General features: G+C 37.6%; 4 protein-coding genes across 14 annotated transcripts; 2 read left to right on the top strand and 2 right to left on the bottom strand.

The window, feature by feature from the left end:
* Positions 1-2,095: 2,095 nt before the first annotated feature.
* LOC311066286 (uncharacterized protein) lies at positions 2,096-5,699 on the bottom strand. 3 transcript variants are annotated; one of them, XM_084087370.1, is made up of 4 exons: positions 5,518-5,699; positions 3,555-4,599; positions 2,875-2,971; positions 2,096-2,603 (listed from the first exon to the last, which is right to left on the bottom strand). In XM_084087370.1, the coding sequence occupies exons 1-3, from the start codon at positions 5,573-5,575 to the stop codon at positions 2,902-2,904; spliced, it is 1,173 nt and encodes a 390-aa protein (XP_083943496.1). In that variant the 5' UTR covers positions 5,576-5,699; the 3' UTR covers positions 2,096-2,603; positions 2,875-2,901. The 3 variants fall into 3 exon arrangements, with proteins under 3 accessions (XP_083943496.1, XP_083943494.1, XP_083943495.1); XM_084087368.1 differs by lacking the exon at positions 5,518-5,699 and having other exon boundaries at positions 3,555-4,667; XM_084087369.1 differs by lacking the exon at positions 5,518-5,699 and having other exon boundaries at positions 2,875-2,968; positions 3,555-4,667.
* A 16,470-nt stretch (positions 5,700-22,169) lies between these two features.
* Positions 22,170-36,400, bottom strand: LOC311090102 (uncharacterized protein). 4 transcript variants are annotated; one of them, XM_084125238.1, is made up of 5 exons: positions 36,297-36,400; positions 27,419-27,499; positions 26,359-27,359; positions 23,584-24,593; positions 22,170-22,819 (listed from the first exon to the last, which is right to left on the bottom strand). In XM_084125238.1, exons 3-5 carry the CDS (start codon positions 26,414-26,416, stop codon positions 22,814-22,816), a joined length of 1,074 nt encoding a protein of 357 aa, XP_083981364.1. In that variant the 5' UTR covers positions 26,417-27,359; positions 27,419-27,499; positions 36,297-36,400; the 3' UTR covers positions 22,170-22,813. The 4 variants fall into 4 exon arrangements, with proteins under 4 accessions (XP_083981364.1, XP_083981365.1, XP_083981363.1 ...); XM_084125239.1 differs by having other exon boundaries at positions 26,318-27,499; positions 36,297-36,393; XM_084125237.1 differs by having other exon boundaries at positions 26,359-27,499; positions 36,297-36,393.
* A 137-nt stretch (positions 36,401-36,537) lies between these two features.
* Positions 36,538-44,887, top strand: LOC311090820 (uncharacterized protein). Of its 4 annotated transcripts, none has more exons than XM_084126369.1 (12): positions 36,538-36,629; positions 37,914-38,343; positions 39,335-39,452; positions 39,688-39,913; positions 40,018-40,294; positions 41,146-41,323; positions 41,441-41,517; positions 41,612-41,792; positions 42,026-42,274; positions 42,391-42,562; positions 42,645-42,793; positions 44,350-44,887. In XM_084126369.1, the coding sequence occupies exons 2-12, from the start codon at positions 38,059-38,061 to the stop codon at positions 44,568-44,570; spliced, it is 2,133 nt and encodes a 710-aa protein (XP_083982495.1). In that variant the 5' UTR covers positions 36,538-36,629; positions 37,914-38,058; the 3' UTR covers positions 44,571-44,887. The 4 variants fall into 4 exon arrangements, with proteins under 4 accessions (XP_083982495.1, XP_083982494.1, XP_083982493.1 ...); XM_084126367.1 differs by having other exon boundaries at positions 36,575-36,629; positions 37,951-38,343; XM_084126368.1 differs by having other exon boundaries at positions 36,547-38,343.
* A 13,180-nt stretch (positions 44,888-58,067) lies between these two features.
* On the top strand, positions 58,068-67,804 carry LOC311067794 (uncharacterized protein). 3 transcript variants are annotated; one of them, XM_084089893.1, is made up of 5 exons: positions 58,068-58,274; positions 60,526-60,619; positions 61,911-63,108; positions 67,152-67,248; positions 67,524-67,804. In XM_084089893.1, the coding sequence occupies exons 2-4, from the start codon at positions 60,562-60,564 to the stop codon at positions 67,219-67,221; spliced, it is 1,326 nt and encodes a 441-aa protein (XP_083946019.1). In that variant the 5' UTR covers positions 58,068-58,274; positions 60,526-60,561; the 3' UTR covers positions 67,222-67,248; positions 67,524-67,804. The 3 variants fall into 3 exon arrangements, with proteins under 3 accessions (XP_083946019.1, XP_083946018.1, XP_083946020.1); XM_084089892.1 differs by lacking the exon at positions 58,068-58,274 and having other exon boundaries at positions 60,525-60,619; XM_084089894.1 differs by lacking the exon at positions 58,068-58,274 and having other exon boundaries at positions 60,525-60,619; positions 67,155-67,248; positions 67,524-67,803.
* Positions 67,805-72,089: the final 4,285 nt, after the last annotated feature.

Below are 72,089 nucleotides of genomic sequence, written 5' to 3'. Positions count from 1 at the left end.
TGTTTACTGTAGCTTTTGTAAGACTGTTCACAGCCCGTTAGATTATCCACGTTAGCCCGAAAATTATCCATGATTTTGTGATCGATTAGAGCAAATTTATACAAATAGAGCAGAACCCGCAGGGGTGGGACATTTCCCGAACATGCTCTAAGCAGTGCTAATCACAACACACTAGATAATAACAGACCATCGTGTCTTAATGAGTGTGTTATACAAACCGTAAGGCAAAACCTAGCATGTTTGGTATCGTTGGACTCGGCAAGGATTCAGGAGTCTAATTAGATGAGTCTCGTGAAAATAATATTAAGTCACTAACATTTTAGACACAATATAGACTCTTTTTGATCTGTTTCAGCAGTGTAGAGTTGTGATTTAGCGCTTAAAAAACATTTGCCGATATCTTTGTCAGAAGTTTGGTCGATAGCTATACGCCAATGCCCAAATGCGAAAATATTGATAGTAAGGAGTAGTAAAATCCAATCAAAGTCATGTGTCAGTAATTTTTTACGTGGTTTTTTCATAAAAATCTCTATAACTCTGAAGTGAATTGAGATATTTTCACCAAAATTGACACACATATGTATGGGCTCAGTCTGAGGACACATAAAAAAATGGTGGGACTGAGCCTCTAGATGGCACTATAATAGAACAAAACATGAAATTCCCATTGACTTCAATATAGTTTTGTGAAATAAAATGCTATACTTAACAAATGCATTGGTGTAATATTACGAAACTCAGAATGTGCCATCAGCACCATCCCCTGAAGGTACCCAAAATATTTCGAGACAGCGCCACCTTTTGGTCAAAAGTTATAACAGAATTTTCAAAATGGCTAATAACTTTTGAATAAAGTGGCCTATTGTAATGCCACTGGTCTTAATAGATTCCTTGGCTCACGGTGATAACATAGATACCAAGTTTACCTTATTTGGCTGAACTTCCTGTCCGCCATCTTGATTTTCATTCAAAACCTACTTTTTCGAACTCCTCCTAGACCGTTTGTCCGATTTTCACCAAAATTGAATCATATCATCTCCAGACTGCCGACTTAAAGTTATGGATTTGTGTCGATTGACGAAACCATTTTCGTATACTGCAGCAGCAAAGTTGAGGCATGCTGTCAAAAGGACTATTCAGGCTTTATCTCTGCAATGCCTTGACATATAGCCACCAAACTTTGTATGTGTCATTGTCACTTCACTCTGACCACATCACATCAGTTTTGTAACTGCTCCACCTATTGGTCGAAAGTGATAATCAATTAAGTCATATTTTTAATTACTGTTTATATGATTTTTCTGCCATTTCGCCTAACATCCTCTTTAAATGCTCATTGTTGCAGTTGGTCTGACACTTTCAGCCATGTAGGCATGTCTTATCGTCTTCTCCTGCTTGGCCCGATAATGGCTGCTTGCAGCTATATTTTTATAAATGTATCCATTTCATCAAAAATATTTGATTAAAATTGAGTTGGACCAACTCACTTAAGTTGGTCAAAATTGAGTTGGACCAACTTAATTACATTTCATTGCATGAATTAGTTGGGGCTACACCAGTGGTTCTCAACCTCTCCTGCAGGGACCCCCTGACAGGCCATGTTTCTGTTTTAACCCTGAAATGGCACACCTGATTCAATTAATGAGTAGTTATTAGAGTAGGAAGAGTAGGAATTAGTCAATTAATCAATTAGTCAACTACTCATTAAGCTTTTAATTAACTGAATCAGGTGTGCCATTTCAGGGTTAAAACAGAAACATGGCCTGTCAGGGGGTCCCTGCAGGAGAGGTTGAGAACCACTGGGCTACACATATTTATTGGATGGAAAACCTGCCCTCAATTAAATTGAGTTTGTCCAATGAGTTATTTTTTTGAGTGTGTGGTGAGATGGAGACAGTAATCATTTCAGTTTATTTTGTAAAAACTGTTGTTTAAAGTTCATAGTAATTGTTCTGACTTATAAATAATAAATGTGAACAATACTATGCTGTTGATAAAATTAGTAATGAGTTTAATAAATCATTATATGAAGCAAATACAAACATTAAGTAAAAGTGAAATTGAATGAGATCTCTCTCTTTACTGACTCAAAAGCATCTCAAGAGAAGAAAAGAAAAGTGTCCAGTTTCAAAGATACATGAAAGTATATCTTGTGTTTGCATGGAAGAGTAGAAGTAGAAGAGAAACTAGATGTTCTGATGAAATTAAAACAATTGAAAAATAGTAATAAAAGTGTTATGGCCCTCTTCTCCTGTGTGAATTTTCTGGTGGTCTTTCAGTTCATCTTCTGTAGTAAAGGACTTCTGCACTGAAACACACACCACTGTGTCTTTTCTGCTGTAAAATTACGGATGAATCTTCTCCTTTGTTAGAATCTTCAGGTGTTTCTTCAGGACTGACGCTCAGTAAAACTGTTTACCACACTGATCATAGTTAAATGCTCTTTCTTCAGAATGAGAGGCTTTAATTTCTAACTTTTCTTCCCTGTGTGAACTCTCATGTGAATCTTCAGCCTTGATTTAAATGAAGCGTTTTTTACACTGAGGGCAGGAGACATATTTTTTTGGCTTCTGTTTTTCCTTTCTTGTTCACGTCCATCAGGTCTAAAAGAAACATTAAATCATGAGATTTCAAATGAGAGACAAATGTGAAATGAAAAGTGAAGCTCAAAGTCAAGGTCACTGATGAGTTCAACAGTCATTTTAATCCCATCAAATCTGGTCAACAACTGCTGTGCACGATTATGATCTATTTTAATGTCATGAAGATGATTTGTGTTATAAATCACTAGTTTGGTCATGAATGTAAATCTGATGAGCATCAGCATGGTCTTCATCATGAAGAATGAATGAGGAATCAAGAATAAACACCAACCTCTTTGTTCTTCAGTATCTTGATGTTTCATTCTGCAGGTTCTGGATCACTGGCGTTCTCTCCGTCCTCTACTTCCAGATGCTTTCTGGCAGTTCTGCTAAAAATGATAATATGAATGATTCTTCAATTGTTTTTAATGATCAAAAACAACTTACTACTAGGGCAGAACTAGGGCTGCAACACTAATTGATGAAATTAATAATAACAAGCAGATGATAGAAACAGAAAGCTGATTTATATTCATCTGTTTAGTCACATGATATCTGTTGGACAAAGTATGGAATCCTGTTTCCATCACAGTTGCGCAAATAATATAAATATGTAAGTCACAATAATGAGAAACGTTGTCATAATTATGACTTAGTATCTTATAATAATTAGAAACTTTCTCGTAATAACTTAACATTGCATTATAACAAGATGCTTTCTCATAATAACAACTTAACATCTCATAATGAGAAACAGTCTCATAATAATGAGATACTTTCTCATAATGAAAATTTTACATAATAATAATAAGATACTTTCTTATAATTATAACTCAATATCTCAAAATGTGAAAAAACTTTAAATAGATAGCAAGCAACCACCAATATGTCCTGTTGCTCATCATGGCTGTTAGGAAACTAACTTACACAGGAGAGACTTTAATGCTCAGCACATAAAGATGAACTACTTACTGTGATCTCAGACTGTGATTGTTTTCCATTTGAGTGAGTAAAGAAGATGGATCATGGTGATCCGGTTTCTCCACTGTATGGATCTTCATGTGTCGCTTTAGGTGACTTTTAAAATAGAAACTTGTTCCACACTGATCGCACGTGTGCGGCTTCTCTCTGCTGTGGATCCTCTCATGTTTTTTCAGATTTGATGACAGATTGAATCTCTTGTCACAGTGTAAACACTTGTAAGGTTTCTCGCCAGTGTGGATCATCTCATGTGTTTTCAGATTTGCTGAAATACTGAATCTCTTATCACAGTGTGAACACTTGTAAGGTTTTTCTCCAATATGGATCCTCTCATGTGTTTTCAGACTTCCTGACTGACTGAATCTCTTGTCACAGTGTGAACACTTGTAGGGTTTTTCTCCAGTGTGGATCCTCTCATGTGTTTTCAGATCTGCCGACAGATTGAATCTCTTGTTGCAGTGTGAACACTTGTAAGGTTTTTCTCCAGTGTGAATTCTCTGGTGCAGTTTTAAACTGTACGCTAAAGTAAAAGTCTTCCCACACTCAAAGCACATGTACTCTCTCACACCAGTGTGGATTTTCTCATGTCTATGTAAATGTTGCCGCTGTGAAAAACTCTTTCCACACACAGAACATGAATGCGGCTTCTCCTTCATATGAACTCTTAGGTGTGTCTTCAGGTTTGATCCACTATGAAACGTTTTTCCACATTGATCACATGTGAACGGCTTCTCTCCAGTGTGAATTCTCATATGAATCTCAAGACTACATTTGTATGTGAAACTCTTTCCACACTGAGTGCAGGTGAAAGATTTCTTGGCTCTTCTTTTCTTTAAAAATTTCTGTTTTTTCTTTGAGCGACTCAAAGGTTTTTCTCCAGGTTTGACATGATGTTCCTCCTTCACTTCACTCAGTTCTTCACTCTCCTCCTTCACTTCACTCAGTTCTTCACTCTCCTCCTTTACTTCACTCAGTTCTTCACTCTCCTCCTTCACTTCACTCAGTTCTTCACTCTCCTCCTTCACTTCTATCGGGTCTGAAATGAAACAAAAAAAAACATCAAAATAATACAAAGGAAAAAAAATGAAGTGAAGGGACATTAATATGGAAGCTTGTTTCCACCACAAAATAAAACGTTTTAAAATATAATTGCGATTAATTGCAATTCTGACTTTATTTCTCAGAATTGCGTGGAATAAAGTCGCAATTGCGTGTTATCTCAAAATTCTGAATTTATAACACGCAATTGCGACTTTATATCATGCAGTCCTGACTTTATATCTCGCAATTGCGACTTTATTTCTCAGAATTGTGATCTCGCAATTGTGAGAAAAAAGTCAGAATTGTGAGATAAAAAATCACAATTATTATTATTTATTTATTATTCAGTGGTGGAGCTTCCATACATTAAAGTAGACAAATGCTATTTAATATTACCATTTTGCTGATTTTTTATATTAATTAAATAAAGATGAATAAAGTGAGTTTCCCTGTGTTTCAGTTTAAGTTTGGCGAATTAAATTCCCGCTAGTTTAAATCACATTTTGGATTTATTATTTGTTATACATTGAATGTATCCTTGTAAAAAAATACACCGCAGAGTGTGACATCTCACGACAGTGTCAGTAGATATTTCATATGCTGAAAGTCTAGACTAATCATGGCTTTAACTAGTTTTAAATTAACTGTTTTTGAGAATGATCTGTGTCCTGTGTCAGTAGATAAAAATAATAAATTAAATAAAAGCTAAATTAAATTTAGTTTGACCTGATGTTGACAATAAATATGAAAATTTCTCAAACCTCACTTTACTGACCATTTTTTGAAAACCAAAAACTGAAACTTTTGTACCCATTTCACAGTTGAACTGTTTATCTAAATGTGATGAAGTGCTTGAATGTTTCTAACATGAATGTTCTTCAGCATCATGAATGAATGAAGAATAAACACCAACCTCTTTGTTCTTCAGGATCTTCAGTGTGTTTCATTCTGCAGGGTTCTGGATCACTCATGTTCTCACTGTCCTCTTTAATAAACTCAGTCTTTGCAGATTTCAGCTCTTCCTGATGCTCTGATGCTCATTTTCACTTGTAACTGATGGGAATATTCCAGTATTTATGGGTGAATTGCAGTGGGAGGAGCTTCACTGATGATGTGACTGATATGGGAGGAGCTTCACTGATGATGTAAATGACATGGGAGGGGCCTCAGTCATGGTAAATTTTTGTGGAAGGAAATGACCTGCCCAAAATAAAAATAAAATATCAGTTACTGAGTTTGTTTTTATACTTTGATAAACAGAATATAAATATTGCAATACAATTATTCCGAATATAAATAATGGTTAAAAAAAAAGTTCATGCATAAAGACAGAACAGTCTGTTGACACCAATGAAATGAGCTTTAAATGTCAATGTACAGGAGATCTGAAGACATCAGCATAATAAATGAGGTGAAAACAGGAACTATTGCCATGAAATAAAGAGTGTTTTCAGCAGATCTGTTAATATTGATGAGCCTCAGACTATCAACACTCATTCAACAAGCCATTCAGGATCATCAGCAGATCATCTCACTTTATTCTGAGTGTTTGCTGTTAGAAACACATTATTTGAGTCAGGATAGATGATAAAAGCCTAAAACTGCTCTATTGGAAGACCATACTGTCATTTCTCACAATATGACGGATAAAACATCAATAATAATAAAAAATAAAATAAAAAAAAACACTATTGACACTGATCTTCTTCAACCAGTAACTATGAATTGAAACATGGCTTGGCTTTATGATAACTCAGTGTAATAAAGTAATTAGATCTTTAACATGTAACAGTTTTTATGTGCAGAAACTGACAATGATCGGTGGCAATTATGTTTCCAGTGGCAAACTGTATTCATATTTATCTGTATTTTAACATTTATATATAGATTTATGTAGCAAAATATTGAAATATGTATAATTAATTAAATATATTTTAATCAGCTTTCAGAATCAACTGTAGCAGAATTAATATAACAATTATTTAGTCTGTTTGTCCAAAGTAATATAATAATAATAATAATAATAATAATAATAATAATAATAATAATAATAATAATAATAATGTGTTTATTTTAAATAGCGCCTTTCAGGAAACTCAAGGTCGCTTTACAATAAAGTACAACATACATGACATAGAAACAAGACATGAAACAATACAAATAAACCGAGATGGATAACATAATAGATTACTAGATTATAAACATAGAAATCAGATCATAAAGTCAGGGGTCAGGGAAACAAGCAGCAAAAAGATATGTTTTAAGTTGGTTTTTGAAATCGTGTAATGATGAGAGGTCGCGGATGTGTTGTGGAATAGAATTCCAGAGAGTTGGAGCAGCAACACAAAAAGCCCTTCCACCAATAGATGACAGTTTGTGTCTACAGATCGTCAACAGACCAGTATCGGAGGATCTAAGTGTGCGAACTGGGGAGTAGGTATGGATGAGATCAGCTTTGAATGTGATAAGGAGTATCTTGTACTGAATACGAAAGTGTACCGGTAGTCAATGAAGTCTGTGTAAAATCGGAGAAATGTGAGATTTCTTTGTGTAAGTGATGACCCTAGCAGAGGAGTTATATTGGATCTTATTTATTTATGAGTTGGGTAAGCCATAGAAGAGAGAATTGCAGTAGTCAAGCTGTGAAGTAATGAAAGCCTGAACCAGAGTTTCAGCATCATTGATATTCAGAAATGGACGTAAGCGAACGATATTGCGTAGGTGAAAGAAGGCAGACTTAGTGAGAGAGGAGATGTGTGGAAGGAAGGAAAGAGAGGAATCAAAGATTATACCAAGGTTTTTGACAGTGGTGGAAGGTTGAACCAAAACACACAGAAACGGGATGTAATTTGAGGTGAACCAATAAGAAGTAGATCTTTTTTATCAGTAGCTGCGTTTACATGGACACTTATAATCGGATTGACGGCTCAATCGGACTAAAAAACCTTCATGTAAACACCTTAATCGTTCCGATTGAGCTCGATCCGAATGAAATTTTGATCGGATTGAAAGGGGTGGTTTATCCCTTTTGTAATCCGATTGAGAGAACATGTAAACACTTGATCGGATTGAAAACCTAAACTGAAAGGACTGCGCATGTGCAATGACGTTAAGTAGCGTAATGACATATGACGTGCGGAACGAGCTGTTCTTCCTGTTGAATAAAGTGTCATATTAATAAGTTTCCCGTCATTCTAAAATTCTCATTTTAGATCTCGCTACAAAGATTATTTGGGATGAGTATGTTTGCCATCTTGATATAAATAAACAGGAATGCTCTGCAACATTTGTTTTGTTGACCTAATAGGTTCTCATGTATTTTTCCAAAACTTGTCCAAATGTTGTCCCAACTTTACAAATTGAGTTATTTGAACAAACAATTTTACCTTCAACAATGTTGTGCCAGATCCCAGCATGCATTGCAGCTTGAATAAATGATGGGGTAATTGTTAAAATAAAAAATATTATTGCTTAACAATAACCAGCTTGATTCATTGATTTATGATGCTGCTGTTATTTAGCTGCCATATGTTTCAGAGTACATATTTTTTACTGAATTACAATTGTTGATCATCACCATGTTTGAGATTTGTGTGTTGAGATTTATGTTCTTCTCATTGCAACTTTTGCCATTTATTTGCGCATGGAGATGATAAACAAGGATTGTTGATTAGCATTTTCCCCCAGAGCAGTTTTACAGGCTTTTATCATGTATCCTGACTCAAATAATGTGTTTCTAACAGCAAACACTCAGAATAAAGTGAGATGATCTGCTGATGATCCTGAATGGCTTGTTGAATGAGTGTTGATAGTCTGAGGCTCATCATTAACAGATCTGCTGAAAACACTCTTTATTTCATGACAATAGTTCCTGTTTTCACCTCATTTATTATGCTGATGTCTTCAGATCTCCTGTAAATTGACACTTAAAGCTCATTTCATTGGTGTCAGCAGACTGAGGGTATTTGTTTGGCTACTATATGTTCATTTATTTCTGTGTTTATGTTTTCATATGTTTTTCTTGCAGTTCTTTACCAATTTTCTAGATATCTACAATTATTTTAACAAAGAAAGAGATAATGTTAGAATTAGAAATAAAGAATTGTGAATTAGCATCAGTTGCTTTACAGACAGACAGATTGATATAAATGCTTAAATGTGTCAAATAACATGGGTCAAAGACAAATATTGCAAAAAATCTTTTCTGGCATGTTTAGAAGAATAATTATTTGATGATATATTCAAAGGCTGTATTTAAGGATCATAGTGAAACCACAAAATACTCATTCATTGTAAATGTAAGTATTTGTACTTTCCTTCAAACCACTAGGTTTTACCCATTTGTCAGCAAGATGTTTTAATATCAATATTTAAAATGTAATAACATTTAATATGATCACTTATTTTATATATTTCAATAAGTACAGGTAAGAATAACTATATAATTTAATTTTTACATAAATGTATCTTATTTCACCCATATTTTGACATTTTGTTTTCACCTAGGTTATTTGAAACATTATAGTTTTTCACAATTGCTACGACACATTTCACAAATGCATCACAGTGTCAAATGTGTTTTAGTGAGTGAGAATGTGTTTAGAGTTTTGCAAACAGTGTTTTAACTGCCTGAACTTGTTTAAGGTTTTGCAGAAAGAGTGATTTATTCAACAAATTGGTTTACACTATTGAGAATTTAGTTCAGGGAATGGAGTTGTGTCTAAGCAATTGTGAAAAACTGTAAAATAGACACTTTACATTGAATGAGTTTTCTGTGTTTATAAAAAAATGTACATTTAATTTAAAAATTAAATCAGATACAGACACAATAACTTGACATCCAGTCTTTGACCCTAAAACAAACAAAGTGAATGATTTATTTTAGATTTTGGCAGATCAGCTCCTCCCACTAAAATTTACCATTTACCATAAAGCCCCTCCCATGTCAATCACATCATCAATAAAGCTCCTCCCACATCAATTACATCATCATTGAAGCTCCCCCCACGGCAAATCTCCAATAAATGCTGTAAATTCCCATCAGCTACAAGTAAAGACGAGCATCAGAGCATCAGGAAGAGCTGAAATCTGCAAAGACTGAGTTTATTAAAGAGGACAGTAAGAACATGAGTGATCCAGAACCCTGCAGAATGAAACACACTGAAGATCCTGAAGAACAAAAAGGTTGGTGTTTATTCCCAATTAAAAAAAATTGCTGTTTTTAAAAGGAGGAAAATCAGACACAGTTGTTCAAGGGGTGCTATTATGATTTTTCCCTTTTTCCAACTTTAGTTAGTGTGTAAATTTGTTGTTCAAGCATTGCAAAAATCTGTTAGGAAAGTTGATTCTGTTAAATAAAATATCCCTTTGTATTGGGCTTTGTAACCAAGAACTACAACAAATTTTTGTTTGGACTACAACACGTTTGGACTACAACATCAACGTTTGTCTGTGCGCTGCACATTTCATGAAGGATGAGAGTAAAATGCAGGCTACACACAAAAGCTTCTCCCGAAATAGAAAAGTTCCCACTTTGTTGTGACAATCTGTTGTTTATGGATCACAACTTCTAAGAATGTCTTATTATTTGTTGTGTTTTTTATTAACTGTTCCAGTTATAAGTTTTATGTAGCTGCTATGTTGTAAACAAAGGGCAAAGGTTAACCTCTGCTAGCCTAACTAACATAACAGTATTGATGTAGTGTTTACTGTAGCTTTTGTAAGACTGTTCACAGCCCGTTAGGAAAATTATCCATGATTTTGTGATCGATTAGAGCAAATTTAGACAAATAGAGCAGAACCCGCAGGGGTGGGACATTTCCCGAACATGCGCTAAGCAGTGCTAATCACAACACACTGGATAATAACAGACCTTCGCGTCTTAATGAGTGTGTTATTTATTCAAACGGTTCCTTGTGATATTTGTTTGCAACTATTTTCGCTGCTGAAACAGATCAAAAAGAGTCTATATCGTGTCTAAAATGTGACTTAATATTAACTGAAATCAGTGTCACATTTTCAACCATGATGTATTCAGCAATCTTACTCGTGTGATGTTGCTTAACTGTATCATGTTATGAATATAAAATTCAATATACATTTTTTTACTGCAGTATTTTAAGTGAGTTTCTGTGTGTGCTTCGCAAGTTTGCTCATTTGTTTCGATTTCTCCTCGAGAGGCTGCGCGAGCCTCAACAGTGCAAAATTACTGTCAGTACACTCGACACTTACACTAAATGAATGCAGAATCATTCTCACATTTTTGTTGATTTCCTAGTTATTTTTGTTATTGACGTTTTAATTAGGCTAATAGTTTGTCAGGCAAGTAAAATTCACTTTCACTTGTTCCGGGCAAGCGTTATGTTATAAGGGGTTTCCCCCCACTCTATTGTAGACCGAAATGGGAGATTATAATAAACATTCTGCAACAAAAAAAAACATAGAACATTAAAAATAAAATTCATGTATTACGATTATTCCTCTGGCGGTATAACTTTAAGTCACTTGAGCAGCTTGCATCTCTTCATCTAGATCTCGCTACTGATTTACACTGGCATTGCTGACATTGAATGAATGAATGAATGAATGAATGAATGAATGAAATCTTTATTTCGAACAATTAATACAATAATAATAATAATAAAATTAAAAAAGACAGCAATGCGTATGAAATATCCATACAAATAAATAAACAACTTTTAGCATGATAATCAACCTGTTCGAAAAGAGATAGGTAGAAGCCCTAGGCTTATCAAGACCTACCCCCAGTAACTACCCATACCAATTCACTTTTAAGCAAGAAAAATCAAACATAATGTTTTAAAGAATAACACAATTAAACATAAATTTAAATAATGCTTTATCATAATATTAGAAAACAGCATAAATTTGGTTTTATCTAGATTTAATGATAATTTATTTAAGTCAAACCATATTTTTAACTTATTAATTTCTGATGTGACCACCTCCAAAAACATTGAACTCATTCTGATAATGTTGCACAATTAAAAGAAAAGATGATAATGCATAAGAAAGACAATGCAGCCTCTATTGTTATTGATTCTTTGCGGAAGTCTACCGGAAGTTAAGTTTGGGCAACAAAGGCGTGCATGCACAGTAATGGTTGTTTTTGTTGCCGTCTTTGAAACCATCCATTTAAATGCATGACATTTTTTTTTATATTTTATGTCATTTCACTTCATATTTCTCTCTTCTAATTATTTTGATGTACTGAAAATGCAATTTAAATTTCTTTTTTTTTCATGTCTGACCTGATGGAAGCGAGCGAGGAGAGTGAAGAACTGAGTGAAGTGGAGGAGGAACATCATGTCAAACCTGGAGAAAAACCTTTGAGTCGCTCAAAGACTAAAAAGACATTTTCAAAGAAAACAAAAGCCAAGAAATCTACAACCTGCACTCAGTGTGGAAAGAGTTTCACAACCAAACATAATCTTGACATTCACATGAGAGTTCACACTGGAGAGAAGCCATTCACATGTGATCAATGTGGAAAGAGTTTCACAACCAAACAAAATCTTAAGATCCACTTGAGAGTTCATACAGGAGAAAAGCCGTTCACATGTGATCAGTGCGGGAAGAGTTTCTCAATCAAACAGCATCTTAAGATCCACTTGAGAGTTCATACTGGAGAAAAGCCAGTCACATGTGATCAGTGTGGGAAGAGCTTCTCAATCAAACAAAGTCTTAAGATCCATTTGAGAATTCACACTGGAGAGAAGCCATTCACATGTGATCAGTGTGGGAAGAGCTTCAATCAATCAACACACCTTAAGATGCACATGAGGATCCACACCGGCGAGAAACCGTATGCATGTGATCAATGCAGCGAAACATTTCTTGATTCATCATACCTGAAGAAACACCTGATACTTCATAAGAAGGAGAAGCCACATTCATGTTCTGAATGTGGAAAGAGTTTTTCGCTGCTGCAATATTTACATATACATCAGAAAATTCATGGTGTAAAAGCTCATATGTGCTTTGAGTGTGAGAAGACTTTTACTTCAGCTATCTATTTAAAACTGCACCAGAGGATTCACACTGGAGAAAAACCTTACATGTGTTCACACTGTGACAAGAGATTCAGTCGCTCAGCCCATCTGAAAACACATGAGATGATCCACACTGGAGAAAAACCTTACAAGTGTTCACACTGTGACAAGAGATTCAGTAAGTCGACAGATCAGAAAACACATGAGAGGATCCACACTGGAGAAAAACCTTACATGTGTTCACACTGTGACAAGAGATTCAGTCGCTCAGCACATCTGAAATCACATGAGAGGATCCACACTGGAGAAAAACCTTACAAGTGTTCACACTGCGACAAGAGATTCAGTCGCTCAGCACATCTGAAATCACATGAGAGGATCCACACTGGAGAAAAACCTTACAAGTGTTCACACTGTGACAAGAGATTCAGTCTGTCAGAATATCTGAAAAGACATGAGAGGATCCACAGCAGAGAGAAGCCACACATGTGTGATCAGTGCGGAAAGAGTTTCTCTTTTAAAACTCACCTGAAGCTACACATGAAGATCCATACAGTGGAGAAACCACATCAACTCAGTCTGAAATCACAGTAAGTAGTTAATTAAAATGAGTTTCCTAACAGCCATGATGACTGAAAGGACATTTTTCTGACTGCTTGGTATCTGATTGGAATGTTTCTCATTATAACAAGAAAGAAACATGTTATCTTGGATCTACCGTGCTGGCTAGTTCCTATAGCTGAGTTTCTAGAACTATGTGGTGTGAAAACCACTAATGACTTAACATCTCATAATGGGACTTCATCACAATAATGACTCAACATCTCGTAATACAGTAATAAGATACTCCGGATCATTTTCCTAGTTGCATTCACACCGACAGTAGGAAGTCTGAAATGGCAGACAACGGCATCTTTAAACACAACATTTACAAAAATAAACAACCTGTGGATGGAGGATGCCGTGACCAGAGCTTGTTTGTTGAGTGTAGTGGGTTTCTTTATAAAGGAGATTAACTGTAGATGCATTATTTACACAAGTAAAAAGACTAAATCTCTTTTGACAACATGCAGTGTTGCACATCATCCAGGCTTAGACATGTTCACAAGTCCCTGAGGTCCAAATCAAGTCTCAAGTCCATGAGGTCTAAGTCAAGTCTCAAGTCCCTGAGGTCCAAATCAAATCAATAAATACTTTGTCAATGTTGGTCCGGGACTGGCAAGGGATATTCCAAAAACAGGTAGTAGTGATAGAGTAGAAAGTAAGAAGTTATGTTGAAGAAACAATATTTATAAGAGGGACTGATAAAAAAGAACTTATCAATGTTGTAAATAAATTGAAGAGTAAGAAGTCTACTGACTGCCATGATATTGATATGTACACAGTCAAAAACATTATTGAATCCATAGCAAGACCTCTAATCCATATTTGCAACCAGTCCCTACAAACCGGTGTCTTTCCAGATAAAATGAAAATAGCTAAAGTAATACCAATATATAAAACTGGAGACAAACATATACTACACAGCTACAGACCCATCTCATTGCTTCCACAGTTCTCTAAAATACTGGAATTTTTTTTTTTTATAAGGCTAGATGATTTCATCGCCAAACATAGCATTTTATATGAACAACAATATGGTTTTAGAGCTGACAGATCAACTTATTTTGCACTGATAGAATTTATAGAAAAAGTTACAAATGCCATAGACAGGAAGTAATATGCAGTAGGGATTTTTCTAGATCTCAAAAAAGCTTTTGATACTGTAGATCACAAATTATTAATTAAAAAACTACAAATATATGGTATTAGAGGAATTGCACTGACATGGTTATCCAGTTACCCAGAGAACAGAAAAGTAATACAAGATGTTTTACAAAATGTTGAAATACAAAACAATAAATCACAGTTGTTGCAGGTTACATGTGGGGTGCCACAGGGTTCAGTGTTGGGGCCATTATTATTTAACCTTTATATAAATAATATATGTGAAGTGTCACAAATTGTGGAAACCATTCTTTTTGCTGATGACACAAACCTACTATGTTGTGGTAAAAATTTGGAGAATCTTCTGGATACCATGGAAAAGGAAATGAGTAGGATGAAGATTTGGTTTGATGAAAATAAACTAACACTGAATTTGAGTAAAACCAAATTTATAATATTTGGGAACCGATTAACAGACACAGATAAGAAACTTATGATAAATGGTATAGAACTAGAACGAGTATCTGAAATAAAATTTCTGGGGGTAGTTATTGATAATAAATTAAGCTGGAAACCTAATATGAAGTATATTAAAACCAAAATATCCAAGTCATTAGCAATTTTAAATAAAGCCAAAGAACTACTGAATAAGGCTTCTCTAAGTATGTTGTACTGCTCCTTCATACTCCCATACATGACTTATTGTGTGGAAGTATGGGGGAACACTTACAAAACAAATACACATCCAATCTACATCCTACATAAAAAAGCTATTCGAATCATACATAAAACTACATACAGAGAACCAACAAACCCATTGTTCATTAAACTCAAAATATTAAAGTTTAAAGATTTAATTGATTACAAAACTATTCAAATTGTTTTTAGATCACATAATAACCAATTTGCATAGAAATATCCAAGAGCTTTTTCAACTGAGAGAAAGCACGTACAATTTCAGAGGAACATCAATGTTTAGTAAACCATTAATTCGAACAAATAGTAAGTTCCACTGTTTAACAACTCAGGGTGTTATCTTGTGGAACAACAGCAATAATGATTTAAAGTTATGTAAAAAAAAAAATGTATTTAAAAAAAGAATCCTAGATGTATATGAACTGGAACAGTGATTTTCAGAGCTTTGTTGATTTTTATTTAGTTTGAATATATAATGATGCAAACAATTTAAGCAGCTAAAAATATCATTGAAGTGGGGGTAGGGCAAAAAAAAGTTATATTAACTTCTTCCTACCCCTTTGAACATGACTGTTATTTGGATCATCTGCTGATGATCTTTTTTGTTGACTGTTTGTTCTTATTTAGTTTTGTTGTTGTATTTTTATGTTCAAAAAAAAATAATAATAAAAAAAAAGTCTCATGTCCATGAGGTCCAAATCAAGTCTCAAGTCTATGAGGTCCAAGTCAAGTCTCAAGTCCATGAGGTCCAAATCAAGTCTCAAGTCTTTGAGGTCCAAGTCAAGTCTCAAGTCCATGAGGTCCAAGTCAAGTCTCAAGTCCATGAGGTCCAAATCAAGTCTCATGTCCATGAGGTCCAAGTCAAGTCTCAAGTCCATGAGGTTCAAATCAAGTCTTTAAGGTCCAAATCAAGTCTCAAGTCCATGAGGTCCAAGTCAAGTCTTTGAGGTCCAAATCAAGTCCATGAGGTCCAAATCAAGTCTCAAGTCTTTGAGGTCCAAGTCAAGTCTCAAGTCAAGTCTTGGTTCTATTTTATCAATAGGTTTTTGTTTTCAGCTAGTTTTTTATTGTAATTAACAGTGTATTAAATGATCAAATCAGATTACCTCTACTTTAAAGGGGAACTTGGCAACCATTTCAACTTAATAAATCCATTTAGAAATCATTTGGATGGCTTAAATTACCTTATATGGTGAGAATGGTGACTTTCCCCGCACCCCCCAGCGTTCCCCGGCGGAAAACCACCCTTGCAACATGGGGACTAACGTCCCGGTAAGTTGGTAATAGGAAGTCTTGTGAGAAGCGAGAATTAGCGAGAAACGCGAACTGCTTTACAGCAATTCAACATAAACACACACACCATATGATACTGTGTATGATGTATTACCCACCTCGGTAGACATAGCTCCACACAATAAAGTTGGCCGGCTCCCATAATAACAAATGCACATGAGCAGCGGTAGAAAGGGGGAGGAGGGTGAGATAAATATAGGGGGAGGAGAGTGAGATAAATATTTACCATTACTTTTCAACTTTTTATACATAATTATCTATTTGAGTTGCGTAGTTTGCTGTGGTTTAAGCAATGATGGATAATTGTAGTCTTCCAGTAAGTGTTGACTGTAACAAAACCTGTGTATAGACAAGCGCTAACAGAAAACAACGCAAAGGACAACATTTACGTCTAAACTGGACAAGCTCAAAATACTTTACTCCCCATTTACACCTGTGTTTAGTATCGTCCAAATTTGATCCCATCAACCAAAACGCATCTTAAAGGGCACCTATTATGCAAAATTCACTTTTACATGGTGTTTGAACATAAATGTGTGTTGGCAGTGTGTGAGCAAAACCACCCTAGAATGATAAAAATCCACCCAGCGTTTTTTTTTTACTATCTCAATAAATCATAAGCACTGTCTCAGAATGAGCTGTTCTCAGATTCGGCGCAATGTTACGTAGAATTTGAGCAGGCCCCTCCCACAACTGTTGAGTGACACTTCAGTTTGAGCCCAGACCCGCCCTGAGTGAGCTGGACACAGAGTCCGCCATTGTTCGACGCTTGAGCAGCTGTAGACAAGAATGTCTCCTAAGCGATTGAGGTGTGTTGTTGATGGATGTAAGAATGAACATAGCAGTCTTCATTTACTCCCGTTGTTACTCAATGATGGATCTGTACTCTTTGTGATCCATCTTACGGTCTTCAGAGCGACAGGCCTAACGTTACTGACCATGGCAGAAATGAAAGTGCGAGCGCGCTTTTTATGACAGCCCTTCGAGTCATTTTACGGATATAAGGTTTACCAGTTTATTTAGCACCCACTGAAAAGGTGTGTATATTTGTTTGCTGTTAGTTGTAACAAGTGTTTTGTGTATTTCGCTGTGTATGTTGTTGATCATGAAAGGGAGAGAGAGAGAGAGAGTTTATGGATAAGACTTTAATGCTCACTTCTTATACTATGTTTATTCAGCTCTTACAGTGATTCTCTGGTGTAAAACTAATAAACGCTCATCTTTTGTGTGATGTACAATAAACTTCACTGAACTCGTCAGTATATTTTGGTCATCATTCGGACGGGTTTTGCTAAAGCAGGCTTGTATTAGTGGATAAAAGCAGATGACAAATAAGTTATAACCATAATTAAACTAAACTATACCTGTTCTATATCCATACAGCATATATTCTCTGGCTCTGTGGGCATTATTGTCCGACTCCGAGTCGAAATAAACACCGCAACTGAGAGTTTCTGTTCTGATATTATCAGATGAGATTGTCCTGACCATAGATATCATATATAAACGCTAGATGTCTTATGGCACAGTCACTTCCGGCATCACCGTTCGGCCATCTTGTCACAGGCAGGCTTAATGTAAGGTGAGTGATCAGCACGCACACAAATCCTCTTATCTCGCTGAAATCTTGACGGATTTACAAACGGTTTGGTTTCTTACAAACGTTATTAACGTGGCTATAATTCCGAACGCTTGAACATGTAAGTTATAATTATTCATATGTATGCAGTGTATGTATGCAGTGTCATACCTACATCTCTGACGTTTATAACAAACCAAACCGTTTGAAAATCGGTAGAAAATTGAGCAAGTTATGGTTATTTAAAAGTACATGCACCATTAAACGAGTGAGCGAGCTGCCTGTGGCATGATGGCTGCCACGTGCGACCGTTGACCTTCATTGGCCAGCAGCGCACACGAGACATCTAGCGTTTATATATGATATCTATGGAAGTAACTGCAGGCTGGTCCTGACTGAAGCGCGAGCTTGTGAGGCTCCGCCCCCTGTGCCGTGCTGCAGCAGTTAATTTAAACAGGGCTATAAAGCTTGCACGCCTTTCACTCTAAGCTGGTTGCTATTTGATCGCGTCATCTAAAATGTTGATACAATTTATTCTGTCTTTTCACTTATTCACTTATTCGGCCTTAACACTTTTTTGCTGTTTTCAGGTGAATAATTTCATCTGCGAAACACTTGGTGCTTCCCTACTTACATGGTTTAGACCAGGGATGGGTAAACTCGGTCCTGGAGGGCCACTGTCCTGCAGAGTTTAGCTCTCTTTTTGTATATGATAAACTTTTAAGACATTCTTTGGATTACATTGTAAAAGTTAGAAATATTATGCTGTACAAGGACAGTGCTGCTATAATTAATAAAGTGAATCTAACTCAGAAATTGGGCTCTATATGAGTTCAGTGATTCAGGTTAAATTTTTGTGAAATAATGATTATGTTAAAACACAACCTACACCATAGATCACAACAGATCACCTTTTCTCTTTGTTCTTCTGGCTGTTATATCTCAGGTACAGCCAGGGGTGTCAGACAGGGGGTAATAGTGGAACTGAGTAACAGGGGCCCTTGGCGAAGGGGGGGCCCCACAAAGATATTTTGATAAATATTGATATAGACAGCGGTGTTGTGAGGGGCCCACCTCTTGGTTCTGTGACCGGGGCCCAACATTTGGTGCTACGCCCCTGGGTACAGCAGCGAAACAAAATCTCTGATCACCATAAAATTACGGTTTTCTCCTTCAGTGATTCTGCTTGTTAACATCAGGTGTCTTCAATGTTGGCAATAAAAAATAAAAGAGTTCTTAATTCATCTTTGACGTCTGTCTGTTATTTAGATATTTTTGTTTAAGAAAAAAATTGTTGTAAATTTTACTCATTTTAAATGGTTAACTTTTGAGGAATTAATTTGATTAATTATTACTCAATTCTAATTTGTTAAATTTAATTAATAATATTGTTTGTAATCTGTTGCCACAATTTTAAGTAGATATAGCGCATTCCCAAACAACCCAACATTTTGACCCAGAACAATCAACCCAACCCAGCATTTTTTAAAGCTGCAGAGGGGATGGTGGTGGGGGGATAAAAGGTAGGAATGCAGGGATGAGGAAGAGAAGAGGTGGTAACAGTGTAATGGCTAAAGGTTAACCATGATGGTCAGGGCTATACTGTATTTAGGCATAAAAACATGGGCCCTAAAGGCCAAATTCAAAAGCAGTAAGCAGTTCACTGCATTTGGATGTGGTCTTTAAGGCAGTTAGCTTAAATCCATACAATTTCACCTAGGTGTTAAATGAACTCCATCTTTCAAAAATAGCCCAGGACTGTCAAGTCTGATTTAAGGGTGCTCAGTTATGGCACCATTAAAAGGAGAACTCTGGTCAATTTTAACATTGAGCTCATTTTTTTTTGTAAATTTGGAGTGCTGTCAGTACAGAGAACAACGACAAAAATTGGTGTTGCCTACACCATGTTATCCTCTTTTTAAAATTTGCACTCTGTCACTTAAATGGGGCAAGTTTTAAACCTGCTTTTAGCCTTTTAACATCCTTGATGTGACATTACAAGTGAACAGCCAATGTGAGTGATTCCTTCAGAGTGAACACGGTAAATCTGACTGCAGTAGATGAGAAAGATATGAATAAAAATGAAGTTAATTCGGCCAGCGCTCATACCTGTATTTATTTCCTGTTTTCAGTCGAAGTCCATAGTAGTCGATTGTCCAGTTTTCCACTGTTGCTTAGTTACCTATGATGACGCGTGTGAACTCGACAATCGAGTTATGCATATGTATATATGATTCTGAAGTTTATTTTAGAGTCAAGTTTATTTTGTTTGTTTTTAATAGTCAAGTTTTTGACTTTGGAATTCCATAAACTGTTCAAGTGCCACAAAGGCGAATTTCCAGACTGGAAAAAAAGGCTTTAAAATGTGCACTTGCATTTTTCTAATGGCTCGTTTCCACTGAGCATTACGGTATAGAACGGTATGCATTTATTTGCGTTTCCACTGTCAAAAGTTGTAAATGGTACCAAAATGCCGAACCGTACCGTACTTTTGGGTACCCTTCCGTTGGGGTACCTAGCACAGTGGTACTGTACTAAAGGGTGGAGCTAGACTCACTGCAGGACGTTGATTGGTTGACAGAGAATCGTCACTTGCGCGTGCTACAAGGGAAATGACAACACAAGAAGTGCCATTTTTTAATATACAGTGTAATATAATACTACTGTTACTGTGTCACGAAATGTAATTGTAAGAGTTTTTCAGGTGAGAATGTAGTTGTTTAAAGCTCAAATCTGTGGTTTATTTATAAAGATTTTTGAAAATTTTATCCAAGTTGTGAGATTCAGACAATCCCCGGGCGCTCGGCGCTAATGTACCCCGCCTGGAACAGCCTTTCCTTGGCTAGTCGTCCTGACATTTGCCGCTGACGTCTCTGTAATGGTTAAACATGATATATAATTCGTCTTGTGTAGACCTAACAGGCGAACTTTGGTCTTGTGAATCTATAATTTGTTCCCTGGCCAAACTGAGGGCTAAATGAAATTTCATAACTTTATATTTAGGATATTTAACTTTACCTTTGTAATGTTAGACTACAGCGCTGACTTTGTATATGTACTATGTTTTATGTTTGACTGAATTGTTTGCTTAATTTCTTATTGTATAGCTTCTTGTACTTTTTACTTATACTTTTATAATGGCTATTATTGATAAAACTGAAATTTAACAAAAAAAGCCAGGATTTATTATTATTATTATTTTTTATTACAGTGAAGATGATCAGACTACAAATGCACATATTGCCTGAACCATATTAATAAGTTTAATATTTTTAAAATTTAAACAAAAAGAGGCAGGGTTGTGTTAAATATATATATTTTTGTTGTTATAAATAGGCTAACGTTACATGCAGTTAATATAATCGACACGCGTTGCCTGAACCACATTTGTGTGGCTATAATGTTTAAATGTTGGCTTTTTTTTAAATGAAAACGTAAAGAAAAAAAAATTCCATTTGCAGAATTACTGGACTCGCGTCCTCTGGAGTCATTCTCCTGAGCTGGGCTTGGCAAGTCCGAACTTTGCATACTTGCTATTGAGAAACGCCTAATGTCAGCGGCGGCGCTTGGCTTCTTGTGACAAACACGCAGAGAAGCAAGAACCAGATCTGCTGTATGTCATCCATTGTTGTTTATGTCGCTTTCTTCTTCGCGCAAAAATGATGTCGATCGCTTCTTTCAGGCATAGGACACCACACCTATCAAGTAAGGGTACTGATGGCAGTGGAAACGCTAGCCGATTCATGGTTTACCGACCTGAACCGTACCGTACTGTACCGTACCACTCAGTGGAAACGAGCCATAAGTACTTTTCATATTAAATAACTATTGCACTATTGAGTTTTAAATAAAAACTTCTCAATCAAGATTTGCCTCTTGTCTCTATGGGGTACAAAAGAAGGATTTCCTAATTGATTTTTCAATGAAATGTTTTAATTTAAGTTTAAGAAGCATAAAACTAATTTTATAAATGTATCCATTTCATCTAAACTATTTGATCAAAATTGAGTTGGACCAACTCACTTAAGTTGGTCAAAATTTAGTTGGACCAACTTAATTATATTTCATTGCATGAATTAGTTGGGGCTACACATATTTATTGGAGGGAAATCCTGCCCTCAATTAAATTGAGTTTGTCCAATGAGTTATCTTTTTGACTGTGTGGTGAGATGGAGATGGTAATCATTTCAGTTTATTTTGTAAAAACTGTGTTGTTTAAAGTTCATAGTAATTGTTCTGACTTGTAAATAATAAATGTGAACAATGATACGCTGTTGATAAAATTAGTAATGAGTTTAATCAATCATTACATGAAGCAAATACAAACATTAAGTAAATGTGAAATTGAATAAGGTCTCTCTCTCTTTACTGACTCAAAGCATCTCAAGAGAAGAAGAGAAGCAACGTGTCCAGTTTCAAAGATAAATGAAAGTATATCTTGCGTTTGCATGAAAGAGTAGAAGTGGAAGAGAAACTAGATGTTCTGATGAAATTAAAACAATGAAAAAATAGTAATAAAATAAAAAATGAATATCAGATTCATGGCTCTCTTAAAAGAGTTATGGCCCTCTTCTCCAGTGTGAATTTTCTGGTAGTCTTTCAGTTCATCTTCTGTAGTAAAGGACTTCAGCACTGAAACACACACCGCCGTGTCTTTTCTGCTGTAATATTACTAATGAATCTTCTCCTTTGTGTGAATCTTCAGGTGTTTCTTCAGGACTGAAGCTCAATGAAACTGTTTACCGCACTGATCATAGTTAAATGGTCTTTCTTCATAAGGAGAAGCAGAAGTGATTTCAGAGAGAAAGCCTGAGCCCGCTTCTTCCCAGTGTGAACTCTCATGTGAATCTTCAGACTTGATTTACATGTGAAGCGTTTTTTACACTTTTTGGCTTCTGTTTTTCCTTTCTTGTTCACGTCCATCAGGTCTAAAAGAAACATTAAATCATGAGATTTCAAATGAGAGACAAATGTGAAATAAAAAGTGAATGAGAGTCTAATGAGAGTTAGCAGACATGTAGGAGCAACGCTACTTATAGTCAACAGAATGTGTTTAAGGGACCATCAAAAAAAAAGTGAAACCTAAATATGTAAGTCACAATAATGAGAAACGTTGTCATAATTATGACTTAGTATCTTATAATAATTAGAAATGTTCTCGTAATAACTGAACATTGCATAATAACGAGATGCTTTCTCATAATAACGACTTAACATCTCATCATCATCTTTTTTTATTTAATGCCATGTCAGCAATCAGAGCTATCTTCATGGCAAAAATTCAATTACAAAAACACAAATATCATATAAATACAATAAAAATAGAACAAAGATAATCAACAAGTCATATTATACAATATATTTTTTCAAGTTAACATATGATAAAAAATCCAAAACCTTTTCAGGTATAATCTCATTAAAAATGTCTTTGACTGAAGTAACTTCATAAAGAAGCATTCTACTTATGTTAAGACCAGGACAATCTAAGAAAATAATGAGATACTTTCTCATAATGAAAATTTTACGTAATGATGAGATACTTTCTTATAACTCAATATGTCATAATAATGTGAAAAATGTGAATTAGATAGTAAGCAACCACCAAGATGTCCTGTTGCTCATCATGGCTGTTAGGACACTGACTTACACAGGAGAGACTTTAATGCTCAGCACATAAAGATGAACTACTTACTGTGACCTCAGACTGTGATTGTTTTCCATTTGAGTGAGTCACTGAAGATAACTGAAGAAACCTCTCTCCACATGGATCATGGTGATGTGGTTTCTCCATTGTATGGATCCACATGTGTATCTTCAGGTCACTTTTAAAGTAGAAACTCTCTCCACACTGATCACACGTGTGCGGCTTCTCTCTGCTGTGGATCCACTCATGTGATTTCAGATTTGATGACTGACTGAATCTCTTGTCACAGTGTGAACACTTGTAAGGTTTTTCTCCAGTGTGAATCCTCTCATGGATTTTCAGATCTGATGACTTACTGAATCTCTTGTCACAGTGTGAACACTTGTAAGGTTTTTCTCCAGTGTGGATCCTCTGGTGCAGTTTTAAACTGTCCGCTGTAGTAAAAGTCTTATCACACTCAAAGCACATGTACTCTCTCACAACAGTGTGAATTTTCTGATGTCTTTGTAAATATAGCTGCAGTGAAAAACTCTTTCCACACACAGAACATGAATGCGGCTTCTCCTTCGTATGAACTCTCAGGTGTGACTTCAGGTTTGATCCACTATGAAACGTTTTTCCACACTGATCACATGTGAACGGCTTCTCTCCGGTGTGGATCCTCATGTGAATCGTAACGTATGATGATTGTGTGAAACTCTTCCCGCATTGATCGCATGCGTACGGCTTTTCTCCAGTGTGGATCCTCTTGTGAACATTAAGATGTTTTTTTTGTGTGAAGCTCGTCCCACACTGATCACATGTGAACGGCTTCTCTCCGGTGTGGATCCTCATGTGAATCTCAAGACTACATTTGTATGTGAAACTCTTTCCACACTGAGTGCAGGTGAAAGATTTCTTGGCTCTTCTTTTCTTTAAAAAATGCTGTTTAGTCTTTGAACGACTCAAATGTTTTTGTCCAGGTTTGACATGATGTTCCTCCTTCACTTCACTCAGTTCTTCACTCTCCTCCTTCACTTCACTCAGTTCTTCACTCTCCTCCTTCACTTCCATCAGGCCTAAAATCAAAGAAAAATAATCATCAAAATAATACAAAGGGAAAAAAAAGGAAGTGAAAGGACATTAAAGTAGACAACTGCTATAAAATATTACCATTTTGCTGTTTTTTTTATATTAATTAAATATAGATAAATAAAGTGAGTTTCCCTGTGTTCCAGTTTAAGTTTGGCGAATTAAATTCCCGCTAGTTTAAGTTACATTTTGGATTTATTATTTGTTATACATTGGATGTATCCTTGTAAAAAAAATACACCGCAGGACAGTGTCAGTAGAAATTTCATATGCTGAAAGTCTAGACTGATCACGGCTTTAACTAGTTTTAAATTACCTATTTTTGAGAATTATCTGTGTCCTACATGTGTCACTCAACCCTGTTACAGTTGATTTTGAAAACCTTGTGAAAATCGGACAAACATTCTAGGAGGAATTTGAAAAAGTAGGTTTTAAAAGAAAATCAAGATGGCGGACTGGAAGTTTGGCTGACTATGGCAAAATTGGTATCTATGTTTTCGTCATATCCCGAGGAATCTATTAAGTAGGGGTGTGCACGAATATTCGATCTGTAATTATTATTCGAAAAATAAAATACTTGCAAATTTTACTACATTGCTTTGCTGGCCGTAAATGCAGTAAATCCATGATAAATCCCAAGCACTAACTCACGAAAAACAAGCTTGTCGCGACCACGTTGCTTCTATTATGAACGTGCGCCTACATTTGAAATAATGAATTTGCACACGCAAAAAAAGCGATATGTGAATGGCTCCAAAGTCAGGAATCGATAAGCGGAATAGAAATGCGTACGTCTTATCGAATTGTAAATTTGGAAATTTGTTATCGGTTTTAAAATGGAACCGGTTCTCAATACCTACATGTGTGTGTCTAATTTGGTGAAAATATCTTTGTAATTTCGTTTGGGAGTTATGGACATTTATATGTTTAAATACATAAATTACCCACACCTGACTCTGTTTGCATTTTCTTGTCACTTAGTATTAATATTTTGACATTTGGGCATTAGCGCATAGCAAGCAACCTATGTTTACGAACTTCCTACTGTGGTTTCGTCTCAATCGGTCTAACGGTTTCGAAGTTATTGGCAAATGTTTTTTAAGCGCTAAATCACAACTTTACACAAATCATAAGGTATCATTTCCCTCTGAAAGCAAGTTGTGCTCGCGCCATGGCAGATTCGCTATTTACATGACGGAATTTGCAAAAGGAATGACTGAACGCTTCTCTAGCGAGGAAATGGATCTGCTTATGCACGAGGTTAAAGAGCATGTTAGCAGAGTGTGTGTAATAAGCAGAGTGTGTGTAATAAGCAGAGTGTATACGCGTTGTGGACCCGCCTATAGGCGCACATTACTAACTCACTCTTTAATTAACAAAAAAGAATTGCACCATTGACCTAGACCAGGTTTCACTTGGTCAATGGCTCAGTCTACGTCAGTTTCCTTAAAATAGCAACGCTCCAACAATGCGCCTGAACACACCTCGTTCTCTGACCAGCAGTCTATGTACAGATGGAGTAAATGCATTTGCTATTTTAACAACGTGGCGCAGGACGTGAAAATGAAAACGGTGTCGGGCTGAAACTAGCAAAAAACACTTGCGTCACGCCTGGCGCTGCATTGCTCCGGGTGTATGATAGGGCCCATATCTAATAATAATAATAATAATGTAAAAAAAAAAAAATGTGAAGCAGATAGCAAGCAAACACCTAAATGTTCTGTTGCACATCATGGATGTTAGGGAACTAACTTGCACAGGAGAGACCTCTCTCCACATGGATCACGGTGATGTGGTTTCTCCACTGCATGGATCTTCATGTGTCGCTTCAGTTCACTTTTAAAAGAGAAACTCGTTCCGCACTGATCACACGTGTGCGGCTTCTCTCTGCTGTGGATCCTCTCATGTGTTTTCAGATGTCCTGACTGACTGAATCTCTTGTCACAGTGTGAACACTTGTAAGGTTTTTCTCCAGTGTGAATAATCTGGTGCTGCTTTAAACTGTCCGCTGAAGTAAAAGTCTTCTCACACTCAAAGCACATGTGCTCTCTTACAACAGTGTGAATTTTCTGATGTTTATGTAAATATAGCTGCAGTGAAAAACTCTTTCCACACACAGAACATGAATGTGGCTTCTCATTCGTATGAACCATCAAGTGTTTTTTCAGGTTTGATGCACTAAGAAATGCTTTGCCGCACTGATCACATGTGAACGGCTTCTCTCCGGTGTGGATCCTCATGTGAATATTAAGGTATGATGATTGTTTAAAACTCTTTCCGCACTGATCGCATGCATGCGGCTTTTCTCCAGTGTGGATCCTTGTGTGAACATCAAGATGCTGTTTTTGTGTGAAGCTCGACCCGCACTGATCACATGTGAACGGTCTCTCTCCGGTGTGGATCCTCATGTGAATCTTAATATGTTGTTTGATTGAGAATCTCTTCCCACACTGATCACATGAGAACGGCTTCTCTCCAGTATGAACTCTCATGTGACGCTCAAGATCACGCTTGTTTTTCAAACTCTTTCCACACTGAGTGCAGGTGAAAGATTTCTTGGCTCTTCTTTTCTTTAAATTTAATTTTTCCGTTTTTGAGCGACTCAAAGATTTCTCTCCAGGTTTGACATGATGTTCCTCCTTCACTTCACTCAGTTCTTCACTCTCCTCCTCCACTTCACTCAGTTCTTCACTTTTCTCCTTCATTTCACTCAGTTCTTCACTCTCCTCCTTCACTTCACTCAGTTCTTCACTCTCCTCCTTCACTTCACTCAGTTCTTCACTTTTCTCCTTCATTTCACTCAGTTCTTCACTCTCCTCCATTTCACTCAGTTCTTCACTTTCCTCCTTCACTTCACTCAGTTTTTCACTCTCTTCCTTCACTTCCATCAGGTCTGAATTGAAAGAAAAGAAATCATCAAATTGATACAAAAAGAAAAAAAAATAAGTGAAAGGACATAAATGTAGACAACTTCTATAAAATATCCATTTTGCTGTAAAAAAAAAAAAAAAAAAGTTAAAAGCGAGTTTCCTTGTGTTCCAGTTTGGCGAATTCAATTCCTGCTCTGCTTGCCACAGAAACGTCACACTGTGGCCTCTTAGTTGAATTACAAGAACACAAACTTTTTGCAGTCCAGTGGAGCAGATTGTACATTATTATATTTTGGATTTATTATTATTTTTTATACATTGAATTTATCTTTGTAAAAAGACAGAGTGTGACATATCACAACAGTGTCAGTAGAAATTTCACATGCTGAAAGTCTAGATTGACCGTGGCTTTAACTAGTTTTAAATTAATTATTTTTGAGAATTATCTGTGTCCTACATGTTTCACTCAACCCTGTTACTAAAAAATAGAGCATTTCTTAAAATTGTGACAGCCAAGAAGTGATATGACTTGTAGAGATCGACCGATAACGGGTTCCCTTTCGAGGCGGTAACTTCAACATTACGTCAGTGTGACGTATATGGGAACTCCTCCCTTCTCCACTTTCGCTGAAATCTTATGGGCTAACGCCAGCTGGGGACAGCTGGCCAATTGACGCAAAGCATGCAAATACTGACAGGTTCGCGGGCAGTATAAAATGCATGGGCGCGACAATTATGTGATAATATGTTTCGCAGATTGTGTGGCGCGGGTATAAATACAGAAGTAGATGCACACACCAGTTGCCTTTCGCTTCGGAGCCGAGCTTCATGTTCGGGTCTTCTGAAGAGTGTTGTTATACAACGAGCGAGTGTGTCGGCACTTCTTCTGGAAGTCTCTCTTGATGTTTACAGTGCGAGTGCAGCAGTGAGCGTGCTTTTGAGCTCTCAACTGCTGTTCTCATGGCACCCAATTTTCTGTTTGTTTGTCTGACTGTCGGTTGAGGGCGAGAAAGTGAGTGCTTCACTGATACGGGCTGCACCATCCCTGTACCAGTGTTGCCGCGGTCATTCCCCTGTGTGCTCCGGCACTGGTGAGAGTTTTTCACTTCCTGAAAGAGCAACACGGGTGCCTTTGCGTCTTTTTCAAGATGTTATTCCGCCCGTGCGTTTCTAGATGCAGTCGTTCCCTGTCTCTCTCTGGTTTCGTCAAAATGGTTGCATCATGTGTTTGGGCTTAAAGCACGCTGAAGAAGCTTTTGTGGACAGTTCATGTTCCCATTGCGGGAATATGACTGTCGCTATGTTGATATCGAGACTTGCGTTTGTCCGCGAAGTGCTAGTCCCCATTACCACGCCCTGCCCTCGGGTGCATTGTGGGATGGGCGATAGGAAGATAGTGTTTGATGTCTTGACCGGTGATTATTCCCGCTGGGCTCCTCACTCCTCTCTTCCACCATAGCCCGTGGAGTCCCCCGTGGAGCGTGCTGGTCTATCTGTAATGGGTGGGTCGACCATTTCACCGGGGGCTCCCCTAGAGGACAGGATGTCGATTGCAGCATTGGAAGGTGAACTGGCCTCTGGAGATGACGACTAGACTGCGTTATCTCCCTCTGGGAGTGTAAAGTTGCCTGAGCCGGATCCAGAATTGTCAGCTATGCGGAAACGGGCCGCTCAGCCCACCGCCCTAGTACCCTTCTTTCCCAAAGTGCATGGAGAACTAACTAGGTCATGCACGGCACCTTTTGCTGCCGAAAAACGACCTCAGTGGCTCTTGCCCCCTCGCTACCATTGATGGAGGAGCGGTGAAGGGTTATGAGGCTATCCCTCCAGTGGAGCGGTCCGTTGCGACCTGTGTCCAACTGCCACTGCATCTTGGCCTCTCCTCACAGGCCTGTGAGCTCGCGTCAGGCTTGACGGTCAGAGCTTACAAAGCTTGCGGGCAAGTCGCTTCCTCTTTGCATGCCATGGCGTTGTTGCAGGTCTACCAGGCCAAGACACTCATGGACATGCACAAGGGTAATCTAGACCGTGCGCTCATGAGTGAGCTCCGCACTGCTGCTGACCTCGCCCTCAGGGGCATGAGTGTCGCAGCGTGCGCGGTCGGTCTAGCAATGTCCACCTTAGTGGTCCAGGAGTGCCATCGTTGGCTCAGCCTGGTTGAGATGGCGGATGCAGACAAGGTTCGGTTCCTGGACTCCACAATTTCCCAGGTTGGGTTGTTTGGCGACGCAGTGGAGAGCTGCGCCCAACAGCTCTCCACTGCCCAAGTGCATACGGAGGCCACAGACACATCCTGCGGCCCGCTGTTGCCTCCACCCTGCTGCCGGTGGCAGTTCCTCCGCCTGCTTGTCACAGAGGGTGTTCCCCTGCCGCTGCCTCTGGTTCTGCCACAGCCTATATCCAGGCCCCAGCGTAAAGCCAGCAGCAGGCAGACCGCCCGGTCTGTCTCAAGCACTGCCAAGCCAGGTGGCAAGTGTCAGACGAAATGTCCCTGAGACAGGCCCAGGGGGGCATGGATTTGTATTATTTTGAAGGTACCCCCGGGCGCCGCCATTGGCTAGCGGACCCCCACCTGCTGTTAGCATCCCATTGACTCCCATTCATTTTGGCGTCACTTTGACAGCGAATAACTTCACATCTGAGGCATTTAAAGACTACATTTGTCCATTATTTATTTTTAAAGAAACACGAAAATGTATAAAAGGCTTCATTACCTTGTAGCTTACGTTATGGCCCCGTAGAAGCAATTTTTGTAAAAATAGGCTAACTTTTGCGTCATACCCACGCGACTCTGTCGCACAGTAGGAAATTACCGTATGGACAGGAGGAGAAGCTCGCGGGCAATCGGGAGGACGTGGAGGCAAAATGACAAAGTAATTAATCAGAACACCTACTAAAAGTTTCTCCTGCTCCAAGCTCATGGACAGCTCCTACTCACACTCTCCGTCTCTGCAAGTCTCGGAAGGGAATGATTTAGATTTCGTTTGGGACAGCTACTAGAAGACAGACGGTTTGCTCATGTCACATCTACGTCGTCAAGCTCAGTTTGAGTCTGCGCAGTACGCTCGACCCCCAGGAAGTAAGAGTTTCTAATTGGCTTCACTTTGTCTCCGTTGAATCCAATGGGGTCGCTGTGTCCATTTCTTTTACTGTCTATGGACAGGCCACCCAGGGATGGGGGGACAAGCTCTTCAGATGGTTACTGTTCCACCACTGGCTCCCCAGAGTCCAGTGGTACCCAAATTGTCAAGAGAGAAAATTCCTCCGTCCCTGGGTCCCAAGAGGGCGAGGCTGATGGTGTATGACCCTGTAGGACAGCCTTGCACCCCTCAGCCCCCTCTTGTTCACCAGCCGGCAGCAGGGGGTGCTCGAGGACCCGGTTATCCGCCTTCTCATGCATCCCCTGTTGCCACGTGGAGACAGGTAATTGTATAAATACGGAATTAGATGGACGCAGCAGTTGCTTTTTAGCTGAGGAGCCGAGTGGCCCCCAAGTCAGCAGTAGTCCAGCAGTAGTGGCGAGGGGACTACGTACTCCGTTCCCTCCTTCAGGGAACGGTGGGTTGCATACGCAACCAGGACATTCCCTTTTAGTCGAGAACGTCAGACGTAGTCGACGTTAGGGCTGGACGATTTTGGAAAATAATCTAATTGCGATTTTTTTTTACCAATATTGCGATTTGCGATTTAATATGCGATTATTTTTTAAGCTCTTTATCTTTTCTATTATTCAACAAAAACAAGCAATAAATCATTGTAAAATAGGGAAGGGAATCTTTAGGCACCTCATGAGCCGATACATTTTTTTTCTTTAATTGATCTTATTAATAAAACTTAAAATATTTAATTACATAATTATAAGTAGGCCTACTTATAATAATTACACATTAAAAAACTAAATTAATACAATTACATGTTAATAATTTTAACAAATATAGCTTCAAAACAAATAACAAGAGGGAAAAAAATAGCCTATTACTTGCAATAAACAAAGAGTGCTTTCAGTATTTAAGAGTAGGCTGTCTGAACGTTTTCATCTCTTTTGAAATTATAAGATGTGGTTTGTCCTGTCTGTTTATTAACTGACTGTGTCACATTAATTCCGCGTCATAAAAGCATTTTGAGATGCAAACGTACGTTTAACCACGTAGACAGAGTCGCTCACAGCGGCATGCTCAAACGCTCTTCGCAAAGCGCACGTGAGTATTTGAAATTGAAAGCAGCTTCTGTCGGTGATTTTCATATTTTTAATATATAAGCCAACTGCATTCCAAGACATATGATGCCTTCGTAGAACATTTGTAAGTAAAATACCGGCGGGCGAGACCGCGCACTACAAAGGTAACATCACGCAGACCGCGCGTCTCTCATATCTTGTGCAATGAAGCCCGCGAATGTCCTTGTAATTCGCTTCAACTTTTCCGAACTTTATTAAAGATGATTTCTCGTAAGGTTCGAGTGGTGTCGTGTGTGTGTGTGTGTGTGTGTGTGTGTGTGTGTGACACAGAAGCAAGCAGAATACGGTTGTTTATAAAGCACGCGCGTCGTCACGTATCTGTGTTTAAAACTAAGCTCAGACATAAATCTGAAATTATCTTATTCGATACAGAATCGTTGGAGAGAATCTATAACACAATATAAACATAAATTAAACATAAACTGTTATTTACTGTAGGCAGGTCTATATGTGTCGCGTCACGCGTGCCAAGTTGATGCTTCATCTGCAATACAGACTGGTTTACTCTCGCGTGTCACGTGACCAGACTATAATCGCAGTTTTGCGGTTAAAAAAATCGCATTTCATCATATCGCAATATTATCGCAAATGCAATTAATCGTTCAGCCCTAGTCGACGTCGACTGAATGGGGATCTATTTGAAAGCGCTACTAGTGCTGCCACCTTCCAGTGCCTAGACAGAAGCCTCCTGATCCCCCCGTGATTTAAGGCATAAAGGACAGGGCTTAGGCCAGGGAAGTCACTGCTGTTCCTACAGGACCACTGGGAAAGCGTTCCCTGTACATGGAAGGAAGGGACGCTGTGGAAGCCACATCCTGCTCACAGGGAGATAACATGTGGAGAATACACATATGGACTGGGCGAATTGACGGGCAGTAAAACATAGGAGTGTCACTGGGGAGGCTCCAGTCTTTAACCGGGGGGAGCTACTCACCAGACAGTGAAGGCGGAAACTCTGTCAAGGGAAGAGAAAGTATACTTGGGATCACCGTGGGGATCTCAACATATGGACCCAGCCTAGCAAGCCTAGCACAAGTTCCACTAGTGCATACGAGTGGTAGGCCTGGGTGAATGTGAGGCGCAATATGTAAAGCGCTTTGATAGCCATTGGGTCTGTGAAAGCGCTATATAAATGCAGTCCATTTAACATTTCCATTTCTGCTGATTTCCTTAACAGACAAGAGCTGGTCTGAGGTCCTAAGGCTTGCATTCTGCGCACGTATAACTGCAATGAAGTGGACGGACAGAGAAAGCCAGGACTGGCTTATATTTGTGTACACTCACAACAAAACAACACCTTGTGCTTTTGTCAAACTGTAAACTTTTTTTGCAATCGTACACGGTCTAATAATTGGTCTTCAGTGTTCAGACTGATCTCATGAAATGGCGTATGTATGACACGCCAATTCGTATTTCCATTTTTGGCGTGCTATCAACACGCATAATCGATTTTCAGCGTGTTTATCAACGCCGTCGACTTAACGTTACATTACTGTATATATAAATATGACCTACCCCAACTCCGTCCCTAAACCTACCCGTCACTGGGGTTAATACCATTTATGAGTCTTCCACTACCATCCTAGGAAAAAAAATATCGATCCCCAGATGTATACATTTTGCTCCGTTTCGCTCTGACATTTAACGGCGTACGCATACACGCAAAATCACTCTGACATTTAACGGCGTAGACATACATGCAGAAGATGACGGTTCATTTCGGCGTGAACATACACGCGGATAGCTCAAAATGCGTATAGATAATACCCCACTTGAAGTGAAAGTGGCGTGTATGTTCCAGGGTTTCCGTTGTCCGGTAATTGCCGGACATTGGCCGGAAAAAAAATGAAATGTCCGACAAAATTAAATCTCTCCGGTCAAATTGTCCGATTAAAATTGCCTAATAATCCCGCCCCCCTAACACAATCTGAATTTGAGAATAAGCCTAAAATGTATAAAGCAAAAATACACCGACCTTTGGCTATGTTATAAAGGAACAGGCTCTACCGTTTGAAAGTTATTAAACATTATTACATGGCTTGGTTGAATTCCAATGTGGAATGCGGTCTGTTATTTCTCGATATCAGACCGCTGCGAAGCACTAACGGCGCCAGGATTTTGATTGTGGGCCTCCAGAAAACTGGATAAGCCAAAAAATAAAAAATAAATAAAAACGGGTTCCCCTTCATGTCCGTTTCAGCGCTTTTCTGGACACTGAGGACAGCGACTAAAATTATAGGCCTATTATTTTTAGTTTATTAACAGCAACAACAGCTGTAAAGATGAAGTTGACGATCGCCATCTCCTTATGAACGCGCCTTTAGAGAGAAATGCACATTATGGATTACATAATCAGAGAGTAGCCTATTTATTTTCGTTTTAAATTGTTAAAAAGACATTTCAAGCTTTCTTAAGATATATTTCATGTCTGTGAGGCATACACTGAGTTTCGTTAAATTAGGATGAGATGCGCTCCCGTTCACGAGCAATGCAAGTCACCGCGCGGGCGCCGTCATGTAGGCCTATCGTCTGCTATATTAAAAATTATTATTATTATATTAAATTTAGGCAATTGGTTGATAAAATTTTTAAAATTAAGATACAATTTATACAAAACGAAATTCACTTAAAAAAAGGCTTTCTACAAAACAAAAAACTTAATTAAGTGGTCAAGATCATGTCTGACCCGCTCCATTTCTCTCGATATTGCGCATCCTACTCGTGCGGTTCACTTTTCATAATCCACATAAATTAAAAAATAACATTATAATATTTTAACAAATATTAAACTAAATGAGCTTATTTAATGGCTAAAACACGTATAGCAGACCTAGACTCTCTATTTGTACAAATTGCTGCACATTCATTTTATTCTGAATTTTGCACACATAAGTTGAAAGGCATTTGTTTGTGCATGCAATTAGCAAAAAATATCTGCAACATTTATCAAGTTCACTGATAATTATGAGCGCATTTATTAATTATTATCTTAATGAATAATGAAACAAGGACGAAGCATGTAAACTGCGTTGTTTGTTTAGAATGGAATGGATCGCAAATAGATCCAAATGAAGAAACGTACAAAACCATAGTAGAAAATGGGTCTCGAGTGTTCCTGCAGAGAGGGGGTTCTCGTGCAGAATCGGATCAAGACGAAGCAGTGAAGTCGCCTTGCGGAGAACAAGGTTACGCGGCGTATGCGCATTGCAGGTTGTGGAGAGACACTGGGAAGTTCGCTTGAGTAAAAACAATAGGCTTCAGATAGTTTATGTGGGGAAGGGGGATTGCTTTGTTAAACTATGAATGTGAAACTATAGTAAAAACAATTGGCGTTGATTGACGCCAATCGGACGTTCATGTTTTTTTCCGTCTATTTGAAAGTTAGGCTAATAAACATGTTGCATTCTATATGGCCTGATTATGTCATTTTTTAAGTTACATAGCCTGCCTCCAGTTTTCCTCAACTTGACTAATTAAGAGGCGATATTTGACCGGCATATTATCAAAATGTCCGGAAAACGAAACCTCACTTTGACCGGCACATTTTTTTTCTAGCGGAAACTCTGGTATGTTCATGCAAAGTCATGATGTCATGTTGCAGTGTTAGACTTTAAGTGAAAAGCCTATGGATAGTTTTTGGAGATGCACATAAAAGATTGTATACACCTTCACACACACAAATAAAAAAAAATCATACAGACTTGCAAACCCAACCATGCATCCACAAATAAACAAAACAAAACAAACAAAAAAATTATAAAAACCTTGAAAATGCAAGCACAACCATGCAAACAAACAATACACTCTTCACTCATACAGATGCACACACATTCACTCACAAATATCAATCACACTCAAATAACCTCTCTCTCTCTCTACACACTCTCTCTCTCACACACACACACACACTCAAATATAAAAAAGTCAAACTCAACCATGCACATGCAAACAATACACTCTTCACTCATACATATGGCACAGTGCACACACATTCACTCACTCACTCACTTTAATCATACTAAATCAAATAACCTCTCTTTCTCTTTCCTTTTTTTTTAAAGGAAACATCTAACTTGAGGATATATGTTCATGTTCCATAAAGGGGATGCTTGTTTGAAGAATGCCATTTGGTGGCATAGAAACCATTATACTTGCATTGATTAATACGTTTTAAATTCTGCAATGTTTGAGGCATATTTAGGTACAGCAGCTGTTTAATATTTTGCATGCTTTTATGTTGGCATAATTTCAGTTACATTTTAGGCTATGTAGTTTTACATTTTATTTATTTTTAGATTTGTATTGTATTAACAACTGTATGTGGAGTCCTTTTGAGTAGAAATGCATATTGCAATTTTTTGTTGCAAATAAAAATCCCATAGTCCGTAACTACTACAGTTTTAACTTATTTTAATAGATGAATTCAGTTAAATCGTCACACATTTGCATGACTTGCCAGTGACTTGCTTAACCCAAGCTACGACTCGACTTTAATTGCTTGACATAAAGCAGTGCCTTGACTTGCTTTTCAAAAAATTGACTTGGACTTGCTTGAGACTTGAAGGTTAAGACTTGAGACTTACTTGTGACTTGCACATGTGTGACTTACTCCCACCTCTGAAATAACACACGCAAACTCGCGGCGGCTTCTGTCAACAGACATCTCGCGCTTTACCCGGAAGTGATTGTGCGGTCAATATCTTCGCCTATGAGAGGTCCGTCTGATGTGTAACGCGAGCATAGTTCCGGTTAGATCTGTATTCTAAAGGATTATCCTTAGTAAAGGCTCGCGCGCTGTGAAGATGGCTTAGAGATTGTGTAAATGCGCACAGAGCGCGTTTCCTCTCACTTCATTCGAAAAGTTTTTTCTTACCAACGAAAGCTCACAGAAACGTGAAAATGGTCTCATTTGAAAGGTAACATCCTAAACTAAAAGGTGATATAGATTATGTTTGCGGCTGGCGGAAGCCGTCATCTGAGCTGGAATGTGATACTTTTCTCTGTTATTCCGTTTGATTCTATTTCACTGGGCGATACTTTTTGAAGATATTTTGATCTATGAACTACATCTAGGGGTGGGCGATATGGCAAAAATATAATATCACGATTTATTTTCAGAAAAATCACGATTTTATCACGATTCTTTTTTATGTTGGTTTTACTATTTTGTGACTGAGCATGCCAAACTAATGTCCATATTTTAAAAACAAAGCCTTAGGTAACAAAATATAAAATAAAAAAAAGAATGGCAGACAGGGGCGAAGACAAAAATATTTGTCATTATTTTCTTTGTTATTAAATATTAAGATCAAAGATATACATTACACATACTTAATATACAAATTAAATAAACAGTGCTTTATGTTTTCAGCTACAGTAGGTGTATTTAACAGTAGCATTGAAGAAAGTAATTAAATGAACAAATATGAAAATAAAACAAAACAGACTTCACTGTATTATACATTGATACTTATTAAAGCTACTATTAAAGTTATCAGTCAAGAGCAGTGAGTGATTTTCTCTTTGCATTTTGTTGTTTTATTAACATTAATGGAATAGTTCTCCTAAAAATTCAAATTGTCATAATTTACTCTCTCAGGTTATTTTAAACTCGAATAAGTTTCTTTCTTCTGTTGAAAATAAAAGTTATTTGAAAGGATGTGGGTAACCAAACAGAGTTAATGTACCCCAGTGACTACCATAGTATATTTTTCAGTCAATGGGGACCAGCTACTGTTTGGATAGCCACATTCTTCAAAATATTAATATTAAAAAAAATATTAGAAGGAAATTAGTACAGGTTTGGATCAACATTAGAGCGCGTAAATAATGAGATTTTTATTTGTGGGTGAACTATCCCTTTGAAGGCTTCTGGTAGTGGTCGACACGCGTTCACGGAGATGGATGCTGGCGTATGACGTAGGACGTAGCGTAGGAAGCGTTGTGACATAGAACAAATGTAGAGTTTTGTTTTGCTCTGCTCTGCTCTCTGGCTGCGCTGTCACGTTCATGTTTGCCCAACACTAACTGACATTTGTTAAAGGGCACCTATTATGCAAAATTCACTTTTACATGGTGTTTGAACATAAATGTGTGTTGGCAGTGTGTGAGCAAAACCACCCTAGAATGATAAAAATCCACCCAGTAGTTTTTTTACTATCTCAATAAATCATAAGCACTGATTTTGATTAATTCAACAGAACGAGCTGTTCTAAGATTGCCCTCACTGTGACGTAGAATTGCGCAAGCCCCACCGACGTGGTTTGATTGACACTGTGGTTTTGGCATAGACCCCGCCCTCGGTGATCTGTACACCATCCTCCATTGTTTCAACGACAGCCGGTAATGTCTTCTAAGAAACATAAGTGTTCTGTTGTGGGATGTAATAATGTACATAGTAGTTTTCACTTACTTCCGACATCAGAGCCACTGAAAACGCAGTGGATGGATTTTATTTACGAAGGAAAGGCGCCACTTAAACTTCCAAAATACGTTTATGTTTGCGCAAATCATTTTCTGACTGACTGTTTTGTGAACGAGGGTCAATTCAAAGCAGGTCTTGCTTCAAAGTTAATCCTCAAGTTTGGATCGTTGCCTACTGTTCGCGATCCAACGTCACCTCCAGAAGAAGTAAGTGTATTTTATGATTTTTGAGCAAATAGTCATTTCAGTCAATGTCAGCCAATTAAACAACAAATGCGTCTAAAGTTGTTGTTGTCGTCGTCGTAGGATGTCTGTGTATATAATTTAAAGGGTTAGTTCACCCAAAAATTAAAATTCTGTCAGTAATTACTCACCCTTCTGTTGTTCCAACCCCGTAAGACCTTCGTTCATCTTCGGAACACAAATTAAGATATTTTTGATTAAATCTGAGAGCTGGATCACTCCTCCATAGGCTTCTAAGCGATTGAAACTTGCTGGCCCAGAAAAGTCATTAAAGACATCGTTAATATAGTCCAAGTGACTACAGTGGCTCAATCTTAAGTTTATAAAGCGACGAGAATACTTTTTGTGCGCAAAAAAACAACACAAATAACGACTTTATTCCACTATTCATTTCCTTCTCTCTGGGCCTCGTAGTGTTTAAGTGTAGCGCGTCTGTGTTTCACGTCACACGCATCCCACACATGACAAGCGTCGACCAATAGTGCAACACAGACGCGCTGCGCTTAAACACTACGTAAACTAACTAGAGGCCCAGAGAGAAGGAAATGAATAGTGGAATAAAGTCATTATTTTTGTTTGTTTTTGGGCACAAAAAGTATTCTCGTCTCTTGATAAACTTAAGATTGAGCCACTGTAGTCACTTGGACTATATTAACGATGTCTTTAATGACTTTTCTGGGCCAGCAAGTTTCAATCACTTAGAATCAGCTCTCAGATTTAATCAAAAAATATTTGAATTTATGTTCCGAAGATGAACGAAGGTCTTACGGGGTTGGAACAACATGAGGGTGAGTAATTACTGACAGAATTTTCATTTTTGGGTGAACTATCCCTTTAAACCTTGTTTGTATAGTTTGTAACCACACGTTTATAATTTTTTTTAAAGATATTGTATTAAAAACTGTGTATGTTTTCTGTAAAGACAAGACATAAAAATTGCTATGTTTATACAAAGGCCAGCACATCGACACGAAGCTGTAGAACGAGGGATATTGGCGTGCAGACAGAAACATCACAGCTATGCAGTGTTGGTACACAACTGTCAATGCTTCAAACACACCACAGGAGTATCGGTATGTTGATGTTTTTAACTATATTTATATGATATATTATACAACATAATATTTTATAATTGTATTAACTAACTAACTGTATTTTTATATGTACATTTCGAAATTCATTTTCTGTAAAGTTGCTTTAAAACAATGTATTGTGAAAAGTACTATACAATTAAATTTGAATTGAATTGAATAGCCACGATAGAGAAAATGAATCTTTGCTGAAACTTTGCTGAATTTTATATTCCAGGTGTCCAGACAGAGACAACATTGTCAAGTTTTGATGTTAGCACAAAATTAGTTTCTCATAGAGCTGTTGCGTCTTCCACGACTTCATCAAAGAGACCTTGTCTGGACCTTGAGGAAGATGAAGATATCCTACAGGAATGCTCTTCAATACTAACAGCACAAGAGACTGGTGTCACATTTAATCCTGCAGAGGCAGACACATCAATAACAGAGCCAAAAGACTTGTCGTAAGTTTATATTGTATTTTAGAATAATGTTTGTTTTAATCTAATTTTTATGTAGTGCTTATATAAATTAATGTTGTTGTTGTTGTTGTTGTTGTTGTTTTCAGAGCTCAAGCATCCAGCCCTATTCAAAAAATCTGTAAATATATTGTCTATGAGACCTGCATCATGGAACTGTTTGAGGTGTGCCCGGTATGTCATAGAAGCTGTCATATAAGATCACAAAGGATTGGAACATTTCTACGTGTTGAACAACTCTGCCACCATTGTCAGTTCTCACGGAAATGGAGCAGTCAGCCGATTTTGGGCAGTACTCCAGCTGGAAACCTTCACCTTTCTGCTGCTGTGTATCTCAGTGGTGCTTCATTTGTCACAATTGAAAAGGTATTTGTAAATGAAATAATTGATAGCTTTGCAGTTACATTAGGCCGTGAGACAGAGGGTTGATCGGAGAGGGTTGATTAAACCGCATGGTGATTTTTGTGTAGGTATTTGACCCTGTATTTGAAAAAATGTGTGATAGCATTAGATTCAAGGTAGTTTTTGGTTACGGAGGACGATTTTCAAACATATGTCAAGAAAAAGGATAAATGAAATTTGTATAGGAGTTTGTATAAGAGTATTGAGTTTGTACAAATATTGTATTTGTATAGTATCAGAGCCTGAGGAAGCATGGTGTATGATACACTTGTCTTGTGGCATTCCCTTCTCCTTTTCCCTGTTTAAGTGGATAGCACCACCACTAAGCCTGAAACAGCATAAAACATTTGATTATCACACCTCCAGAAATGTACTTGCACAAAATTTTCAAGTAGAATTCCGTGAAAAAGTCCAAATCAGAAAAAGCATGGGATCAAAACACAAAACAAAACAGCCATATCACCATAAACTGTTGCATAACACCATAAAAAGTTTCTCAGCGCCCCAGAGGCCTAGAAAGGTGGTTGACACATCATTTTAAAGCCCCGACACTGCCTCTTCCAATGCAACAACAAAAACCGTTTGGATTATAGAAGCATTTTTCTCTCTTATAGTCACTGAACACCTTACCTTGAGATAGGATGATTGATTGTGTTGATTGATGAGATCAGTGATCAATTTCACTGATGAGAAATCAGTGTTTGGGGTCCCGTCTCATGGCCTACATGAGACTAAACATTTATAATGTAAAAAATATTATGTTTATTCATTTATTAGTTTACTGTTTACCAACTTTTGTCACATCTGTTGTCAAGATATTTGCAGCTATGAAGTTACATCTTTTCAAGTACGACACCTTCCGTCGTCATGCACGAATGTGCATTGAGCCTGCTATTGTTTACAAATGGAGAAACTGGCAGGATGAGATGCTACAGCTGTTGGCTCAAAGGGAAAAGGTCATTGTTGGAGGAGATATGAGGGCTGACTCACCAGGTACACTGTGGGACAAATTTACATTGTTTTTTTAGAAATAAATAAAAAAAAATAGAATTTGATCTTCTATACAAGGCACATTGTGTAATAAGAGATTATGTATGTTTGTTTTTGAAGGGCACTCTGCCAAATATGGCAGTTACACAATGATGGACCTGGAGACAAACACCGTTGTTGATGTACAACTCGTCCAGGTAAATGAGCAGAAACCTTTGATGCAACGTCCTGGAAAACTTGTGTATTTTATTTTAAACGCTAAAAACTAATTGTATTTTGATCACTTGTCAGAGTAATGAAGTGGGAGGAAGTTACCACATGGAAAAGGAAGGTTTGAAGAGAGGTCTTGACTTTTTGGATTCTCGTGGTGTGACTCTGGACTGCATTGTGACTGACCGACATCCGCAAATACAAAAATTCCTCAGGGAACGCAATGTCAACCAATTCTATGATGTCTGGCACGTAGAGAAAGGTAAATAACCTTACTACCATCATATCATTTTCTAGATTTTTACAGACTAATAATTGCGATGAAACTGTATTAGCGGATGATTATGTGTTAGCGGAACATTTATTTATATATATATATATATATATATATATATATATATATATATATAAACACCACTATTACATTATATGTGATGACACATTGCTCTACTTATTGTGAGTGTTGTCATGTTTGTATTTAATTGCAATCTCCAGGAATTTCAAAGCAGCTGGAAAAAGTGTGCAAGTTAAAGGGTTGTGAGAAAATACGTAAATGGTTGCATAGTATAAAAAACCACATCTTTTGGACTGCTGCATCATCAAGCAGTGGACGTGAAAGAGTGGCTAAATGGACGTCTATGCTAAACCATATGCAAAATAAGCACACACATGAAGACAGCAATTTTCCAGCATGTCTACATGGACCAAGGAGAAGTCGAGACACAAAAAAGTGGCTAGCTGCTGGTATGTAGGCTAAAGAAGCAATAGTTACTTTTAAAAAAACGCATGCAGATCATATAGCTTGCCTTTTTTTATTTAAAACTACATATCATACTATAGTAACACTTCCAATAATTTAGGAACACTGCCATATTTCAAGTTGGAGAGAGTTCTCTCCAACAAGAGAATTTTGAAGGATGTTGCCAAGCTAAGTCCGCACTTCCAGACTTCTTCTATCAAGGTTTTCCACAGTGTAATACTACGGTTTACACCAAAAAATGTGGTTTTTACATTTCTGGGAATGTTGTGCAGGTAATGTTATTGTTGTAAAAATAAATTTACTTTTACATACACTGTAGACATTGTATGTTGAACATGTATTTATTGCTTACAGACTATACCTGGCTGCACTACATTACAATGAGAATGCCGGGCGTCCTCAAGCCACAACAGCAGCTGGTCGACCGGTATTCAAAGTGACCTTTCCAAAGGCCAAGGAGGGAGAATACCGGGTCAGAGAAGTGAAGACACAAGCAACCTTCAGTGTGTATAAAATGAGTTTACTTAAAGGGGGGTGAAACACTCATTTTCAGTCAATCTCATGTTAATCTTGAGTACCTATAGAGTAGTATTGCATCCTTCAAAGCTCCAAAAAGTCTTTAGTGTTATTATATTTATAAAAGAAAGATAGGCTGTACCGAGTCTTTCCGGAAAGAAACGAGCGGCTGGAGGCGTGCCGTGCGGGCGAAAGCTAAAACTTTCAGAAACTTGTGACAAACCGGAAGGACAGTTTTTGGCACAGAAATACTCCTTCAAACGTACAATTTAATTTTTGAAACTTTGTCCATGTTTAGCATGGGAATCCAACTCTATAACAGTGTAAAAAACTCAGTATGCATGAAATAGCTTTTCAATCCCTTTAACCCTCTAGGCGCCATGGTCGAGTTTACTCGACAAGATGCGGCACTGAATAAAACGGCCGATTTTGTCAAATAGGGTGTCAAATTTCGTTCGACCTCCCCTCCACTAGATTGCAGACATGTCATACTTCATCCCAGACTAAAAAAAAGAGTCATGCTTCTATACAAAATCTTCGAGCTAGAGCGCATTGAATCAGTGCAAACAAAAGCGGAGCTAGTGTGCGAATGAGCCATTTTGGGAGATTTTTACCGATTTTTACCGCACTAGCCAGCTTTGTCTTCTGACCGTGTGCCTCTCCGCAATCGCGGTGACAGTATTGTGGTGGAGGCTTTGTCTAATGCCACTGGGTATGTTATACGAGGTCAAAGTATTCATAGGACAGATAGGGGGTAACGTGGAGGCAGGGTGGGGAGTCGCAATGACAATGACAGTAGTCCGAGCTGTGCACACCCGGCGCGCGCGCGCGAGGCAGATCTGGCCGCGCCAGCGCCCGCGCTGCTCGTGTGTGACACGTGGCGGTGTGACACGGGACAGAGGGGCTATTATGCATAGTCTATCACAAGCTGTTGGGAATGCCGGCTTTGTGTGTCATATGAATAATATATATGTGCCCCATACATGGAATGAGAGTGCCTACTGTATGTAGTAAATGGAAAATCTCTACAGCAAAAGGCCAACCGCTACATGCATTTGGTTTGTTTCTACCATTTATTAGTAATGATTTACACAGTTTGTTTACTACTTACTATTTACCTGAGCATTCAGTATTGCGTAATATAGCATACAGAAGGTGAGGGGCATTTTGAGGGTAAAGAAGTGCTGCATTTTATCATTTAAACGTGACTTTTCATGAAAATTCTATAATCCATGATGGCCGCCACCATATGACGTCATAATATGCAAATCAGATGGGACAATGTAATCCCTACATAAACTTTGGGTCATCCTTAATATTTCTCTAATTTACAGAAAGTCTCTATCTTTTATCACTTTTAAGATATAGCCTTTTGAAATTAAGATGTCAAAATCGATCGGTTTAGGAAAAAAACTCTGGTGCCTAAAGGGTTAACAAATTTAATACAAATGTACATATCTTTTTTGCATTGTTTCTTACAAGCTATTTGAAAACTCAATATTTTACTAATTTAAAAAATAAAATAAAATGTTATATTGCACAGGATATGTGGATGACCTGCTGGACCTCATATTTGACAAAGTCTTTGTGGATCCTGCACCATATGTGGATGATGTTTTGAGGATACCAATACCACCAGCATTGTGTGCAGAGTATGACCGGCCAGAGAAGGAGGAGGCCATCTCTAGTAGGGTATCTCGGTTTAATCAATACGTGGTCGAAAACCTACATAACCTGCCCTGGGCATCAGGAAACTCTCTTTGAATCCTCAGGACCACACAAGCTGGAATCACAACTCAAACTTTTCGTCCAAGGAAACCCCAGCACGAGCTCACAAAACTCCGATAAGCTAAAACGACTAACGCACACACACGGGCACATTCTCAAAACAGGGTTCAAGGATGTGTTTTTTTTTTCAAAATCATTTGTTGTCTGGAGTTGAAATATTTGATATTTAATTGATCATGGTTCAATTTATTTTTGGAGGTGTGTCCTTTTATTAAAATTATTTTATTTCTAAACTTATTTGTATAGTTCAGTGTCTTTATGCATAATGTAAATTAAAAAAATGTATTATGCAAGTTGTTGTGAAATTTTTTAAAGCTATAATATGTTTTGTTTTCACTATAATTTCCTTTGAATATAACCCGGGAAATATTAGACTAAAAATTCAAAGATTTTTAATATTTAGAAGAAATTTTTTCTTAAATGTGACCCTGGATCACAAAATCAGTCTTATGTCGCACGGGTATATTTGTGGCAATAGCCAACAAAACATTGTATGGGTCAAAATTATAGATTTTTCTTTTATGCCAAAAATCATTAGGATATTAAGTAAGGATCATGTTCCATGAAGATATTTTGTAAATTTCCCACCTTAAATATATTAAAAATATATATTTTTGTGAATGGATGCAGCACTATCGCCAATAGAAATGGACAACTTTAAAGACGATATTCTCAATATTTAGATTTTTCTGTACCCTCAGATTTCAGATTTTCAATAGTTGTATCTCAGCCAAATATAATTGTCCTATCCTAACAAACCATACATCAATGTAAAGATTATGTATTCAGCTTTCAAATTACACCATCAGATCACTTTTTTTTTCTTTGTTCATTTGGCAGTTATAACTCAGATACAACAGCCAAACAAAATCTAAAGTTAATAATATAATGGTCAAGAGCCCAACTAAAGTAAACAATCATCACCATAACGGTGGCTTACAATTTGTGATTTTCTCCTTCAGTGATTCTGCTTGTTAACATCAGGTGTCTTCAATAATGATCAATCATCACTCAATGAATCACTTAATTATCTCATTAACTTAAACACTCTTGAGTGTTAATTTAACACTCATATTTTAACACTTTACACTCTACAAGTGTGGTCTCATATGTACTCCCAGGTGTGTTAATTTAAAGGGGGGGTACAATGGTGTTTCATGTATTCAGAGTTGTTGACAGTGTTAAAGAGATGGATTCTCATGCTAAACATGGGCAAAGTTTTAAAAAAATATTTTGGACGAATAACGGAGAATTTATGTGCCGAAAATCTTACTTCCGGGTTGGTAGAAGTTTCGGCTTTTTTTTTCTCGATTCGTGGATGTAATGACGTAGACCAGAGTGGAACTCCTTATATGAGCATTTCTCCCGGAAAATCTCGCCCGCGCCCACGTCGACCAGTGGAGGGCGAGGCCGCGCACATCAACAGGAAATCAACGGCAGCGCTGCATAGTGTCTCCAAAGTGTGTTTTTGGATGTGAGGGAAAGCTTACCATCATGTTCAGCTTCCCAAAGAACCCAGCGTTTGGAACAGTGGATGCAGATTGTTTTTCCAGAGCAAAAACGAGTTGTGTAGCCTAAGACTGTTTGTTCCATGCATTTCAAGATGATCGTTTTATAAACAAAGCCCAGATCGACGGATTTGCAGATCGTCTAATGCTTAAGAACGAGCAAATCACAATGATAAACGTTTGCGGTCACAGACGGTGAGTAAACTGCTCAAATGTCTCTCTGTGTTGTTGTTAGCTATCAGCTATTAGCTTTGCCCACACGCAGCCCACACGCAGCCTCCAGACGTTCGTTTTTTTCCGGAAAAACTCAGTACAGCCTATCTGTCTTTTATAAATATAATAAATCTAAAGACTTTTTGGAGATATGAAGGATGCAATACTACTCTATAGGTGCTCAAGATTAACAGGAGATTGAGTGAAAATGAGGATTTAACCCCCCCTTTAACACTGGAGTTTTTGCTGTGTAAATGCAATTTGTAATAGTTTTCTAAAGTAACCTCATCACTTGAAGGAACCGTCATGGTTCTGATATGATATATCGGTACCGTTAGTTGATTGGTGGAACTATTGTTATCAGCAAAAATCCACACCAATGTTTTTTTGTTGTTGACTAGAGGCTGCATTAGCAGATAAAGAACAGCAGTGTGTTTGCCGTTGAGGCTGTGAGGACTCTAACATTAGTACCTCAAGCGATTAAAGCAATGTGACAAAACCACATGCAAACCTGATCCAAATGTTTTATGACACAATTGTTACCATCTATTTCCATTAGTTTATATCCAGCTGGTCACTTTTATGCATTCATTGGCTGGCAAAGTTGCGTATTTAAAGTGACGTGATTGCTTTCTCAACATTGATATGTTCATGTGGCCGACAGAAACATAAACAAATCAGAAATGTATTTGATCCAATTCTTTTTTATCACTACAATACATATTGTAATTTTGATTAGATAATCATCAAGTGTTCTAATATAAAAGCAAATAAAGTGAGATACTATGTAATATAGATTTATGTAATTTTAATCCTCTGGCATTTGCAGATATTTAAAGATGGCCATCTTGAAGACTCTTTGGATTTGTATGAAATGGTAACACTTTACAATAAGATTGAAAGTTTAGCATTAACTAAGGTTAATAAATGTTGTAGTATTGTTAGTTTTTTAATTTCAACATTTACTAAGAGGGCCGGGGTTGTGGCCGTTTGCGGAGGCATCCTCACGCAAAAGTCGGCCCCCGGGACAGGTGGAGGAGGAAGAAAAGGAGCAGGGTGGGGAATGGGAAGGGGAAGGAATTGTGTCGGCGCCTGTCCAGTTAGCGGAGGCATCATCACGCTAGGGTGAACACCTGGAGCTGAAAAGTACTGATAGGGGAAAAGGTAAGAAATAGGAGGAAAAGGGAACGTTTGAGGAGTTGATGCGTAGTTGGTGTTGCAGGGGGCTGGAGTGTGCAGTGCCGTGGTGGGAGGAGCTGAGGAGAAAAGTTGACCATTATTTAATCTATATGTCTCCTTGCAATCTACTCACCCACCTCCTCCCACGTCATCGGCTCGAACGAGCAAGGCCCGCCGGGCCCCGATCTCTCGTCAGCGATGTCAACACAAGTTCGTAGTGATATGCAGGCTAACACCAAGGCAGTGAGAGCAGACAGATCATGGAGATGTTACAAGTGTGGGAAAGAAGGACATATCAAGCGTGATTGTCCAAATAAGAAAAAACTGACTAAAACACACAAAGCCAAAAATGTAACGTGAACACGATGAAGACTCGTCTGAGAGTGCCTTCGTCGCCAGAGAGGATAAGATGGAAAAGGATAAGATGACACAACAGGTCGAGTGGTTAATCGACTCTGGAGCCTCAAAGCACATGACGTGTCATGAAGAAATTCTTCAAGACTACCAGCAATTTCCAAAAGCACAGTCTGTGAAACTCGGTAATGGCAGTGTGGTTGACGCTCTAGGACTTGGTAATGTTAAACTGAGAATAACATTAAATGTCACAATGTTTTATATGCTCTATGTTCCCAAGTTATCCGTGAATCTCATCTCAGTGGGAGCTGCTGTAAAAAAAGGAAATACGGTACAGTTCAAGAAGTCTCGCTGTTACATCCGTGATAAAAATGGAAATTTCAGAGGAATGGGAACACAAAGATCTGATGGATTGCATCAGCTGGATGTCGAGGGAAGTTCGCCCGTCTGTCACTGTGCGTCAAGTGCATTAATAGCAGCCAGTTTGTGGCACCAGTGACTGGGTCACAACCACTAAGTTGAAGGCACTTAAAAAACTGGTGAATGGAGTGGACCTTGCTGCAGAGAAAGAAGTTCCCTTCTGTGAAGCATGTGTGAAAGGCAAGCTTTCTAGGAAGCCACATAAGCCAGTGGGAGAGATCCGTTCCAAACATAAACTACAGTTGGTTCATAATGACGTCTGTGGTCCCATGCAGACTGAATCTGTAGGTGGATCAAAGTACTTTGTGACTTTTATTGATGACTATTCTAGATGTTGCATTGTATACTTTATGAAAAAGAAGAGTGAAGGTCTTTGCAAATTCAAGGAATTTGAGAAAATATTATCCAATGAGTGCGGACAGAAAATAGCAAGACTAAGAACGGATAATGGTGGCGAACACACATCCAAAGAATTTCAAGAATACTTGAAGGCTCAAGGTATCCACCATGAGACAACTGTACCTCACACACCTCAGCAAAATGGTGTTGCAGAAAGAATAAATAGGACATTAATTGAAGCAGCGAGAACCATGCTCTCTCACGCTTAATTACCAAAGTCATACTGGGCAGAGACTGTAGCGACCGCAGCTTACATACAGAACAGACTCCCCACATCTGTACTGAAACAAGTGACGCCCTCCCAGAGATAGTAGGTGTGTTCGACATCGGCTGTGGCTGGATGCAACCGATCGGCGAGTGTAGCCGCGTGCAGCAGGGGAGGAGCTGCAAACGGAGACGTGAAGTCGGACACTTTCTGGTTCCCGTGGTGACCACTCACGTGGTGTTCGCATACTTTACCACAGCTGCAGTGAAATAAATGCAATATTTGCCAAATAATGCACAGATGTTTCAGAGACATTTTCATTCAGTACTTTATGTACTGCTTCTTACAGCGTCTGTTTGAACAAGAATAAAGTTCAACATAAGCTACTATCAATGAAGAGTCTTTTGATAAACATGACACAATATAACATGACAACGACATGAAAAGAGTGTTCACTGTTATCATAAACTGATTTGAGAGCTTTAGAGGAACTAAAGGTGTTCGAAATAAACACGAAACACACGTGATCGTTGTCATGCGGTGAATCCGGCCAATCGTGGAACAGCTGTGTCGTCATCAGCCCTCGTGCAGCCCAGGGCAGCCGCTCTTGAGAAGCTGCACTGGCTGAGTTCTCCGGCTACTCTCGAATCGCTCTCGCGGTACTTTGATGGCACACGTCACAGTCACGTGGCGTCGGCGCTGCATCAAGTCGGACAAAATTTCTAACCGGCATGCACTGCTTCAAGTCAGCCGCCGATCGGTCTGCGCAGAGCTGCATGAAGTCGAACAAGCCTAGAGTGACAAACAGCCAAATGTGAGTCACATGTCAGTGTTTGTTTGTGTAGCTTATGCACTTGTCCCAGACACAGAAAGAAGAAAACTGGACAAGAGAACTGTGACTGACGTCACATTGACGTACTGTGCCTGCTGGGTTACCATATCATCCATAATAGCAATGATCTCATTTTGCACTTTGTGGTGAGTATATTTTGCATTTGACGGATTTTCAGTTATCTTCTTAGCAACAGTTTGGTCAAACATGCTGATGACATTGAGGAGTTAAGTTTCCCCTGTTCGCTGAGTGCTCATCCTCTCTGTGGCCACACTGAGACTTGAAATAACATGCCTTGACATGCCTTGTAGCGCAAACAGTTGTGCTAGCTGCCGTCTCTGCATTTACGACCACTCCATCTTTTCTTAATAAATGAAAAGCGTAGTTACAATCCACGTGACATGCCACGTCAGATGTCACATATAAGTTACACACGGCACACGCGTAATGAGAAATTTTTTTTTTATTTCATTGTTGTCTTAAATTTTTTTATTATTTATTAATTAGAATACTACGGAAGCGCTTGGTGAAGAAAAAAACCTATCGCGTTATTTCAAGATATTAAGCCATTATTTCAACATAATATCTCGTTATTTCAACATAATATGTGTGCGTGCAACAAGCAAGATGTGCATTTGTAAATCCAGTGCATTGATTTTATTAATAAAATAGTGTTGACGTGTCACTGTGTCTTCTGTACAGTTCTGTCTCGGAAGATTACAGACTAGGCTACAGTTGATGTGTAGAGTTGACGATCGCCATCTCCGTAGTGAACGCGCCTATAGAGAGAAATGCACATAATGGATTACAGAGAGTAGCCTATTTATTTTCGTTTTGAATTGTTTCGTTTAAAGACATTTCAAGCTTTCTATAGATAGGCTATATTTCTCACGTCTGTTAGGCATATGCTGAGTTTAGGTTCTTTGCGCTCCAGTTCACGTGTAATGCAAGTGACCGCGCCCGCGCCTCCATGTCATGATTTATAGGCTATTGTCTGCTATATTTGCTTCTTAAATCCAGGCAATTGGTTGATGAAAAATTGATTAAAATTAAGATACAATTTATACAAAACGAAATTCACTTTAAAGAAAGGTTTTCTACAAAACAAAACTTAATGAAGTGGTCAAAATCATGTCTGGCGACCCACTCCATGTTTCTCGATATATTGCATGTACTTTTCATAATCAACATAGATGAAAAAAAAAAAAAAACATTATAACAAATATGAAACTAAATGCACTTATTTAATAGCTACAACACATATAGTAGGCTTACAGACTCTCTATTTGTACAAATTGCTGCACATTCATTTAATTCTGAATTTTGCACACACAAGTTGAAAGGCATTTGTTTGTGCATAGTAAAACAAATCTGCAACATTTATCAAGTTCATGGATAATTGTGCATGCATTTATTAATCATTATGATACTAAAATCATAATAAAGTAGGCTACACTATGTACAAAAAATCAGATGAGCCCAGAATATGAACGCAACGTGTTTAATTACACGTTAAGCATTTTCCTCCCATAGAAAATCATCATAAGAACGCTTAATGCGGCTTAATGCAGATTAGAATGTCCCGTTATTATGTCGAAATAAAAGATAATTATGTTGAAATAAGGACTTAATATCTCTAAATAGAAAGTTTTCTTTTTTTCCTGCATCAATTGTTTCAGGGCTTCCATAGAACACAGCCTGAATATAATTGATTCCAGAAATAATTTTTTGGGGGGCTATGGGGGTGCTTTGCTCTTTCTTGGGGGTGTTGAAGCACCTGCTAGCCCCTCCCTAGCGCCGCCCATGCCAACGCCTGATGAAACTGTTTACCGCACTGATCACAGTTAAATGGTCTTTCTTCAGAATGAGAAGCAGAAGTGATTTCAGAGAGAAAGCCTGAGCCGCTTCTTCCCAGTGTGAACTCTCATGTGACGCTTAAGAGTTGTTTTGTATCTTTATCATATGTGGCTTTTCTCCAGTGTGGATCCTCTCATGTGTTTTCAGATGTGCTGACTGACTGAATCTCTTGTCACAGTGTGAACACTTGTAAGGTTTTTCTCCAGTGTGAATCCTCTGGTGCAGTTTTAAATGTTCAGCTTTAATAAAAGTCTTCTCACACTCAAAGCACATGTACTCTCTCACACCAGTATGTATTTTCTCATGTTTATGTAAATATTGCAGCAATGAAAAACTCTTTCCACACACAGAACATGAATGCGGCTTCTCCTTCGTATGAACTCTCAGGTGTGACTTCAGGCTTGATGATCCATGAAATGTTTTGCCGCATTCATTACATGTGAACGGCTTTTCACCAGTATGAACTCTTACATGATACTCAAGACTTCGTTTTTCTAAGAAACTCTTCCCACACTGATCACATGTGAATGGCTTCTCTCCAGTGTGGATTCTCAGATGTCGCTTGAGATGTGGTGATCGCATGAATCTCTTCCCGCACTGATCACATGTAAACGGCTTCTCTCTAGTGTGAACTCTCATGTGAATCTCAAGATTTTTCTCATACGTGTAACTCCTTCTACACTGAGTGCAGGTGAAAGATTTCTTGGCTCTTCTTTTCTTTAAAAAATTACTTTCAGTCTTTGAGCGACTCGAAGGTTTTTCTCCAGGTTTGACATGATGCTCCTCCTCCACTTCACTCAGTTCTTCACTCTCCTCCTTCACTTCACTCAGTTCTTCTCTCTCCTCCTTCACTTCACTCAGTTCTTCACTCTCCTCCTTCACTTCCATCGGGTCTGAAATCAAAGAAAATAAGTTTAATTTTATTTTCAATGTATTACAATAATTCAAATAGATAATCATGAAGTGAAAATAAACAACAGTGATATAAAAGACAAAATAAAAGCTATAAAATACTCATAATTTTTAGTACACTGATCTTCCGATTTTTATTGTTATAACATTGTAAGCGCAAATCCACGTTTCTGTAGTGAGAAATGTTTTAATATATTTAACAAACAACACAACTATCTAATGTAATAATAATATTAAAAATGTTCCATAAATTTGACAACAAAATTTTACATAGACAATATATTTTTTTAAAAACATTTTAATTATAAAGGGTATGTCCTGACACAACATTACACAAATTGAGGTGAAGTGCATTGTATTTGGCATTTAAGGTAAAGATGACGACATACAGATTGGATTAGGACTTGTGAAACTCTAGAGCCTGGGGAAGGTAACTATACCTGAATACTTCATTTGCATGCTTTATTTAAGGTTGTCACACAGATCTCTAAACACTAACCCCGTAAAAAGTAACTAAACTACAAATGAAACACGGCTTTAGTTGAACTTTAAGTGCAGCATCACACAGCACATTCTCAATATAAACAGTCCTGCTGAAGATACATCAAGAGTTTCCAGATTTCCTAACAGCTTGCGCCAACGCAAACCCTCTTTTTGCGGCTGATCTTATTGGATATGTAGGAGTTTCTCTTTCAGACGCAACATTTATGGGAGGAGAGTATTTATTTGAGTCATGCAAGGTGACTAATTGACTAATTTGCCCCGTTTAGTAAATCTGGCCCCAAGTCTCTATGTTCTTTTTGTCTGAATTTCTAACAGATCCATTGACTTCCATTCATACGCATGTGAATTTGGGACACTGAATGAAAGACAAGCTCAAATGAATTTCTCTGCTTTCCTGTTCAACTTTACAGTGTCCTTTAACTACTATACTTCTTGAGTGCTGACAACATTCACCAATCCTCTTACCAAAGTTATTGTAAGAAGAATAATCTACTTTGACAAACTTATAAGAAATACAGATTTACCAGTAACTATAAGTCAGCTTTTGCTTACAATCCGATCAGTAAATCTGGAAAGTTTATTTATTTGAAACAGTTTGCCATTTACTGTTTATTCACAAAAAAACAAAAGAAAATTTCTGTTCATCAAAATGTAATGAATTGCTTGAATGTTTCTAACATGAATGTTCTTCAGCATCATGAATGAAGAATAAACACCAACCTCTTTGTTCTCAGGATCTTCAGTGTGTTTCATTCGGCAGGGTTCTGGATCACTCATGTTCTCACTGTCCTCTTTAATAAACTCAGTCTTTGCAGATTTCAGCTCTTCCTGATGCTCTGATGCTCGTCTTCACTTGCAGCTGATGGGAATTTACAGAATTTATTGGAGAATTACAGTGGGAGGAGCTTCACTGATCATGTGACTGCTGTGGGAGGAGCGTCACTGATGATGTGAGTGCTGTGGGAGGAGCTTCACTGATGATGTGATTGCTGTGAGAGGAGCTGATCTGCTTAAATCAAAAATATATCAGTTACTGAATTTGTTTTTATACTAATTGAAACATCTGAGTATTCAGTCTGTCTATTGTAAAGTAACTGATGCTCATTTACAAATTTATTTAATTTCTAAGCCTAACATTATTCTGCTGCTTCCTTAAAATATATGCATATATCTAGAAATACAGAAAATAACAACAAAAAAAAAAAATGTAAATGTACATTCTTCCAATATTAATAATTCTCAGAAAAAAAAAACGTTGAAAGGATGAACACAGAAATAAATGTACATATTTATAGCCAACAAATACCTTCAGTCGGTTGACACCAATGAAATAAGTTTTAAGTATCAATTTACAAGAGATCTGAAGACATTAGCATAATAAATGAGGTGAAAACAAGAACTATTTATTTGAACAATGGGTAGGACTATTTACAGTCCTAGTTTGGCCATTATTCTTTTAAAAGCATTCATGTAAATTAAACATCACAGAATGCTAATGCTGTGAATCTGATGTAAGGGAATCGTCTTTATGCAGATTGAGGACTGTTGGGATCCAGTGTCTCTTACAGCTCTACAGATATTAAAGTATCATAATGTACAATCTAGGCACTACTGCTGAAACCTGCATTGAAGAGAATCTGTTAATGTACTTCTCCTTCTCTTGATTACCAGCCATTTTCCTTCAGGTTCACCGTATTTTGGTTTCATGTAAGTTGGTTTTGGTGTTGGTAAGTTTTTATGTCTGTATATTTAAACATGAGATAATGCAACTGCAACAACTATGCCTGCTTTAAAGGTGTTGAGGCCTCTCATTACTGATAATGCCGAAAGCTAAATTGATTATAAATGTTATTATTCTGGTTAAATGTAGATATTCTCGTATTAGTTCCAAAAAAAAGGATCATTTATATTGGAGTCAGATCAATAAAATTATGCTTGTTATCCTTCAACTGCTTTTTGTACCAATTATTGGTCCAAAATAGCACTGGAAGCCTCCAAGACTTAAAAAATAAAAAGACTTTTCAGCAGCTCTGTTCATATTGATAAGCCTCAGACTATCAAAAGTATGACGTATGATGTAGCGTAAACATTTAAATGCCAAAATGTATTGCTTACGTATTAGACATGAAAAAAGCATAACAGACATAGCACGTAGTGTAAACGTTTAAACGCCTTTCACGGTTCAAATTACTTAATGTAATCGTCTTGCATCTATACTTTTTTGTAAGTCAAAAACGTAAGGTCGTCTGCTGGAAGCTAGTTATTTTAGTTTATAAAGTTTTAAATATGGATATTTTTCTTACAAAAAAGTACTTGGTTACTAACGTAACCTCAGTTCCCTGAGAGTAGGGAACGAGTATTGTGTAGCTATACGTAGGGGAGAACTCCTTTCCTCAGATTATTGAAGCCTTTTTTGTAAAATGCATTGCAGCTACACAGCAAGCACAGAGAGCGTCTTGCTCACTCATTGGCTGTGCTGCAGCAACTGCACATCCAATGGTGAGAAGTGTGCGCCAACGCACGTCTGAGACAGCCAAAATGGTCATGGCTATGTCTATAATAGGGCCCAAATTCGTCCATTATAGCAAGTTTAAATCGTGATAAGCTGCTATGGCTGCCACGTACACTTTGAGAGTCGACAGAGAATGACCCGCATCCAACCGCTCTATAAGGCCTATAAGTCGGGGCAAGGGTGCCAGATCATTCCGTTCACCTGTGTGTGGAGATCTTTCCTCAGTGGGACAGGCCAAGGGACTTCGTCCATCATCTGAACCAGCTCTGGGAACCACGGCCTGGATCTCCAGAGGACGGGCAACTAAGAGGACTGGGCATCTGTCCTCTCTGACCCATTTTGATGACCTGAGGGATCATGGAAACGGGGGGAAATGCATAAAGAGGGCGACTGGGCCAGGGATGGGCCAGCGCGTCCCTGTTCTTTGAAAAGAACACTGCGCAGTGAGTGTTGTTTCGCAAGGTGAAAAGATCGACTTTGGCCTTGCCGAAAATACTCCATAACAGACAAACCGCCTGAGGAGTGTTGTTTTGAGATAGCATATCCGCACCCAGATTCTGAATGCCCGGGAAATGTGCTGCTCCCAGAGAGCTTAGTTTGGCTTGAGCCCAGAGAAGGAAGTCCCTCGCTATGGTATACAGGTTGCCCGACCTGAGACTACCTTGGCGACTTATATATGACACCACCGACATGTTGTCCGTGCCTAAGATGTGGTGTCCTTTGAGATTCGACAGAAATGCTTTTAGGGCTAAACAAACTGCTTTCATTTCCAGACAGATGATATGTCCAGGGACAGGCTTGACCTCGTGCAGCGCTCCTCAACCTAGGTTAGAGACGTCTGTGAAAACCACTTTCCTCCTGGAGGCCACCCCCATGGTCACACCCTCCTGGTACCAGTCCAGGGAACCAGGGCCTGTAAACATTTACATTTTACATTTATTCATTTAGCTGACGCTTTTATCCAAAGCGACTTACAATTGCTATATGTGTCAGAGGTTGCACGGCTCTGGAGCAACTAGGGGTTAAATGTCTTGCTCAGGGACACATTGGTGTCTCACAGTGGATTCGAACCCGGGTCTCTCACACCAAAGGCATGTGTCTTTCTGTATTGTTTTCATCGATCACAGCGATACTTGTGCGTCTTTTCTGGCGTCTTCCTACTGAAATAAACATTTAGTGCAGCAGCAGCGAGCATGAGGAGAATATGTTGAGTTCATTCAGACCTGAGCGATTTTGTTTGCTTTTGTGTAATTGTTTCGTCAAGTCAAACGTCAAAGTTCGAGATCTTTGAAGGAAATTAATGTGAATCAATCTCAAGTGTCATACAGGTACATATTCTGCTAAATACTTTACATTGAGCCTATGATGAGCCATGTGAGACATTAAATAAATACCAATAGTGCGTTACTCTTGGAACAATAGTGCTTTGTGGTGCTCTTTATTTTTAAAGGTTTTATGATCATTTTCAGTTTCTGCGCATATACAATGTTATTATTTTAATGATCTAACTATGTGATCTAAACTAGTGATTAATGTAGAACCATAAGTTCAAACTATTAATTTGGACATTATGCTGCTGTAATTATTTATCTGTAGTGGTTGAGGAAGATGAGCATCATTTTTTTATGTTATAGATGTTTTATCCATGTCATGTTGTGAGAAATAACAGTATTTTCTTTCATCAGAGCAGTTTAACAGGCTTTTATCATCTATCCTGATAATGTGTTTCTAACAGCAAACACTCAGAATAAAGTGAGATGATCTGCTGATGATCCTGAATGGCTTGTTGAATGAGTGTTGATAGTCTGAGGCTCATCAATATTAACAGATCTGCTGAAAACACTCTTTATTTCATGACAATAGTTCCTGTTTTCACCTCATTTATTATGCTGATGTCTTCAGATCTCCTGTAAATAGACACTTAAAGCTCATTTCATTGGTGTCAGCAGACTGAGGGGATTTGTTGGCTACTATATGTAGCCTACGTTTATTTCTGTGTTTATGTTTTTAACTGTTTTTGTTACCGTTTTGTATATTTGGTAGAATTTAAAGTATTTCTATTATTTTCTTTATTTCTAGATACCTGTATCTTAGTGAAGCAAAATAAGGTTAGTATTAGCATTAAAAATAATTCATGAATTGGCATCAGTTACTGTAGCCTACGATGAATAGATAGACAGACATAAGTGTCATTTTATTATAAAAACAAACTCAGTAATATATTTTTTATTTTATTTTGGCAGATCAGCTCATCCCACTGTAATCGCATTAGGCTTGTTCGACTGGAATCGGCGCTGCACAGCTCCTCCCACAGCAAATCCAATAAATGCTGTAAATTCCCATCAGCTGCAAGTGAAGACGAGCATCAGAGCATCAGGAAGAGCTGAAGGGTACGTTTACACATGGATGGCTATTTTCATAAACGGACATTTCACCCCTCTTCGTTTTCAAAAATAACATTATGCACACGAACCTGTATGCTGTCAAGAGCATGCCTGTAGGTGGCAGTGTAACGAGAAGCTCAAGCCCACCTTAGCCAATCAGAATCCCGAAAATAGTCACATTCTGTGACGTCGCTGCCTAAAACTCCGTTTTTCATTTTTCAGTTTACATGCAAACGTGCAAACGAAGATTTTCAAAATCTCCACTCTGGCCGGAGTTTTTAGAAAGAATCGGTTTCATTGGCGAATCCTCCGTTTGCGTGTAAACGAAGGGCGCAAACGAAGAGAAATGTCTCCGTTTTTCAAAATAACCACGTAAGTTACGTGTAAACGGGCCGAAATCTTATGGCAAGCCGTTTTAACTTTTATTCATTTCCGGGATATGAATTGTTGATATCAAGAATTACATTTTTGATATCAACAATTACATTTTTTGATATCAAAAATGTAATTCTTGATATCAACAATTTAATTTTTGATATCAACAATTGAATTCTTGATATCAACAATTTAATTCTTGATATCAAAAATGTAATTCTTGATATCAACAATTGAATTCTTGATATCAACAATTGTATTTTCACTAGTGAAATGTCACCATAGGCTGCCATTCAAAATCAATTGTTGATATCAAGAATTGATTTCTTACTAGTAGAAATATAATTGTTGATATCAAGAATTACATTGTTACTAGTAAAAATGGCAATTACTGATATCAATAATTCAATTGTCACTAGTTGAAATGTCTATTCTTGATATCAACAATTTAATTGCTACTAGTAACAATGTTAATTTTTGATATCTGAAAATGTATTTCTGATATCAATATTATTTCAGATATCTAAAATGGCTTTCTTACTAGTAACAATCACATTCATGATATCAGAAATTAACATTGTCACTAGTGAAAATGGAATTATTGATATAAAAAATGAACATTGTTACTAGTAGCAATTCAATTGTTGATATCAAGAATAGACATTTCAACTAGTGACAATTGAATTCTTGATATCAAAAATAAAGGTTTTTACTAGTAAGAATTGTATTTCTGATATGTGTATTCAGAATTTTAACCAGTAAGAAATCAATTGTAGATATCTGTAATAGTTTTGTCGCCCTTTTAACATTTAAAACACATGTAGGATATGAATTCTTGATATCAAGAATTTAATTCTTGATATCAACAATTCAATTCTTGATATCAACAATTTAATTCTTGATATCAACAATTCAATTCTTGATATCAACAATTCAATTCTTGATATCAACAATTACATTTTTGATATCAAGAATTAAATTGTTGATATCAACAATTTAATTCTTGATATCAAAAATGTAATTGTTGATATCAAGAATTATATTTTCACTAGTGAAATGTCACCATAGGCTGCCATTCAAAATCAATTGTTGATATCAAGAATTGAATTGTTGATATCAAGAATTGAATTGTTGATATCAAGAATTGAATTCTTGATATCAACAATTGAATTGTTGATATCAACAATTCAATTCTTGATATCAACAATTCAATTCTTGATATCAAGAATTACATTGTTACTAGTAAAAATGCAAATTCCTGATATCAAGAACTCAATTGTCACTAGTTGAAAGGTCTATTCTTGATATCAACAATTGAATTGCTACTAGTAACAATGTTAATTTTTGATATCTGAAAATGTATTTCTGATATCAATATAATTTCAGATCTCTAAAATGGCTTTCTTACTAGTAACAATCACATTCATGATATCAGAAATTAACATTGTCACTAGTGAAAATGGAATTATTGATATCAAAAATGAACATTGTTACTAGTAGCAATTCAATTGTTGATATCAAGAATAGACATTTCAACTAGTGACAATTGAGTTCTTGATATCAAAAATAAAGGTTTTTACTAGTAAGAATTGTATTTCTGATATGTGAAACTGGAATTTTAACTAGTAAGAAATCAATTCTTGATATCAACAATTGATTTTGAATGGCAGCCTATGGTGACATTTCACTAGTGAAAATACAATTACAGATATCAACAATTATAGTTTTTACTAGTTGAAATTCAATTGTTGATATCAAGAATTATCATTTTTACTAGTGAAAATGTAAATTCTGATATCAAGAATTAGCATTGTTACTAGTGGAAATGTAATTCCTGATATCAAAAATTGCCATTGTTACTAGTAGAAATCTAATTCCTGATATCAATAACTATCATTTTAACTAGCGATAATGTAGTTGTTGATATCAAGAATTCAAATCCTGCGAATGATTAAAAGTCAAAACGGCTTGCCTATTGCCATTCCCAGGATATAAATAGTTAATATCAAGAATTATAGTTTTTACTAGTTCAAATTTAATTGTTAATATCAAGAATAATAGTTTTTACTAGTTAAAAGTCAATTGTTGATATCAAGAATGAACATTTTTACTAGTTGAAATGTAATTCCTGATATCAAAAATTGCCATTGTTACTAGTAGAAACATTATTCCTGATATCAAGAATTATCATTTGAACTAGTGAAAATTGAATTGTTGATATCAAGGATTCATATCCTGAAAATGAATAAAAGTTAAATCGGCTTGCCATAGAAATCTGCAAAGACTGAGTTTATAAAAGAGGACAGTGAGAACATGAGTGATCCAGAACCCTGCAGAATGAAACACACTGAAGATCCTGAAGAACAAAGAGGTTGGTGTTTATTCTTCATTCATTTATGATGCATTCATGTTAGAAACATTCAAGCACTTCATCACATTTAGATTAACAGTTAAACTATGAAATGGTACAGAATGTTCTGGGTTTTTTTTCTTCAACAAATGGTCAGTAAAGGGAGGTTTGAGACATTTGTATATTTATTGTCAATATCAGATCAAGCTAAATACTATTTTAACTGTTTTATTTTACATTTATTTTATATGTGGTTCCCAATTTGCAACAAAGTTTCCAGAATTTGTCATTTTCAACATAGTTAAAACAATTATTATTTTTTAGAAATAATCAGTAAACTGATAAAGTTGTATTTGTCAAATATCATACAAGTTATTCATAGTTCTAGAGATTCTTCTTACAGTAGCTTTGGTAACAGGGTTGATGAATTCAGTCAATGCTACAGTTTGTGTAAAAACTGAGACAATGGATTGAGATTATTCTCTTGTCTTCCCATCATGCTGCAGAAAGAGCCCAGATGATGTCACAGTTTTAAGAAATGCTCTGTTTTTTGTAAAGGAGGAAAATCATGTCAGGAGTAACAGGGTTGAGTGAAACATGTTGGACACAGTTAATGCTAATAAAAATTGTTAATTTAAAACTAGTTAAAGCCGCGGCCGCTCTACACTTTGAGCATGTGAAATTTCTACAGACGGCCGAGAAATGACGTCACGTTCTGTGGCAGCATTTTCACAAACATAAATTTAACATACCGGTATAACAAATAATAATAATAAAAAAAACAAAAAAACAATCCACTCCACTTGAATGCTAAACGCTTCTGTTATTTCTCACAGGGTTATTCACTTGAGCTTGTGTTTCTGGTGTCTCACTTTCACATGCGCGTGAATGGAAGTCAGTGCAAGGAAAAGTCTAGTGTGAACGGCCATTAATAATCAAACGTTTTTAGTAAAAAAAAAATTCTCAAAGTTGGTGTCAAAATATGGCAGTATTGTATATTTTACTGTTAATATCATGTTAGATAATAGTGTTTGATCAAATATATTTAATGGTTCTTTCTAAGAAACATGGGATTTGTGCTTAGAATGTTTTAAAAATAATAATTGGGAGATAAATTTACCTCATTCATGGAAAGTTTAAAGAATTTCTAAAAAGGAATCAAATTATCATAATATTTTGTAACAGTTGTCTGTTTTACTATTACATCAGAGCTCACTTTCATGTCCTTTCACTTTATATTTCTCTCTTTTAATTATTTTGATTGAATAATTTTTATTTTATTTTAATTGAATAATTTTTTCATTCATGTCAGACCTGATGGAAGAGAGCGAGGAGAGTGAAGATCTGAGTGAAGTGAAGGAGGAGAGTGAAGAACTGAGTGAAGTGGAGGAGGAACATCATGTCAAACCTGGAGGAAAACCTTTGAGTCGCTTAAAGACTAAAAAGACATTTTTAAAGAAAAGAAGAGCCAAGAAATCTACAACCTGCACTCAGTGTGGAAAGAGTTTCTCACGCAAACAAAGTCTTGAGCGTCACATGAAAATTCACACCGGAGAGAAGCCGTTCTCGTGTGATCAGTGTGGAAAGAGTTTCACAATCAAACATGATCTTGATGTTCACATGAGAGTTCATACAGGAGAGAAGCCGTTCACATGCAATCAGTGTGGGAAAAGTTTCAGTCAATCTTCACACCTTCATGTTCACATGAGAATTCACACCGGAGAGAAGCCGTTCTCATGTGATCAGTGTGGAAAGAGTTTCACATGCAAACAAAGTCTTGAGATTCACATGAGAGTTCATACAGAAGAGAAGCCGTTCACATGCAATCAATGTGGGAATAGTTTCAGTCAATTAGCAGCCCTTAATGTTCACATGAGAATTCACACCGGAGAGAAGCCGTTCTCGTGTGATCAGTGTGGAAAGAGTTTCAGTCATTCTTCATCCCTTAATGTTCACATGAGGATCCACACTGGAGAGAAGCCACATGTATGCCATCAATGTGGGAAAAGTTTCACCCGATCAGAAACTATTAAAGAACACATGAGAGTTCACACCGGAGAGAAGCCGTTGTCATGTAATCAATGCGGCAAAACATTTATCTGGGCATCAAACCTGAAGACACACCTGGCAGTTCATATGAAGGAGAAGCCACACTCATGTTCTGTGTGTGGAAAGAGTTTTTCACTGCTGCATTATTTACAAAGACATCAAAGAGTTCACACTGGTGTGAGAGAGTACATGTGCTTTGAGTGTGAGAAGACTTTCACTTTAGCGGACTCTTTAAAACGTCACCAGAGAATTCACACTGGAGAAAAACCTTACAATTGTTCACACTGTGACAAGAGATTCAATCAGTCATCATATCTAAAAAGACATGAGAAGATCCACAGCGGAAAGAAGCCGCACACGTGTGATCAGTGTGGAAAAAGTTTCTCTATTAAAACTCACCTGAAGCGACACATGAAGATCCATGCAGAGGAGAAACCACATCAACACAGTCTGAGATCACAGTAAGTAGTTTATGTTCATGTGCTGAGCAACAAAGTTTCTTCTCTGTAAGTTAGACACACATCACTCTATAGCCAAATCTCTCCTCTCCACCTATAGCCGGTGTGTGGTGAGCACAGGACACTTTGTTGATTGATTGATATCTATTAACTTGTGTTCAGCCAACAGGAATGTCTAATTTGTCAGTTCGGATCAAAGCAAAAAAAAACGCAAATTCATTATAATCCATTACAAAACTGGGAATTTAAAAAATATATATAACTCCGATTGTTCATCTAAAAGAAGAATGTCATATACACCTAGGATGACTTAAGTGTGAGTAAATCATGAGCTAATTAACATTTTTGGGTGAACCATCCCTTTAATTCAGTATTAATAACATCGCAGCGAGATCTAGTGAGAAAGCATTTGAATTCAGCGCAGAACTCTCTGTTATTAACCATATACTGTATATCAGATCAGCACTGACTTGGAAGTAGGGTTGGGTACTGAAACCTGGCACCGATATGGAACCGGTACCTAAGGGTGTATTCACACCTGACTTGTTTGGTTCGATTGAATTGAACTCAAGTTCGTTTCCCCCCTTGGTGCGAATCTTTTGGGCAGGTGTGAATACAGCAATCACACTCGGGTGAGGACCAAACAACCGAACCGAGACCCAGCTGAAGAGGTGGTCTCGGTACGGTTCCAAACGAACTCTGGTACGGTTTGTTTACGGTGTGAACATGAACCGACCCAATTGCAAAAAGCACTCCACCTTTTTTGACAGGGTCAGATTTGTAATTTGGGGTGATGAAATGCCTATAGGCTACATTAATCTGTGATCTGTAAGGACCAGCTGCCACACGGTTCGGCACGCATGTGATTTACGGATTAACTACTAAATATAACCATCATAGTGTGAAAGTTTGTCATTTGGACGTGTTCAAACAATTTTAAACGCAAAAGAGGCGAAAATCGGGATTCACTCGTTACCCGAAGTGTGTGCGAACACCGAATTGATTCCTCTTTTGCGTTTCCTTGCCCTTGAACGGACACACCTGCACAAAAAATGATGTTGAAAAAACTCGTCTACTCGTCTCGGCAAGTATTTTCTCGGTTATGTCATAGGTGTACATTTTTTTTTACATTTTTTTCTTAAGTACAAACGAAATTATATTTATGCGAGGGGTGCTGTTGCATCATGTTGACATTACTTGTCGTACAGGTGCTTATGTGGCAAATGTGAGAAGATGGCTACAGAACCAGAAAACATATGCTGCAGGGAGATAGACGTTTATATACTGTCTATGGAGATAGAGCAGACCTTAATTTATTTACATTTGTAATTGCTGCAAAAAATTATACGTGACATAAAACTGTCTGACGTTGTTTGTTGAGACATCCTATGACGACGACAATAAATAGCTTTAGACGCATTTGTTGTTGAACTGGCTGAGATCGATTGAAATGACTATTTGCTCTTTTGCAAATAGTCTAGACTATTTGATTTATTGAGATTGTAAAAAACAAACACTGGGTGGATTTTTATCATTCTAGGGTGGTTTTGCTCACACACTGTCAACACAAATTTATGTTCAAACACCATGTAAAAGTGAATTTTGCATAATAGGTTTTTAATGTCATTCACCATCATTTTTAGGCTCTCCTTTTTTTATATTGGTACAGGCACCGGTACTGTTTTAAAAGTATCGATTTGGCACCAGTATATAAAAAAAAAAAAAAAACGATACCCAACCCTACTTGGAAGCCACGAGAAACATTGTGCCTTGAAAGAACAAGTTCATGAAGTTTTAAGTTACAAGGCGTTTAAGTCCACAAATTTAATGTAATAATGCTAACTGTAACCATGGTATTGAGGCAGAAATAGACAAATGTTTTTACATTATTCATTTCAGGGTTCATACATCCTTTTGAGAGTAAAATTCAAGCACTAATCAAGGACCACCAGGTCTTCCACACTTTTTCTTCATGAGATTTGAACTCTCCTGTCAAGCTGTTGTTGAAAATAAGTACATGTTCTTAAGTAATTTGCCTGGTTAAAGGGGAACTTGTCAACTATTTCAACTTAATAAATCAATTTAGAAATCATTTGGATGGTTAAATAACCTGTTCTGGTGAGAATAGTGACTTTCCCCGCACCCCCCACCGGTAAACCACCCTTGCAACATGGGGACTAACGTCCCGGTAAGTTGGAAATAGGAATTCTCGTGAGAAGCGAGAACGAGCGAGAAACACAAACTGCTTTACGACAATTCAACATAAACACACACACCATATGATACTGTGTATGATGTATTACCCACCTCGGTAGACATAGCTCCACACAATAAACACACGAAAAACAAACTGAATTATTAATCCAGGACAGAATGTAGGCTAATTGTTAAATAACAATATAACAGTGATAATAATGTAGCTATCATTAGCCTAAAGTTTAGCTAAAACTTCAGCCGGTAGGGTTGGGAAATAGCCAGTTGCCAAATAAATCTGAATTTTTGGGCTAAATGGTGATGTATGGTATAATCTGAGTATTTAATTATTATTTTTCTATTTGAATAATAAAAAATAAAAAAACTGTATTTAATAAAAAAAAAAAAAAAAAATCCTGATCAATATTGTCCTACAAACAATGTTCATATTGAAGGTTATAAAAACAAACATAGTGTAACCTTGCTGTCTATCTGCACTGTATCCAAAAAAGGGGTCACATTACATTCTAACATTGCTACATTACAATCTAAAAACAAAATAATGCTTTTTAAAGAAGTAGTTAAATTTACTAAACTTAAAATAAAAAAAATAATATCATAAAAAGCTAATATCATAAAAATACACATGTAGGTTTGAAATTCTCTAGCACATTTATGTTCACCACCAACAACAAATATTCAACAACAAATATTTTAGCTAAATATATTTATAATTTAGTGCTAATGTATATTTTAGTCAGAATAATTGCGCTCCGCGCATGCACGCGGCGGCGCTCGTTCACGGAAGTTTAGCTTGCAGAAAGCTCGTTCACTCATGACAGAAAACTGGAAATATTGACTTTCTAACATTTACAGGTGGAGAATATGTCCGTGGAATGTAAGTTATGCACTGAGGAAATTATTGGATGTCACAGCTTATGGCTAAATATTATTAGAGGTATATTTGTTTCCACCAATCGCTGCACAAGTTAAGGATACGTATGATGACGAAAGCACGTTAGTGCGAGCCCTCCCGGAACCCATAGAGAATGCATTGCAGTGCCTGCAGTTCGAAAAAAAAAATCTTTGAATGCAAGTCTATGGGAACACTCTGGGCGATTCTCAGACAGAGTGAAATCGCCCAAAAAGAGGCGGTACTCCACAGAACGTGACTTGGCGCTGATTGGACTATATCCAGAGGCAGAACAACAGTGAGTGACTGCTAGCATAACTCTGTGGTTGAATGAGATTGTGATTGTAAAAGTCCCTTTCACACTTTGGTGGTGCGTCGCCCGATCGCCCTAATGAAGAAACCGCCGCTGCAAGTTATTCAACTACACAGTAGCACACAGAACAACAGGCTGAGTAGGTGTCCGGTGTGTTAACGCAACACATTAACAGTTATTCAGCTACACAATAGCATAAAGAACATATACCTGTGAGGCTGAATAGGCTAAATTAACATAAGCCAGCGAGTCCAACAAGCAAGTTACCAGTAAACAAGTTAACCAAGCTCCCGCGATCTCATTCCACATCATTTTCTTCATCCTTGGTGTCGCTTCTGAACAACTCCGCCAACTAGAGCGCCCTCTCGCGGCTGTAGATGGTAATGTTTTCTCTTGGTTCATCTCAGTCTGAATTAATTTTCATATATAAGTCGCACCTGATTATAAGTCGCAGGACCAGCCAAACTATGAAAAAAAGTGCGACTTATAGTCCGGAAAATACGGTACATGATCACGGTCACTATTTTTTTTTACATGTGATTAGCCATAGTACTTAGTTCAGTGTCTGAAATATTGATTATTCCTCTTGTATCATGTCTGTAAGAAATGAAACTTGTTTGTTTTTAGCAGAACTGCCAGAAAGCATCTGGAAGGAGAGGACGGAGAGAACGCCAGTGATCCAGAACCTGCAGAATGAAACATCAAGATACTGAAGAACAAAGAGGTTGGTGTTTATTCTTGATTCCTCATTCATTCTTCATGATGAAGAACATGCTGATGCTCACTAGATTTACATTGTTTCATGACCAAACTAGTGTTTTATAACACAAATCATCTTCATGATATTAAAATAGATCATAATCGTGCACAGCCGTTGTTGACCAGATTTGCTGAGATTAAAATGAATGTTGAACTCATCAGTGATCTTGACTTTGAGCTTCACTTTTCATTTCACATTTGTCTCTCATTTGAAAACTCATGATTTAATGTTTCTTTTAGACCTGATGGACGTGAACAAGAAAGGAAAAACAGAAGCCTAAAAAACGCTTCACATGTAAATCAAGTCTGAGGATTCACATGAGGATCCACAGCGGAGAGAAACCTGTGTTCACAACAAAGGGAAGATGTTGTGTTCTGTGAATCATTGTAATTCTGAGTATGACGGCTAGAGGACAGTAAAACCTAATAAGAAGAGCCTAGAGAGATGATGAAGAAGTAGAAGAGTTGATGAGTTGCTGATGCACTGATGCTTCCTACATTAAAGACAGACGTTTGGAGTTAGCTTTTGTTGTCTTTCTTCTGCATATTACAACATCACAATTTGTTTTGCACTAATCAATTGTTCCACAAGGTGGCAACACTGGCACAGGCCATTGTTTAACAGTAGAAAACTAAACTAAAGAGAACAAATTGAGATTTAAATGAAACAACATTAGAAAACCTGCAACACACATTGACAAGCGCTTGTAGGGGAGTTAAGAGACACCAGCAACGTTAGATTAAAATAATACAAAGACATTTTAGAACATGTGCGAGTGTGATTCACAATTCTGATCATTTGTGTTGCCAACATGTACAGACCATGTGTTTCAAATTTGTTGTTGTGTAATTGTTTATGTAGTCAGTGTAATCAGGCTGCGAACAAGTGCAAGTGTGATTTCCGAATTTGTTTTGTCAACAGATCTATCCTTAAACGCGAATTTATGTCCATCATGAGTTAAATACAACACAGTGCAGAGACAATCCTGTTACACCTGCAGTCTGAACACAGCCTAATCAAGACAAGTCAACTTTATTTCTATAGCGCTTTATACAGTACAGATTGTTTCAAAGCAGTTTACATTGTTAAACAGGCAAATACTGACTCATTGCCAAAATAGATCAATTCTGCTGTTAAGCAGCCCAAACTATATATTTTTTTAACTCATCTCATTAGTTTTCACTTTTTCTTAGCTAATTTTGTATTTGCTTTGAGTATTATTGGTTAAATGTTGTAATATTGTTATCTTTTTATATTTTATCAACAACTTTTACTGTCTGCTGGTTGTATTTGCACCAGGAAAATGTAATTTTATACATTTAGTAGTGCTACTACATTTCTCTCCGAAACAGTAGGACATTAAATTAGATTGAATGGGTAACTGTGACACGATGATTGACAGGGCAGTTTACTGACAGGATGCACGCGACAGATCCGTCCGTTAAAGATGACGAAGTAGTATGTCCCAAAGCTTGCCTACTCTTTGGCTACACACTCAAAAGTATTTACTTTTTCTTCACAAAAAGAGTACATACTTTTAGGGCGTAGTATAAGTAGACGAATTGGGGTGCAGCCCATGTTTGAGGAAGTGTTGTGACAAGTGCTGTTGATTGACACAGTGACATCTAGTGGATTTTTTTGTCTTAACATACCTCAATCAGATGGTAGAGATGGCTCAATCAGCTTGAGTTAAAGGTACAATATGCAAGAATTTTGCATTAAAATATCCCATAATCTCAAGGCCAGTGTTATATATTTTGTTAAGTTGATTACTTACAATATCCCAAATGTTTCCAACTATTTTTAAATCGTGAGAAAATTGCGATTTTAACCAAGGAAACGGGACGTTAGAGCAGGGGGGAGCTGGGAGTCGCCAGTCAATTGCGTCATATCCGCGTTACCCTCGGTTTCCGCTCGTACTGCGTGGAGTCCTGGACAAATGCAGAAGTTGTAGTTGTAGCGTCTATCAAGCAACAAACGTTATCTTGTTTCTTGCAGTCGTTATGGAACACAATTATTCTTTACCGATTGCAGCTGGTTCTGTCGACAAAGCATGCTTAATTTTATATTTTCCAAATGTAGCATTCGGTAATATTTGTGTTTATGTAAGGGAAGTATTATTGCTTTAGATTTGTGTTTAGTTTATTGACATTGTTTATCTGGTGTTTATGGCCATGTAAATAAATATAGCATGTGTTATACATAAAGATTAATCAGTATTTTGGCAAATGATGTGGGTATGTTCGAATGTACTTTTACAACAATTGTTTAGAACACGTAAAACTGCGCCACGTTATTACAACAATGAATTAGACATACAGTAACATCTATGATAACCAATTTAGTGTTAAACCTTACTTTTCTTGTGGTTAATTCATTTTAATTAAATAAGTGTGATGAGGTTCAAGAGTCAGGAAGGAAGAAGACAGGGGTCGGCGTGACTGGGACTCGTACTTTATTAAAATAAAGCAAAACAAACAAAAGTCGTGCACAACGCGCATTCACCATGGCAACCGCGACGGCACAAAACAGTTCAAAGATGAGAGCTCGGATCCACCGGTTTTCTTTCTCTGCGTCCAATTTTCTCTTCAGTCTCTCTCTCGTTCCAGCGCGCGGCTTATAAGAGTCTCTCCACGCGGATCAGACAAGACACAGGTGTTCGTCATTTGCACTTGACCTACTTGGACGCTCGTCTCTTCTCTCTCCCATTACAGACCGCGCTGAACCACGCCCATTCCCTGACTGATTTACATCCACGGTGGAGTTTAAAACGACAGTTCCCATCATTCCACGCTCCTTCACATCGTCATCAAGCTACACCGTTGTTGTTGTTTGGAATGTAGCGCCCTCTAGCGGCAAAAAATTCTTGCATATTGTAGCTTTAAAGGGATAGTTCACTTTGAAATAAAATTTTGGTTTGTTTTAGCTTACCTCAAGGGCATCCAAGATGTAGGTGTCTTTTTTTCCGCAGTAGTTTCAATTTTGATATTTTTTGGTCAAACCGTTCTTGTCTGTCAGTCCTATAATGCAGGTCTATGGTCACCACCTCAAAGAGCATGCAGAGAGAGGTCAAATTAAACAATTCCCCATTGTAAGTACACATTGATGGCCTAAGACACGAAACATGCGCACGTTCTGGCTTAGTCTGCGCAAGCGCCGGAAAGCGCCAGAAGTGATCTCTCGTGCGTTTTATCGGTAAAAACGATATAAATACTGTTTGTTTTCTCACACAAACCGCTCATTTCGTGTCTTAGGCCATCAATGTGTACTTACGATGGGGAATTGTTTTAATTTGGACTCTGTGCATGCTCTTTGAGACAGTGACCATAGACCTGCATTATATGACTGACAGACAAGAACGGTTTGACCAAAAAATATAAAAATTGAAACTACTGTGGAAACAAAGACACCTACATCTTGGATGCCCTTGAGGTAAGCTAAAACATACCAAAATTTAATTTCAAAGTGAACTATCCCTTTAAGTTAGGTACTCCTCTCAATAAAATATAGTGACTCAACATGTGCTCTACCAAATGGTCAAGAGGACGTTAAGGGGTTTTAAGGATGAAACAAAAACATACTATGGCACATGATAACACAAAGCTGAATACTGAATGAGATTTTTTTTTTGTAGCAAACTTAATACAGTGGCATAAGTTTGGGGAAATTGGGGGGAAAGCAAGGGCGTGGCAATGAGGGGGGCAGCTTAAAATGACATTACCACCCCAAAGCTGATCTTAATGTCACAGCTCACATATTGATGTAATGCAAACAATTCTCGGTTTTGGTTTATGGAGGGACGTCAACTTATAGTCAACATTCCGACCAGCTGCTAATAAAAGATTAGCCTATGCCTCGATTTGGTCACTTTAAAAGCACACATCCAAATTGAACTGTAATTCACAATAGCTTTAGTTTTATGTCTATGTCTTTCATATAAAGGCGTATTTCTCCTGTAGTAGGGTAGCAGATCGACTGGAGCGCCGATAACTGGAGTGACGGAATAAAGATCTTGTCCTGAGAGGAAAAATAAGTGAGAAAATCTCCACGCACGCATCAATCAAACATTTAAGTTGCGTATTCTGGCAGGTGTAATGGTATAGAATAAATTGTCATTCACGTGATTTTAAGAGAGTGGAGTTTGACTTGTGTGCTTTAGGCTGTCAGATAGTTAAGCTCAGTTTGGTTCAGGTGAATCAGGTGTAACAGGTTTAACAGGTATCCACCCCAAGAAGACATGCAGCTTTGATGATTTAGCAAATCGGGGGCCCAAGGCGAAGGTAGGTAGGCTATGGGCCCCTCCCCATCCAATCTTTAAAAGAGAACAAAAAAAAATATGTACCGACTGAATGGTGGATAGGCAGGTAAAGCTAATCTACAGGGAAGTAAAGGTTAGGGAGGAGAAAAAAACTTACAATTTCTGGCAAGCTATGTTTTTTTTTTTTTTTTTTTTTTTTTGCTTGACAAATTTCACCATTTCGATTCAATTCTTGTGATTTGATTCAATATTGACTCATTTGGATAAATATTAGGTAAAAAAAAGCCCTATCAGCTGGTATAATTTAAGGTTAAAATAAGTAATATAGTACACATATTTAGCCAAATACTCTCTATAGCTCTTTTTTTCTAGCCAATTAAATGGCTTTCCTGAGGTACATGTTGTGACGATTGTTCTCCAGCTGTTTTACCTCTTTCCGCGGTTGAAAACACTCGATATTATGAATGAGGAATATACATTTCGGTAAGTTAATGTATCTTTCAACATTGTTAATTCGTGTTTATTTACTATTAGCTAGAGATGATCA

The sequence above is a fragment of the Abramis brama genome (assembly GCF_963993115.1).
Source record: "Abramis brama genome assembly, chromosome: 1".
Taxonomy (NCBI): Eukaryota; Metazoa; Chordata; class Actinopteri; order Cypriniformes; family Leuciscidae; genus Abramis; species Abramis brama.
This window is presented reverse-complemented; position numbering and strand designations above follow the sequence as displayed.

Bases quoted from the DNA above. Each gene is read 5' to 3' on its own strand.
- LOC311066286 (XM_084087368.1), bottom strand. From the start codon at position 4,663: ATGTCCCTTCACTTCATTTTTTTTCCTTTGTATTATTTTGATGTTTTT. The intron at 2,972-3,554 runs GTAAGTAGTTCA...TATCATTTTTAG, and splicing joins AATCACAGTCTGAGATCACA to CAGAACTGCCAGAAAGCATC.
- LOC311090102 (XM_084125238.1), bottom strand. From the start codon at position 26,416: ATGCAGTGGAGAAACCACATCACCGTGATCCATGTGGAGAGAGGTCTC. The intron at 24,594-26,358 runs GTTAGTTCCCTA...CTTTGATTTTAG, and splicing joins GAGAGGTCTCTCCTGTGCAA to GCCTGATGGAAGTGAAGGAG.
- LOC311090820 (XM_084126369.1), top strand. From the start codon at position 38,059: ATGTCTTCTAAGAAACATAAGTGTTCTGTTGTGGGATGTAATAATGTA. The intron at 38,344-39,334 runs GTAAGTGTATTT...GTTTATACAAAG, and splicing joins CAACGTCACCTCCAGAAGAA to GCCAGCACATCGACACGAAG. The intron at 42,563-42,644 runs GTAATGTTATTG...TATTGCTTACAG, and splicing joins TTTCTGGGAATGTTGTGCAG to ACTATACCTGGCTGCACTAC.
- LOC311067794 (XM_084089893.1), top strand. From the start codon at position 60,562: ATGAGTGATCCAGAACCCTGCAGAATGAAACACACTGAAGATCCTGAA. The intron at 60,620-61,910 runs GTTGGTGTTTAT...CATTCATGTCAG, and splicing joins AGATCCTGAAGAACAAAGAG to ACCTGATGGAAGAGAGCGAG. The intron at 63,109-67,151 runs GTAAGTAGTTTA...GTTTGTTTTTAG, and splicing joins CAACACAGTCTGAGATCACA to CAGAACTGCCAGAAAGCATC.